The sequence below is a fragment of the Melanotaenia boesemani genome, chromosome 14 (assembly GCF_017639745.1).
Source record: "Melanotaenia boesemani isolate fMelBoe1 chromosome 14, fMelBoe1.pri, whole genome shotgun sequence".
Lineage (NCBI taxonomy): Eukaryota > Metazoa > Chordata > Actinopteri > Atheriniformes > Melanotaeniidae > Melanotaenia > Melanotaenia boesemani.
In genome coordinates this window covers 31,806,789-31,878,877 of record NC_055695.1, presented here as the reverse complement: position 1 = coordinate 31,878,877, position 72,089 = coordinate 31,806,789, and the positions used below count along the sequence as shown (strand labels likewise).

At 40.4% G+C, this 72,089-nt stretch overlaps 3 protein-coding genes across 7 annotated transcripts in view; 1 reads left to right on the top strand and 2 right to left on the bottom strand.

Moving 5' to 3' along the window:
• mcf2l2 (MCF.2 cell line derived transforming sequence-like 2) overlaps positions 1 to 20,682 on the bottom strand; it is an 80,212-nt gene extending 59,530 nt beyond the window's left edge. For 2 of the 4 annotated variants that reach the window (XM_042005588.1, XM_042005590.1), the window contains exons 1-2: positions 20,473 to 20,680; positions 1 to 18 (exon numbers count right to left, since the gene is read on the bottom strand). The exon at positions 1 to 18 is cut by the window's left edge and continues 66 nt beyond it. In XM_042005588.1, the coding sequence (XP_041861522.1) occupies positions 1 to 18; positions 20,473 to 20,551 (97 nt within the window). In that variant the 5' untranslated portion in view covers positions 20,552 to 20,680. Of the gene's footprint in view, positions 19 to 14,799; positions 14,932 to 20,472 lie in introns of those variants that run through there. The other 2 variants (XM_042005586.1, XM_042005589.1) reach the window with 2 other exon arrangements.
• Positions 20,683 to 23,784: 3,102 nt separating this feature from the next.
• Positions 23,785 to 31,561, top strand: rfc4 (replication factor C (activator 1) 4). Of its 2 annotated transcripts, none has more exons than XM_042005613.1 (11): positions 23,785 to 23,946; positions 24,200 to 24,323; positions 25,250 to 25,328; positions 27,580 to 27,659; positions 28,641 to 28,760; positions 28,894 to 29,037; positions 29,140 to 29,260; positions 29,512 to 29,637; positions 29,730 to 29,804; positions 29,896 to 30,009; positions 31,319 to 31,561. In XM_042005613.1, the coding sequence occupies exons 2-11, from the start codon at positions 24,208 to 24,210 to the stop codon at positions 31,409 to 31,411; spliced, it is 1,068 nt and encodes a 355-aa protein (XP_041861547.1). In that variant the 5' UTR covers positions 23,785 to 23,946; positions 24,200 to 24,207; the 3' UTR covers positions 31,412 to 31,561. The 2 variants fall into 2 exon arrangements, with proteins under 2 accessions (XP_041861547.1, XP_041861546.1); XM_042005612.1 differs by having other exon boundaries at positions 23,786 to 23,946; positions 29,730 to 29,810.
• A 6,571-nt stretch (positions 31,562 to 38,132) lies between these two features.
• Positions 38,133 to 60,824, bottom strand: brdt (bromodomain, testis-specific). Its single transcript, XM_042005596.1, has 21 exons — positions 60,738 to 60,824; positions 55,381 to 55,650; positions 55,171 to 55,308; positions 54,799 to 54,934; positions 52,535 to 52,656; positions 46,046 to 46,396; positions 45,833 to 45,961; positions 44,781 to 44,981; positions 44,528 to 44,706; positions 44,160 to 44,446; positions 43,971 to 44,069; positions 43,736 to 43,867; positions 43,072 to 43,127; positions 42,847 to 42,985; positions 41,863 to 41,933; positions 41,103 to 41,172; positions 40,918 to 41,009; positions 40,619 to 40,809; positions 39,013 to 39,232; positions 38,789 to 38,918; positions 38,133 to 38,752 (listed from the first exon to the last, which is right to left on the bottom strand). The coding sequence occupies exons 2-20, from the start codon at positions 55,570 to 55,572 to the stop codon at positions 38,853 to 38,855; spliced, it is 2,871 nt and encodes a 956-aa protein (XP_041861530.1). The 5' UTR covers positions 55,573 to 55,650; positions 60,738 to 60,824; the 3' UTR covers positions 38,133 to 38,752; positions 38,789 to 38,852.
• Positions 60,825 to 72,089: the final 11,265 nt, after the last annotated feature.

Below are 72,089 nucleotides of genomic sequence, written 5' to 3'. Positions count from 1 at the left end.
CCTGCTGCATGATCTCATCTGCAAACAGAGACATACTCATCACATAAAGTCTTATTTATGTGCCGAGAATCCACTTGGTCAGAGTGTGGGTTGTCTAAATTAAATAATAAAAATAAAATACTTATCTCATTCGGAGAAATAAAACACAATTACTTTAGAAACTTGAGACAGACTAAAAATGGCATTAAAAAAAAAAGAAAGAAACTTGAGACAGGTCTAAGACCCGTCTTATTCAGCCAAACTGTAGCTCATTTAACCAGCCTTCAGGGGCGGAGTTAGGCTTTTATACATGGGGGCCCAAAGGGTGAGCAATACTACTCAGGAGTGGCATATAGTAATGAAGGGAAGGAATGTTTTCCTCTCTCTAACACACACCCACATCCACTGCTGTCATAACGGTGGTCATATTAGAGAAACATAAAAAATAAAACATTTTTAAATTAATAGTCTGGATCGCCGAGTTCAAAGGTCCATAGAAGGTGAGTTGGTTGCTTTTGAGGTGCAGTATGTGGAGCCTGATGTGGTAGCAGGGGGATCAGTTCTGGTCTACTCTCTGGTGGTGGTAGACTGGATCCTTGTGTAGCTAGCTCCACGTTTCGAGCGACCTGGCTGCTGATACTGGGACTGGTGTCTGTCTCCTCCTGATCTGTGCCTTGCTGTGCTAAAATGTCAGAAATATCTCCCTTTCTCTCTATATGGTCCTTTACTAAACCAGACTGGTTACAGGATATATTTCTCCACATTTTCATGCTGTAGCTACTTTAAAACCAACTAGCAGCCTTGCTAGCCTCCAGTTTAAATGAAACTGGATCATATAGCGCTAGCTTAGTCAGCGCTAAGAAACACAGATATTGAGGTTCTCTTTGAGCATCTTTATAGTTTATTTTCAGCTCCATTGTGAAAATCTTGATGAACTGAGTTGATGTGTGCTCCCTATAAATACACTCACTGAAAACTAAATATGACATGACTTACCCACATTATCTTTAAATTAATATAGTGCAAGCATAGAACTAGATTAGCACTGCTACGTAGCTTTATGCTAAGATCAGGTTAATAGCCTTATTAGTAGTAGAAATGTGCAGCTATATGTCAATATTTTTAAAGGATGAATAATTAGGAAAATACTTTATAATTGGCTTCAAAATGGTGCAGTGATACTGATGATCCATGCCGGTCTGCAGAGATGTTTCTGTCCTCCACCTGTGACCTGTCAATCACCTGATGTGGCACCTAGGCTGTCCAATCAGACTTCAGGGCCACTGCTCTAGCTCTGCCCCTGGAGCAAATTGCAGTAAATTTGAATACAATGACTCGCTGTAGAATAAAGTAAATGTTTGCTATCCTATTACGGTATTAAATTTTGACCATTTAACTACTGTTACTATATCATTAACTGTGTGCTTAAAAAAAGTCTCGTGTTATTTGCCCTCATGTTTTTTACCACAGGGGTCCCACTTTTTAGTCTCCATAAAAGAACACTGGTTTTTCTGATGAAAAGATTACTGAGGTACTCAAGAAGGCAGAAAATAAAAAGCCTTTATTATCTCATGGCTAATCTGTTAAAAAAAACATATCAACGCCAACGCGTTTCAGCCTAAGGGGCCTTCATCAAGGCGAATGGCAAAATGTTTGTCTGGCAGCTTAATTCGTGTATAAATAGACAGTCACCAGCAGCTGCTCTTTTCATGAGTTCAACTTGATCCCATAACTGAAGCACCAGAGGAATACCATCTTTTATTTATTTAATTGCTTTTCTTTTTTTCTATCACTGGTTTTTCCACTTGTGGTGTGGAGTATTGCATTCCTGATCCAGTTTCATTGCATTATGTCCTGCTCAATTGAGGCATAACTTTGACCAGGTGCACCTGTTCACCTGTCTGTTAAAGCAAATATTTAACCAGCCAAGCACAGGGTAGCAGCTCAGCACTTTTAGTCATGTAGACATGATGAAGTCGACTTGCTAAAGTTCAAACTGAGCATCAGAATAAGGAGGAAAGGAGATTTAAGTGGCTTTGAACGTGGCATGGTTGTTGGTCTGAGTATTTATGGGAATTTCCACACACAACCATCTCCAGGGTTTCCAGAGAATGGTCTGAAGAAGAGAAAATATCCAGTGAGCAGCAGTTGTCTGGACCAGAATGTCTGGTTGATGTCAGAAGTCAGAGGAGAATGGACAGACTGGTTGGAGATGATAGAAAGACAACAGGGGGTCAAATACGCACTGGTTCCAACCAAGGTCTGCAGAACAGCATCTCTGAACACACAACACGTCCAACCTTGAGGCAGATGAGCTACAGCAGCAGAAGACGCACCAGGTGCCTCCTGCCAGCTAAGAACAGGAAACTGAGGCTACAATTCACACACACTCACCGACACTGGATAGATAAATAGAAATAGAAATAGAAGATGTATTGTTGCTGACCGTGTCCATCCCTTTATGACCACAGTGGAGCATCTTCTGATGCTACTTCCAGCAGGATAATGCACCATGTCACAAAGCTCAGATCATCTCCACCTGCTTTCTAGAACATGACGATGAGTTCACTGGACTCCAACGGCCTCCACAGCCACCAGATCTCAGTCCAGTAGAGCAGCTTTGGGATGTGGTGGAACGGGAGATTCTCATCATGGATGCAGCCGACAAACCTGCAGCAACTGTGTGATGCTGTCATGTTAATATGAAGCAAAACCTCTGAGGAAGGTTTCCACCACCTGCTTCCATCTATCACACCAAGAATTAAAGCAGTTCTGGAGGAAAAAGGGGGTCCACCCCGGTACTAGAAGGTGGACCTGATAAAGTTGCTGCTAACTCTATTTAAAGAGTTTAAAAATCAGCAAATGAGATTCATGAATCTTTTACCATCAGCTCAAATCTAAAGAAAACATACATCCTAATTAAAAAAAAATAGCCTAAAGTAAACTATAATTAGATAAATTAAGATTAGCCTTTTCAGACAAGGCTTTTAGCGCCACACACACAATCCTTGAACCATGCTGGTTTAATAACTATTCCCCTGCAGGTTGAAGCTGGTGAACAAAACTTTCCCTGTCACTGACACTACAGTCATGCATTTACCCTGATTGTACTCCATTACCCTGGAACATGATTGGATAACTTGTGTGCTGGTGAGGTTGAAACAGTGGCCACTAAAAATCAATGAACTTCTGTTCTTCTCCGAGTCTGCTGACATATCACGGCTATTCAAAACAAAGCTTCCATTACAGACTAGTCCTTCTAGAAAGGCTGTTTATTTATATGTGATCATCGTTCCATAACAATGTATTTGCCATCCAAAAACAACATTATTTTTACATTTAATGTTTAAAAAAAACTACCAGGTATTTAGAAACAGGAATCTTCAAGTAAGGATTTAAATAGTCTCATGTACAGTTTAGATAAATAAGCCAGAAAGTATGGGTCCCTAATAGAAGCTATTTCCTCCAAAGGTTTGGATCCAGCCTGGAAAAAATCCTGACTAAAATGCACATGCACACAAAAAAAACTTTACTACTGTCTCAACAATTCAGTTGTAAAATTTTAATATGAAAGTGCAACCTTCAGTTCTTCCCTAAACGTAAATAGATTAATCTGTGAATTTAACATGCTATTTTTTTAATGCATAAACAACAAAGTTATCACTCATGCCATTTTAAAAATACAAGTTTAGCATTACAGTATCTTGGTGTGAGAAGCTGATTTTGAGCAACCGAATCCATCAAAATCGACTTTATCCTCCTTATTTATGAAGTTTTTTTTTTTTTAAGCCTTATATTTAGTATTTTTATAATCGGGTGTCAAGAAACAGATTTATTAGTGGTGCTATGGTAAAATTCTGAATTTATGAGCAGATTTTAAGCATATGGGTGCTTAACAAAAACCACTTCATCTTTCTTATTTATGAAGACTCTGACAAACACCAACGTGTGTTATCTTGGAGGTCGTGGTTCAGAAAGTTTGGGAATACAACAAGCTGCTGGATGTTAGACTCATGAACTCAGAAGAGAGAGGATCAGTGTGGAAGAATCACAATGATCATCTTTGATAATAAATATCAAACAAACAGATGGTTGTCAAATTTAGTTCAAACAGCTCTTCCTGTTCGACCGTGCATCACTTCCTGTCAGGCAGACCAGGAAACGCTGTGAAGCTCATGGATCCACCCAAGTCTGATAAATCAATGCAGATTGTACATGATCACACATTAAAAATAATTTGCCTGGTTGTCAGTAATTTATAAATCGTAACTGAATGTGTAATAACTGTGTAATAACTAGGAACTGAGAAAAGTGTGTATGTGTGGCTTCCAACGATCATGTAAACCTGTTGGTCTAAAAACATGTTTATTTAATCATGTTTAATTCCATTCACGTTTACTTATTAATTTTTCTGGAGTAATTCTCAAGTTTTTTTTTTGTCTCTGTTAGAGTTTAACTAAATTTTTTGGAAAAGTTTAATTAATGCAATATGTTTCAAAGTTAATTATCTTTTGGGATGTTTGATTAAATATAATATTACCATGAATGGACATGATTCATGGTTATTACACAGAAACAACTTCACTATTTTCCAGGCAATTATCATGTGTCTGGATGTTTGCTTTAATCTAATATTATTACACCTTTAGAAAGTTATTAATTTAGTGAATTGGGAATTTATGTATACTGTGTTAAAGTAATTTGGATTTGATAGTAAATATATTAATAAGCCACAGCTAGAATTAAACTATGTAGCAGGGATGAGGAGTGTGAAAGACATTTAGCTGCATATGGTAATCACTCATATATACTCATATAATAATCACATGTATATTCAGTTTTCTTTATTAATTTAACATTGTTAATCCATTCACTTTTACATTTTCATATTGTGTGTTCTCATTCTACAGAATACTGAAGTTACAGTTTTCATTGTGTGTGTGTGTGTGTGTGTGTGTGTGTGTGTGTGTGTGTGTGCGTGTGTGTGTGTGTGTGTGTGTGTATGAGGTCAGACTTCCATAGCTCTGATATGGCAGAGTTGAGGCTGGTTTTCCACCTGCTAGATAGCAATAGTTGTTTGGGACATCAGCTTGTTGTGGTATGTGGGCTTTGTCTGAAAACTGGAAGAAAGTGAGTCTTCTATTCCTCATTTATTATTTTGCTGTTTGACCTTCAGCTGAGGACCAGCTGAATAAAACAAGTTTCTCTCTGATGAATCATCAGAGTCTCTGCCGACTCCACGCGAGTCGGGACGACCACTCTCTTTACTTGCAAGTAATTCTTTATTCAATACTTCTCCTGTAAATAAACCATATATACTTTTACTCATTCCAGACTCTTGGTAATTTTTCTACAGCAGGACACAGGAGAGTTGTTGAGGTAAAAAGTACTGATCATGACCTTGTGCATCATTTACTGATTTGTCAAAAGTGTGTGACCATGATGATGATGATTCATACGGGACTCACAAAGCACACTGTTCACAAATTATCTCAGTAACAGGTTTCAGGGCAATAATTATGATGCTCTGTGTTCTGAATATGTCTCTGTCCATAAAGGGGTGCCACAGGGTTCTGTATTGGGTCCCCTCTTACTCATTGTTTACATCGGTGTTGTTTAGCTTAGAGTCCACAAACGATCCCATCAGTGGCCACTCCACAGAGAGTTAAAACTGAAAGAAAAAAAATGAAAAGAGACGAGCATATGGGATTCCCAACTGAAAGGTTGCATTTATATTGCCCAGTTATGATGTACCATGCTGGTGAAATTCCGAACATATAGCAAATTTAAGAAAATGGAGGAAGAGTTTAGAAAAATGTCCCGTTTACACCATTACTGGACATAAAAGACCTGCAAGACAATCCAAATGATTATTTTATCTATGTAATCTAAATTTAACAAATGGAACCTTATATCAGAAGTAAATGTTTTTACTAAGTAAGTGTTTTTACTGGACAGTTTTTCAGATGCAGCATTCTTTTTTATTTTTATTTTTTTTATTTATTTATATATTTATTTTAGCAGTAAAAACTTTGGCAGGATAAGCAGGGAGCATTTGTTGCCTAAAACAATAATAAGAATAAAAAGAAATAGAAAGAAAGGATGGATACAAACCCAGCATTTTAAAGTAGGACTGAGCAAATAATTCTTACAGCAAACATAAAACATGAATATAGTAACTTTTTGCTGCTGGTAATGATAATTCTATAATCCAAACATTTAAGATGAGGCTGTTTTAGCTTGTTTAGCACCGGTCAAATAACCCACTAGCAGCCTGTAACATCCAGATGTTGAGTGTTATTGTCAAAGTCAAATCCATCTATAGGCTCATGTCAAACTGACTTTTTACAAGCTACAGCTCGGGTGTATAGCAACAACAATTAGCATAGCAACACGCATTTATCAACCATCTCACATAGAAGCTCTGAGGAGATGAGACTGATTTATTTATCTACTTGTATCCGTTGTAAAAAACAGCTGGAAGCTTATTCTCTGTGAAGTTGACATCCACAGTCAAGTCAAAAGTAATAACTTTTCCTAGTTATCTCAGGGTAGGACAAGGTGCAATCATTACAGGCTGTCATACTAACATGCCGGTCCTCTGAGAGGTAGAGGTGAGAGGACTGCTGCATGTTTTAGTGGTTGTCCCGTGTTTTAAAGACCTGTTTAAACATACTCATTTTAGAGTCATTTTCATTCCTAACTCACAGATGAGTGCAGGATGCCGTCTGCAGTGCTCTCCTCTCCTCACATGACATGAAAACAACGACTTCACCATGATCATACTGTTTCATGACTAAGGTGGGTGTTTAATGTGATCTTCCTGACTAAACTGAGCTCTCTGGGCTTAAGCTGCGCTCTCTGAAACTGGATTTAACTGGATAACTGTCTTACTGACACAAAACAAAGAAGAAAGAAATTCCCCAGCTCCAGCAGTCAGTCCTACATGTCAGAGCATGCATGTAGCTCGCTCAGCTAGCACGACGGCCGAGAAAACGGTGTTTACGTCACTGAAGTTATCACATTATCTTAACCTGATGAGTGAAAGATAATTCTGATGATGCAGCAATACCTTCCTTCCGTTATGAGGTGGAGAGATACTACCACCTTACCATGATGAATCCCTGTAGCTTATTAACCCTTAAAACTCCAAACCATTTTGGTCCGCCTGTTTGTTTTTATGTAAAGCTACAAGTAGAAGCTGAATCCTTTCAATCCCAGTCAACATCCAGAAGTGATGTTTTTTAGGACAGCCTCAATTGTCACATTAAGGCTAAAAGGATGTATCACTAGAAAAAATATTGGCATTAAAGCAAACAGAAAACAGAAAACATTGACATATTTACACTTTCTCCTCCAGCTGTTTTTGGGCGTTTATAGTTACTTTTGCTACGACGCCACCGTGCATCAATAACATCTTCTTAGCTTTATTCCAGCCATGAAGGATCATTATTTTTCTTCATAGAACTTTGGGCTCACTGGTTGATCTTTGACTGCTCCTGATTGGACATTACCGTCAATTTAAGCTCTCTGATTGGTGGAAAGTTCCTCATTTCCAGGTCTGGAAAACTTCTGTAGATCACCTAAAGAGTAACTATCTATCACAATTTACCCCACAGTTACACACCATTCATGCAACCAGATGATGATAGAAGTAAAAACGCTCGGAGGCGTCATAGATCTAGTTTTAAGGGTTAAATAATGTCTTTGGAGCCCTGAATGTTCTGGCTTTTTTTTGTTTGTTACAGAGCTTCATATCACAGCACAGAATATGATGATGAGGAAGAGGAAGAACATTCAAAGGAAAATGTTGCTGCCTTTAAAACCAAAGTGTACAAAGAATGTAAACAAGTTAATGTAACTAATTACTTTGTAATGTCAGTAACATGTAAACTAGTCATTAGAAATTCAAACAAAGTTATGCTGGACACAGATGAAGAACATAGAAGCACAGTCTGTACATGATGTCACACACATGCAGTAAACACATGCAAAACTATACATGTATGCATGAAAACACATGCACATGTGGACTCATACGTTGCTTTCAACACAATGCTCGTCCAGTTGTCACGCGTGTCTTTTCAGCCACTTCCTTAAGGAACATAAACATAACTGTATTCCCAGAAACAGCATTGTGTGTGTGTGTGTGTGGGTGGGTGTGTGTGTGTGTGTGTGCGTGTGTGTGTGTGTGTGTGTGCGTGTTCCTCACTGTTTCTCATTGTACAAAGGCTCTCTACAACAAAAGGATTTCCGAAAGGAAGTATAAAAAAAAAAAAGACATGAGGTAATACAGTCAGATTCATCTCTGTCAGACAAGCCGCCCACTAACTCGGCCACTTTGAGCTCTGGCAGTTTTCTAGAAGAAAGTCTGCTTTTATTTACCGTATGAATATAACGATATAAACATAACTCCTCTCTCTTTACTGCTTTCTCATTGGCTGAATCTAAGATTAAGATTCATTAAGCTGAGAGCTAGACAAGAATGCTGCAGGCTCTTCCATCTGGAGGCTGCAGCAGCAGCCAGCTCTGGTCCCAATGGGCTCCATAAACACCACACCTAACCCCAACCAAACTGGAACCAATTTTAGGACTTGCTCGAGAAAACTAAAAGAAAGAAATCCTTTATTTTAAATCTCTGAAACGTACTGTTTTGACTGCTAGTGCAGGTTGAACAATTATGCAAATTTAAGTGTGCAGGTGCCAGGCCGGGATTGGTCCAGCGTCCAGCAGCTCTTCAGGGATTGGCTTCTGCCAGATGTCACTCATGTCCCTCTCCTCCCAATCAGGAAACATCTCATAAACACCTCAGCACTTCAGTCGTCCTCATGGTTAATCAGGAGTTTCGACTTTTCCTTCCCTTTTCTTATGTTTGTCTTAGACTCCAGAAGTAAGTCGTTTGTACTGTATTTTCTTTTGTTTGATAAAGGTTATTTTATCCTTTTTAGGTAGTTTGTTATTTTTTCCTTGGCCCACCCTGAAGTAACCTAATTCCTTTCAGCTCCCCGTGCTTTGTTGTCTGTGTTGAATAAAGTTTTACATCTTTAACTCCATTTTGTCTTTGTGCCTGCTTGAGACCTGAGGAAGATGAATCATTTTTGTGTCTCAGCCATCTCGACATGGGGCATAACAATACATGAACATTAGCAATAACTCCTGTGAATAATTAGAAATTCAGAAGCACAAAACCATCTTGTTATGCACATTAAAGTAGGTGTTGATTGCAAGTGACCACATTCAGTAATAGATTAGATCTGTAAGTTTTGTGTTTACATTCAGCCCAAAGTTCAAACTGGACTGAAGAGCGTTGATGGCCTGATGTTGCCTTTCATATGATGGCTGAAATAAAAGGAGTTGAAGCTCAGCTTTTATGGTAAATAGACTCATTTTCTAGTGTTGCTCAGTACTTCTCAGTCCTGGTCCTTGGATAGTGCCCTGCAGGCTTCCGTACTTTAACATACCTGACTCATTAGCAGGCTTGCAAAGACCCTGATGAGCAGCTCAATTAATCTGAAACAGGTGTTCTGGAGTTGGAAACCTCTAAAACATGCAGGGCAGTGGTCCCCGAGGACCAGGACTGAGAAACAATGATTTAAATAACTTTACAGTAGAAGCCACATGTCCAATCCTCTAACTGTAAAGGTACAGCATCTATTTCTGGTGAAGTGCTGGGTTCACTTACTTTCCCTTCAACATGCAGACAGAAGCTGTGGCTCTAATAAGACTAAATGACTGCCCATCATCTCTGTGTTAAGAAGCAGCTGCGACATCACACAGCAACCTAGAAGACAACGTTTTAAAGTTCGCTTTCTCAGCCTTGGTATGAACAGCAACGGCTTAGAAATGTACATAATAGATGCGACTGTACCATCAAACGAGTCCAAAACGCAGAGTTTTAAGTTCAGAAACAACTTGATTAAAACCTTGAAGGAAAAAACGACCATTGACAGACAGAATTACAAACACAGCGATAAACCACTGGTACCAAGTACATCATCATCCTTATAGCTGTAACCATTTTAATAAAGAAAAATCTATATGTGATCATTCTGACTCATTGCATCTGTGACGTAAGAGGAAATGTTCATTTTTACATCATTATTAAGTGATTGTGGTCCACCTTTTTGCAGGAATCTGTACCAAACAAAAATATCTTTTTTAGTCTGAACAATATTATGTGAAGGTCGGGTAAACATTTCACTATGACATTGATCCAATCTTAATTATGTAATTAACTCTGAGAACTAAAGCTCACCTTCCTCATGACCTGCTCTCTCTTAACTACATGCAGGTGTGATTCTGTCACCTGATGCATGCTGAGAAGATAAGTTTTTTTTATGTAGACACCGTTATTAATGATTCAGTAGTGAAGGAAGTAATGTCTTTGTGACTAAAACCTTGATGTTGACTCACTCTACAATAACTCCTGATGTCCTCCTTTCTTTTCCTTGATCCTGAAGTTCTGGCTGATGACTGAACCACTGTTAGCATTGCTCTCTGCATGTAGCTAGCACCACACTCAGAAATGTCTGTAAAAATAGGGCCAGACGTACTGTAAAAACTTGAACTTTTCATAGTAGTTTTACCTGTATTTTTTACATTTTTGGCATTGCATCTTGTTCCTTTTCTAGTTGTAACTGTAAGCCAGATGCCAGATGTTATCTGTATCTCCTTGCAAAGTTTGTGATTCAGTGTCTTTGGGGTTCCTGGGTTCTAAGCAGTTGTTATTTCTTGTGTATTTGAGTCTGGACAAAGATGTATATGGTATAACTTCAAAGTAAATCTTTTTATCTGTCTTTCATTTACCAGTCTCCAAAACACAGGCTCAGTGTAATTAGGAAATCACACCAAACATATGCTTTCTCACACAAACACACATACAGTAGTGATGCGCTGCTTGAGTTATTTTCGGCGGCTGAACCTCAAGGTAAGAGGAAAGAAGGGGAGGGTTGTTCTCAGGAACACTGGTTCTCAGGAAGAAGGCGTCGGTCCAAGAAAACAATCAGAGGATGTCTAATGACATGATCTGCAGATAAAGCTCCCTCTCTCACACAGTACTGAATAACATTATCGCTTCATGAATTATTCTTCACTCTGCAGACAAAGAGCCACAGCTCAGAGAAGATATCACCACTAAACATGAGCTGACTGCTTACAGAAACAAATCAAGGGCTTTTTCAGTGCAAGACAGTGTGCACCTAATGCGTCCTGGATCTCTAATGTAAGAGTCTGACAAAGAGAAATGAGCTGGGATTTTATTTTCCATTAGTCGACAGACCTCTTCATGCATCTTTACTGAATCATAACATTCAAAGCTGATGCTAAAATCTACACGCTGCAATAAAAACGGGCTGCGTAACATTGCAGATTTCCAATTCCTGACTACCTTATATCTCAGTGGGTTTATTAAGTTGTAGTTTTGCTTTCCATTGACAAGACAAATCAAGTTAAAATGGGAGGAAATGGGAACTGACTGGTCAATAAGATGTAAAGTTTCACATTTACTAAAATTGTTGTCTTTTATTGTTCCTCAACTGAAATCCATGACCAGGTATAAACACTGAGGTGCGTTTGAAATGAACATGAACGAGTGGCTAGCATCATCGTTGCTATGCTAACAACAACGGTAGCAGAGTTCAACACAGGATTCACAAACGAAGGGTCCACTTTCACGTCAGATTACCAAAAACATCCATTCAAAGGGCAGCAAACAACAACGTTTATGTCTCAAACTTTTTTGTTAGGAAAAAGAAAATGAATACCAAATGCATTGTTTTGACTACCAGCACCACTACACCCCCCCCCCCCCCCCCCCCCCCCCCCACACACACACACACACACACACACTTTTGATAAGTCTTGTTTTGATATTTTTTTAGATTTCTGCAAAGCTTTTGCTATTACTCTGTACTGTTTTTTAATTTATTGAATTTTTTCCTCCTCATTTTCTCTTGTAGTTTAACATTTTGTTTTGTCTCTCTTGTTTCTCAGTAACTTTAGCCAACACTTCAGCCTATGTTGTTTGTCATGTGCTTCTCCATTCCCCAAATTATCTTTGCTTTTTTCTCCTTTTTCTCCACTTTGTGTTTTACTTTGGAAAAATTAAGTGCATATGCCAGCTCCTGGGGCAAGATGCATAAATAATGGGTACACACAGCAACCATCCTCCACCCAAACTGGTATTTACGAGAGAAGATTGTGTGGAGAGAATGTGAGAAACACTTCATCACAGTCGACTAATGAAGTCTCAGTCGTGTGTTATTCGTGTGTTGTTTGCAGCATTAAAAGTTACAAAAAAATCAGTGAGCTCTGCTATTCTTTATCCCACAATGTGTGTTTTTAATTAAACTGTCAAGACATAATGTTTAACTGTCACAAATAAAAGAAAGAATATGTTTGAGCTGTTATATATAACAATGTTGCAAATAAAAGTAAAATATAATGTATATTATCATAAAGAAATGCATGTTAAAGTAGCATTATGCAGCTTTCTGACCCGTAATGATTTTCTGTGTTTTATTCTTTATTCTATAGATGTTGTGAGGAAAAGCTTGTGATACATTTATGAAATATTGGGTGTTGCATAGCTTTCCATCTTGTCGGGTTTCATTGTCACCTGCAAGCTTAAAATTGCAGAAGTATGCATCTTATAACAGACCTGTTTTTGCACGTCTCGTATGTGGTTTATTTGCACCATATGCAGTTTGAACCGGACTGAGACCTCTTCACTTCTGCGAATAACATCCTCACTCACTTTTATTTGAGCAGAAGTGATTATGGTCAACTTCTGTTATTCAGAGTTGTTGATTTCGAAACCAGACTGTCCTGTTTTGCTTAATCACAACCCTGTCTGCCTGCATGCAACCAGGGGTATAACTATCTGTGTCTTAGAGTCTGAATTCGTACTCGCCCAGCCAAAGCTGTTTGACTGTGTGATTCCCATTGCTGCAGCTCTTAATAAAAAATCCTTGTTATATTCTCATGCAGTGTGTGATCCTTTGAAATTTCCATGACAGACCTTAAAAAAATGTCTTTTCATGGCACAGTGACATTAATTATGTACATTCCTGGAGCCATTGTTGCCCTGCAGCGCCTCAAGCTGAGAAAGCACATTTAGCCACATTTTTTTCCTTTGCTGCTTTACAGCAGCATTTCGCTTTACAGCACCATGTCACACGCCAACAAACGGACATCGACACACTGGTTGGGCCAACATCAGACTGACTTCTGGCTAGAGAAAGCTCAGAGCAAAGAGTGGACCCCAAAATAGGTGTTAGGGGCGTCTCACTGAGAAAACTGACCAAAGTTCAGTAGTTTTTCTACAAATTATTAATAAAAATTATATTGATATGAAAATATGTATTTTTGACTTTTGGTAAGCCTCTTCGGTTACCTAATGTTAAAAAATAAGAAATGAAAGGAAGGCCTTCTTAAGACTAAGTTAGCATTCACTATGTTTGGTCTGTTTAAGCCAAAGTAAAAACAGAAACTGTCACACTCAGCCGTGACGTCCTGCTCTCTGGCTCTGCTGTTCCTTCATCAGCTCAACCATTTCCACCTGCTGGCACCACATCAGTACCACTATGTAACCTGTCCTGTCTCATTCACTTGTTGCCAGATTGTCTTTGCTTCCACGCCTGACTTTCCAGCGTCCATTCCCAGACCGATTCCCTGTTGCTGACTCTGCCCGTTCCTGACCATTGCCTTGCATCTCAGCCCTGTCCTTGATCTGTGTCTGAAGGCGCCTCGGATTCCCTGGCTCTGACCTTGCCTTTCCTTTCATCTCCGCCCTGTTTAGTAACTGGACTGACCTGAACCACGTTCTGGAAGGACAGGCATCACAGTGAATCTCACTTGCTTTAAACAATATTTCATCATCTTGTTGTCATCTGGACTTCTGCTCACTCACCAGCTCTGTCTCCTCAGTCATCCCATTGGTTAACAAGCCGTTTTTGGTCCTAGTTGATCAATGGACAGAATTATGCTCTTTTTTCTTGGTCAGTGGTCTTTTCAGGAAATATTGTCCCTAGTGAGCAGTTTTTGGAACAGCATGATGTTGTCCAGGTGGTTTGGTCTGCATGAGTAAAGGTGTGAGACCAAACCAAAGGAAGGTGTGAAATATTCAAAATTTCCCACCTAATCGAAGAGACTCCCCCAGACTGTCCTGGTGTGAATGTGCCCAAAGTTTATGTTGAGATTTGTTTGTCACAGCAGCAGCACTGTTACATGAAAGACCCCAAAACCTCAACTTGGAATATGGGATTAATTTAACATGCTTACAAGAACTGAAGTCCCTGTCCACAACATCTTCCTCAGAAGCCGGAAAGACAAAACTGCCAGTTTTAGCTGGAGGATGAACTCTACCATCACAGAACATCTTTAGGTGGGGATTTTCCTTCAGGTTAGGTCTGCTAATCTCACTTGTTTCAAATATTCTAATATATCATACTGTAAACAAATGACAATTCATCCAAATAAAAACAAGTCGGTACTTGTGTTACAGTTTAAATCTCTGTACTGTGATCTACAGTTTACAGCACTGAAGTAGAAGGACCTGCATATGCGCCGCAAGTACCAACCCACATCAAACTCCAGCAGAAAGCACACAGATCCAGATCCTTTGAAATGAATCCTAACACCACACACCAACAGCTGATCAGCCAGCTGTAGCTCGTGGGTCTCACCATCACTTTCACAGGATAATTAGTACCAAGCGACTATTGCATTACCTTTGTCTTCATAAGACTTGAAATAGTTAAATTATGTCAAACAAATACAGGAGACATGCACACACATTACTAGTCAGTTATCATCACTTACACATCACTGATCCCATGCTGCTGATCTTTGTCACAATGTCCTGGGAGGGCCGAAGTCAAGCTGTACGGCCAGACCAGCATCCAGTACAAGAGCCTCAGCAGCAGAACACACACACAAACACACACACACAGAAGCCTGGTGACACTGCAGCTCAGACATCAGGGTTGTCTAGTTTCCCTCAGCGCTGCATGGCCCTTCCCTTTTGTGTTTAAGAGAGCGAGCGGCAGACATGGCGAGTTAGGATGTGTGTGCTGTGTGTGTGTTTCGTCAGAGCGTGACTCTGGGCCTCTCTCGGCTGCCTTGTGATGAGCTTAGCAGCTCGGTCCTTACCACACAAATATCCTCAACAATATGTTGTTACGCAGCGGGGACTTCCCCTCCCCTCTGCAACCTTCCATGTTTACTTTGAGCCTCTCTGCCCCCACCTCTGAGCTTCTCCACGTTTTTCCTCTCTTCGTAAAAAGAAAGTTAAAAGAAAAGTTTGAATTTTTCTTTCTTAAAATGTGTCAGACAGACATGTATAAGAAGAGGGGTCATTCCAAACACAACGTCGGTCTTCAGCTGGACATACTACCGTCATGTTAATAAGAAAATAGAGCCTTAAAGGGTTTAGTTTTATGTATCAAGTCATAATAATAAAAACTATACAAGTAATAAATCAAATTTGATCATTATGATTCTTTAAAATGAAGTAAATAGAACCACAGAAGAACAACATATGAGACAAAGTGAGTATAGTGACCAGGTTCTGCTAATCAAGTGAACTTGAATAATTAGTCTTCAGGAAGTGTGATTTCCTCTTGAAAAGTAGAGGTTTTAGTATTTTGGCCTGGAGAATTCAGGTGTTTGCCCAAGTACAAAGGAGGAAACAATGGCCCGTCAGTCTGGGAAGGGGGATAAAACCATTTCCAAACAATCTATCCATCATTTTAGCGTGAAAAGTGGAACATATTTAGGCCTAACTGTCAGTTTTTCAACACTAAATATCCCAGTCAAATGGTTAAAAAAAAACCATAGAGCTCCATCTCAGACTCCACAGGCTCAGTTTAGCATGTTAGATGTTAAAATTCATGACAGTATCAGTGAGATTAAGTCTGAACTTTTTAGATAGGTTGACAAAAGAAAGCTTGTTCTTTCTGAAAAGCAAATGGCTGCTCAGTTTGTTTCCAAAGCTGAATCTGAACAAACCACAAGACTTCTGGAATCTGCCCTTTGATCTGACCAAACCAAAATGGAGATGTTTAGCTGTCACACACTCAGTGAAAACCAGCACAACATACCAGCACAAACTTCAGAAGCAACTGTGGAGCACTGTGTTGGAAGGACAATGATTTGGACTTGTTTTCCAGCTATAAGACATGGATACCTTGCAGCCACTGACTCAACCATGAACTCATTTTTTTGTATTACAGCATATTTCAGTAACATGTGAGTCCATCCGTCAGACAGCCGAAGTTCAATGATCCCAACCCAAAGGCTGTGGTTTGACCTTTAGAGCACCGTGCATTTAGGATGTTGTAAAGTGTGAATTTGTCTAATTTCAAATAAAATAAATTCAGTAAATAAGTACTAAAATTAATTAATATCCCAGATAAATAAATGAATAGAATCTACATTTTTTAATTAAAAAAATATTTATTTTATGAAACCTTTCTTTATGCCTTTGTACAAAGTTCCTTGTCACACTTTGGCCAGACTGAAGTCCTGGCCTGGGGGTCTCTTGCTGCATGTTCTCCCCATTTCTACATGCTCTTTGCTGTCAAGGGAAAGGTCACTGTAGCTAGCAAAATCATTAAAAAATGCCTAAGTGTATACTCACAGAATCTGGATCTACTCAGAACTGCTCTAAAATTATGACAAAACTATAACAATACCTTCACACCTAACTTTATGTAGTCTGTTGGTCTACCATGTGTTCACATCTATTTTACATAATTACCCAAAAACAATCAGCTTGATCATACATTGTCAACAGATGACTCAACTCATTCTCACAGCTGCAGTGCAGGGAGAGGTCAGCCTGAGTGTGACACGGAAACAGCAATACAATGAATATCATAGCAAAGTGCTGAGATTACTATGAGAAAGAGCCTAGTTCCAGGCTTGTTTAAGGTTAAACATGGGACACAATCAGCCCCACTGCACACGCTTCTCCATTACTCTATCACCCGCAAACGGCTTTACACAGGAAAATAAATAAAAATGCCAGAACAGGAGATCAAGATCCAGCAGAGCAACATGAAGGATGTGTGGTCAGAGACCTGATTGATGAAAATCTGAATCTTGAGATGAACATCCTTTTCAGACATTTTGGTTCAGAACAGATCTCTGCATTGTCCTCACACACACCTCAAACCCTAGACACACAGCTTCCCTGTCAAACCTCTCCAGTGTCATCCTAATGTTCAGTCAAGGACCTTAACACAGCCTCATCACCATCTCCCTCCACATCAGAACACACACTGTCTGTCTCCTGAAATCTCCTCTGCCTCCGCCTCTAACCCGTCTGTCTCCTGAAACCTTCTCTGCCTCCACCTCTAACCCGTCTGTCTCCTGAAACCTCCTCCACCTCCGCCTCTAGCTCATCTGTCTCCTGAAACCTCCTCTGCCTCCGCCTCTAACCCGTCTGTCTTCTGAAACCTTCTCCACCTCCGCCTCTAGCTCATCTGTCTCCTGAAACCTCCTCTGCCTCCGCCTCTAACCTGTCTGTCTTCTGAAACCTTCTCTGCCTCCGCCTCTAACCCGTCTGTCTCCTGAAACCTCCTCCACCTCCGCCTCTAGCTCATCTGTCTCCTGAAACCTCCTCTGCCTCCGCCTCTAACCCGTCTGTCTTCTGAAACCTTCTCTGCCTCCACCTCTAACCCGTCTGTCTCCTGAAACCTCCTCCACCTCTGCCTCTAGCTCATCTGTCTCCTGAAACCTCCTCTGCCTCCGCCTCTAACCCGTCTGTCTCCTGAAACCTCCTCCACCTCCCCCTCTAACCCGTCTGTCTCCTGAAACCTCCTCCGCCATCACCTCTAGCCCGTCTGTCTCCTGAAACCTCCTCCGTCTCCACCTCTAGCCTGTCTGTCTCCAGGAGTCAGGTGAAGAAATGTCTTCAACATTAGTCTGACCTGGCTCCGGCTTACTAAGTTAACTGCAGATAGACAGATAGGTATTGTAGGCTTATTGGTATTTCCCTGTATATTAAAAATACATAAAAAAAATTGTCATTACATTTTTTTTAACAATGTATAACCGCAGACAGTATATCCTGCTAGTGATGAGCTGACAAGAAGTCACGTTACTAGATTTACAGGAAAAGCGACAGCTTCATCCTTCCATGATTTCGCATCTCTACAACTTTCAGATGTACACATCACAATCATAGATTACCCTACAGTAGCACACCCAGAGCAGGACTGCTGTCCTTCAAGAACTACTTTAAAAAGACTTTAAGAAGACAAACTGAAGTGTTCATCCTGCCTCCAAGCTCCTATACCAATCTAATGGGATCTGATGACATCTGTGGAATACAAACCCAAAGGATGTATTGCTAAGATCCTGATATCAGGCACTCCAGGACACTCCATACTTTGAAGAGGGCTTAATCAGGCAGGTGGTCATATTATAATGGTGGATCATTGTGCATGCCTTCTACACTGTGTCTAAATCTATATATAGTTACTCTTGTATGACCTTAATTTGTCTTCCTAGTGAGCTTGGTGGTCATCCACATCACATGCGGTCAGTCGATCTGCTCAGTGCTATGCACTGGCAAAATTTGGGCTAGTGGTGAAATCCATGTTGGTACATCGGATCAATCATATTGTTGTGCTCTATGAGCAGGGCTGAACAGCTCCGGCTCTGTCCAGCTGACTAAAACAAAGACTTTCCAAAGGATATGGTGACTCCCTCCCACTGCTGTTTCCATACGATGGACAGGAAGAGGATGGAGAAGGAATACAGCTCTGATGTGACAAGAAAGGCTGGAAATTGTTTTGGAGCTGGCTTTGAGTGTGTGCGGGGATCACTGGGAACACTGGGAGATGCTGCAAGTCTGAAGTAACTTTTAGCAAATAATGCTTGAGATTACAGAAGTTGTTAAGGAAGTAAGGGCTCATCTGTAAAATACCCTAAACTGTAGATGTAACAGAGTACACCTGATATATAGTTTATACATCTATTTTGTAATGAGAACTTGCAGAAATAAGTTTTCTTTTGAGCTGAAGGTATATGATTCATGAACCTCATCTGCTGATTTTTCAAATTCTTTAAAGGCACTTAGCATCAACTTTATCAGGTCCACCGTCTAGTACCAGGTTGGACTCTTTTTTTTTTTCCTCCAAAACTGACTTAATTCTTGGTGTGATAGATGAAGCAGGTGGTGGAAACCTTCCTCAGAGGTTTTCTCCATATTGACATGACAGCATCACACAGTTGCTGCAGGTTTGTCGGCTGCATCCATGATGAGAATCTCCCGTTCCACCACATCCCAAAGCTGCTCTACTGGACTGAGATCTGGTGGCTGTGGAGGCAGTTGGAGTCCAGTGAACTCATCGTCATGTTCTAGAAAGCAGGTGGAGATGATCTGAGCTTTGTGACATGGTGCATTATCCTGCTGGAAGTAGCATCAGAAGATGCTCTACTGTGGTCATGAAGGGATGGACATGGTCAGCAACAATACTCAGGTAGGCTGTGGTGGTTAAACCAGGCCACGTTGGTACTAAGGAGCCCAAAGTGGACCAAGAAAATAGGGTTAGACCTATTTTCACAGAATTTTACATTGATCCTAACTTACATGGATGCAATGAAATGTGCTGTTTTTATATTGAGCATCAATATTGCAGATTGTACGTGGATGACCTCTGCGAGAGCATCAAAGATGAGGGGTGTGTGCCTCGTGTTTAGGTATGTGTAAGTGGTACACACACAGACTTAATCACCATCATGTATTATGCAGCTTTTAAATAAGAATGGCTTCCACTGTGGATGATATTATAAAATCTTCAGCCACAATGTGAAGCATTTGATTTTTACTGAATTAAAAATCTGATATAGTGATTTTCAGTCAGAGATGGTGATTATTCTTGTGTTTAGAGCAAGCAGGACATTCTCAGATTTCTATGGTAACAGAAACCAGGCCTCCTTCAGCGTAAGGAGAAACCATGCAGTCGTCTCCAGCATGGCACATTAACCTACTTCCCTGTCAGCCTGAAATTACCCGGATGAGAGCAGAACTGGAGGGAAAGGGGAGGAGGGAAAAAGGATGACAAGGACGAGGCTATCTGTCAATGACTTCATCTATGAAGTCATTCTATATTTCTAATATAAAGATAGACACAGAGGAACACCACAAATCAAATCCAGTGAGCTCGTTGGTGGTTTTCTTCCTTCATGCCCATCGTTTTTTTTCCTGAATGTGTTTATTCTGCCTGTTCCTCTGCATCCTTTAAGTGGTGCTGATGAGAGGATGGCCATTTCCTGCATGCCTCTTATCTGCTTCACTTAACATCTTCATTACACATCTCCCCCCACACCATAGGCATATTTTTTAAAAAAAGAAGAAGAAATGAAAAGCAGGCTCTCTGTATATTTTTTAAAGATACACCCAGAGAAGCTCTCTCTTCCAACCAAACCTCACGAAGGACAAGCAGACATTCAGGCTGTGAAAAAGGAAACGTGATGACTTACCGACATGTGTGATGACACACTGCACTCGTTGTAGCAGCTCCTGAACCGACATCTCGTCCTCCCTCAGCCAGCACAGCATCTCAGGGTGTGGGTAGCATCCAGTTTTCTCTCTTTTCCTCTGCAGCCACGCCTCCTGCCGTCACCTTCCGCCCCTCTATATCTCCCCTCACTTTCCTCACTACTTCAATTTTCTCCTTTTCTCCTTTTTTGAGTCTTCTATTGCATCTCTCCCAGATCCTGCCAGAACAATGGGTAATAATGACTCCAAATAATACCCTGGGAATAAAATAATCTTGTTTCAGAGTCAAAAACTGCACAAAATTAAATATATCAGCCTGAGAGAGAAATATTTGTGATTTTTATCTGTCACCACATGAAGCAAAACCACAAAATTTCACAGAAATCAAAGAAGAAAAGATCCACGCATTGATTAGCATTAAAAAAGACCCAGGCAGTTAAATCCCTTCATTTTCATGATGCTCCACATGTCCAAGAGAAAAACACAGAAAAAAATGTTTAAGAAATATATTTAAAAAGTGAGGACAAAGCTAATGGAGTCCTTTCCATTTAGAGGGAAGACCTGAGCCTTAATGGGTGAGGAAAACACTGCTGCTCCTAATGCCACGGCTTTGATGATGCTCTGTTTGCTCCAATAAAGAAGCTGAGTCACAAAGAGGGAGAAAAAATAAGGCGAGTGCTGTACCTGCCTGCAGGGGGGGAGGAGAGACACAAAGCTGAGGATGGATGGACTGGGTGGGGGTTAACAAGGCATGAAGGAAGTCCTGGTGCCTGGATCAAAGCTGCTCCTGGATCGGAGCTTAAAGCAAGGACTGATCTGTTCATCCATCCTTTTAGGAAACCTTCAAACTATAAATATGCAAACCAAACACAAAACCAGCTGATTGGTCTCTTTAACCACTGACAAGAAAGTAATTCAGCAAAACTGGAAAATCCAAAAATGTTCTCAACCTTAATCAATGGAATATTTTATCCACAGAATACATAACAATTAAAAATCCCACTTTTTAACGGCAGTGACCAGTCATCCCTCTGGAAAAAGAACAGCCTTTTCTGATGCATGGATTCCCATAAAAACATAATAAAAATCTAATTAAAAGAATATACACACGTTTACACATCTACAAATATACATTTACATAACTACACTCAAACATCATAAACACCTGCACAAGAAACAACTTCAATAATGACGTTCTACCAGTGATTAAACATAATTATAAAATGGTATAATAATAATAATAATAATAATAATAATAATAATAATAATAATAATAATCCGTATATATATATATATATATATATATATATATATATATATATATATATATATATATATAAACATTTGTGACCAGATCCCTGCTTATCTCATTTCCCTGTCATTTTACTGAGCTTGACAGAATCAAATTACCAGCTTCAGCCCAGTGGTTCATCATTTAGACTTTTAAATGCGACCTGAGGTGCTGTAGTCCTGATCCATGTTTTGACAGGAACATACAGTGCCAGGCAAGCAGCATCCCTCCAGGGCCGTATATTCCTCTGGGACTGTGGAGATTGCAGCAGAGATGGCAATTATAGCCTTAGACATCTGTGCTCATCATCTCTACCCTTCCACCCATTACAGGACCCTCCAGTTAGTTATCATCGTAGCCCCACAGCTGCCTGGCTCAAACATAAGATTATGTTGAATATCAGAGTCAAACAATAACTATAAACAGGAGAATTTCCATGTTCAACAACAGCATTTACCTCTAAATTGCACAGTAAACAGCTTCCTTCTTGTCTTAATCCTGAGGAGTCTGAAGGAGAGCATGATGGAGAAACTGCACTCTGCTCAGGAAATTCAACAGAATTTGGTTAAACGTTGGTGAGAACACCCACGCTTCCTGGATACTCCAGTGTGTAATATCATTACTGGATCTGGGGAGAGAAACAGCCTCTTCTCCTTAACAACTGCTTGATGACGACTGGAGATCAATCAGGGGAGTCTGGGTTCAGTCTGGTAAAACATCCTGTAGTGTGTAAGCTCCTGCTACAGATCAGACATGTTATAAGCAGGCTATGGTCTGAACCTTAACACGTCACATACAAAACATGATGATCCAACAGCACTGAACATCTTATAGTTTGAAGCTGGCTTTAAAGATGGAAAGGAAAATGTCTGCAGTCGGAAACATTTAACATTTAAAGACATCAGTTTGTTTCCAGCAGTCTAAACACAATAAACATGCTGCAGCTGATTAATCCAGTCAGTGGAAACACATAAGAATAAATATCTTCCATCACCTCAACATCAGCCTGTTTTGGTGGAAGAAGCCGTCTCGTATTCAGTCCTACATCTGAAAATAAGCTCTTCATTAAAAAGAGTTTTCCTTTTAGTCTAGAATGGGAAAAGCTCTTGCTTTTGATGTTCTTTAATTAAAAACTAGATGTCACCTTGTTTAAGAAAATAAACATAAATAAAACAGTAAGCCAGACCGAGGAGGAATCATTCCCCCAAAATGAAATTTAGGATTATATATCCCTAAACATTTGAACAATGATGGCAATAATACTTTTTTAAAATAAAATGCAACAAGAAAATATAAAACAATCAACCTGAAATTCCCTTTTTGTTACAAAGAAATGTTGTCAAGCTGGTCATTCTCACATCACTAATACAGCATTATATCTGGATAACTTATCATATTAAATACAAAAATAAGAAAAGAAGAACATTTGGTTTGTTAAAGAAACATACCTAAAAATCATCCGTCATTAATTCATTTATTTCATAGTGCTTTTTAAATTCTGTTCTAGCAGTTTTAAAAACATAAATCAGAAATGGTCATTAAAAATAAATAAAATAAAAGATTAAACAGAAAACATTAACAACATTAAAAAAAACATTACTCACAAGTTACCCAGTTAAATCAGTTTAACTGTAGAAATAAATTGATCTGAACTGTTTATGTTTATTTTGTCACATCATTACTGTTAATCTTCTGAAACTTTGTCTAGACAACACTACTGGACGAAAAACATTGATTTCTATCAATCTCATTTTATTTCATTGTGAATGTCCATATCTCCACATTTCTCCATCATAACTTCCATCCATCTTCTCTACCCACTTATTGCAATGCAGGTTAAAAAAAAGTTTGAGGACCACTGTGGAGAGAGGAAGAAAATCTTTTGCATGGCTCCCCCATGTATAGAAGTCTAGCTCCGCCACTGATTACGCTTAGTCGACGCTACGTAGTGACGCATTGAGTCAAACGCACCTTCTGATAGGAAGTCTACGTGATGTCGTCAGCGGAAGTTTCGTTCACTGCCAGGGCGGGAAGACGGAGCTCTGTTTGTGTTATTATGACAGCTTATCCTCAGTAACTAAATAATCTTTAAGTTCGTTTATTTCATAACTCGGACTGTTGGATATTTCAGCACGCGCTCGTCTGTAAAACGGTTGTTTATAAGGTTAGTATGATGCGTCCATCTTTAGAAACAACAACTAACAATAGACTCGTGTTATTGCATGACGTAAACAGACTAGCACCGGTCGAAGGAGCTAAATGTTTTTATATTTTATACAATTGAGGTCGACTAAAACGTATAACTTTATTCATTTATTTATAAATAAGAGCTGCTTTGGCTCTGGTTTGAAGGTGTTTACTGGGATAACTCCCCCGTACTGAACGCTTCATCTAATTTTTGCTGTTACTAAAACCAGGAGGAGTCATGCAGGCCTTTCTGAAAGGAGCAACTGTCCAAACAAGCAGACTTCAGAAGGACAAGACAAAAGCAGGACCAAGTGGAGAGAAGAAGGCGAAGGCTGTTCCCTGGGTCGAGAAATAGTAAGTCTGAAAACAAAGATTATGAGGTATATTTGCTTCTGAACATCTGAAGCTCCGAGTATAGACGGTCCAACAAGCATTTTAGGATCGAGGTAAAGAAATAAAATGATTAATAAATCAATATATTTTAAAATTTAGGACCTTTAAGTGAAGTGATATAATCTAAGGAGAGTTGCCACTTGCCAAAAAAAATACCATTTTATTTTATTTGTATTTTTTAAGCTTTCTAGAAAGAGGCCGCATCTTGAAGCCATTGAGAAATGGACAGGCCATATTTTAATTTCAAGTTGTTCAGACGTAAATGAACCACAGTTCAAAGGCAGTCAACTATTTTCAATCTCAGGTTTAACCTATGTCTGCCTAAAGCTGGAGAATCTGGAGCAAAAGAAAAAAACATTTGACTTAAATTGCACTAATATTGAAAACACTTGTTACATCTATTTTCTACACCTGAGAATATTTAGGATAATGTAGTAAACTGTGTAATACTTGGGACTGAATGAAGCCAAGCTGGGCACCATTGCTCTTTTTCCTCTGTAAAGTTTATGCCGAATTCTTGTTCGCTTTAGATGTGAATCCTTCATCACATAAAAATAAACTTTGCGAAAGTTTGGATATCAATTTTTGAGTTTGTGCTTAAATGTAAGAAATCTTCCCATGGTGTATTTAAGGGTGGTGTGGGGTACGTAGGAAGTCAACTGTACTTTTTAACTTTATCTTTAATTTGCAGACAGGGAGAAAATGACAGAAGCACAAAAGGACTGAATAACAAGATGGCATATAGCTAAAAACATTTTCAGTGGGGTCTCCTTAGTCTCATTCAGCCTGGAGCTCCAGGTTAACTGTTTTATCCTGATACGTCACCCAGTCCCACTGATGAATAAATATTGACGTTTGTTTTTTGTTCTTACTTTTTCACACTCCAGCAGACCAAAATGTGTCGATGAAGTGGCGTTCCAGGAGGAGGTTGTTGCTGTGCTGAAGAAGTCTTTAGAAGGAGCAGATGTAAGGATCTTTTTCTTCTAAGAGCTTTTTACAAACCGTTGCTCTCCATCTTTTCCTATTAATGAAGTCAGACTTGGCAACAATTCAATTCAGCTTTATTTAAACTGCTCCAATTCACAAGAACGTCATCTTAAGGCACTTTTACAGATACAGTCCAACTCATTTTAGTCCAGTTGTAATCCATTAAAACAAATTAATTATATGGTCCACATTAGTCCAATTTATAACAACTGTTCATATAAAGCCATTAATAAAAATAATGACCAGCTAAGGATCAAATCTACTCTTTGATGCAATTCTCCATCCTGAGCTGCACCACAGTGGAGAGGGAAACCTTCATCAGGACCAGAACCAGGAATGTAAACCTCCATCAGGACCAGGAACCTAAACCTCCATCAGAACCAGGAACCAGGAATGTAAACCTCCATCAGAACCAGGAACGTAAACCTCCATCAGGACCAGAACCAGGAATGTAAACCTCCATCAGGACCAGGAACGTAAACCTCCATCAGAACCATGAACGTAAACCTCCATCAGGACCAGAACCAGGAACGTAAACCTCCATCAGAACCAGGAACGTAAACCTCCATCAGGACCAGAACCAGGAACGTAAACCTCCATCAGGACCAGGAACGTAAACCTCCATCAGGACCAGAACCAGGAATGTAAACCTCCATCAGGACCAGAACCAGGAACGTAAACCTCCATCAGAACCAGGAATGTAAACCTCCATCCGGACCAGAACCAGGAACGTAAACCTCCATCAGGACCAGAACCATGAACGTAAACCTCCATCAGGACCAGAACCAGGAATGTAAACCTCCATCAGGACGAGAACCAGGAATGTAAACCTCCATCAGAACCAGAACCAGGAATGTAAACCTCCATCAGGACCAGAACCAGGAACGTAAACCTCCATCAGGACCAGGAACGTAAACCTCCATCAGAACCAGAAACGTAAACCTCCATCAGGACCAGAACCAGGAACGTAAACCTCCATCAGGACCAGAACCAGGAACGTAAACCTCCATCAGGACCAGGAACCTAAACCTCCATCAGGACCAGGAACGTAAACCTCCATCAGGACCAGAACCAGGAACCTAAACCTCCATCAGAACCAGGAACGTAAACCTCCATCAGGACCAGAACCAGGAATGTAAACCTCCATGAGGACCAGGAACCTAAACCTCCATCAGAACCAGGAATGTAAACCTCCATCAGGACCAGAACCAGGAACGTAAACCTCCATCAGGACCAGGAACGTAAACGTCCATCAGAACCAGGAATGTAAACCTCCATCAGAACCAGGAACGTAAACCTCCATCAGAACCAGGAAGGACGTCCATCTTCCTGGACCAGTAGGGGGTGCAGATGACAGGATAGACGGGTCAACAAGCAGCTCTATGGAAACAACATAATACACACATTTCTGTGTGTAATTTTTTTCGGGACATACCCATCAAATGTAGCAGTACCACCAGAAACCACAAGGGGCAGTGTTGAGCATGTGGCTGATGTGTGACACTTAAAGAGAGCAAAATGGGCTTTGGCCAAGGATACCTACTGAGAAAGATGAAGAAAAAGACACATTAATGACATCAACAATGTCAGAAATTAATACACGGAGAGTAGAGCTGGGTGATTAATCAATAAAATGATTGAATATTCCATTTATGATGATTTATTTTTATGAAAATCTGAATGTTTTCCTCTTGTATATGCACCACACACGCACTCCGTGGGCTTCCATAGTTAGCTCCGCCCTCCCTTCGCACCAGAACGTGATCCCGTGTGATAAGGATCCACATGGAAAGAGATCACAGATGCAATGTGTTGCATCTCCATTCAGGATATGAAGCCTTTTGGTGGAAAAGTTATGACGTTATTTACTTTTTTTTTTTCCTGCCATTCATTCATATAAACAAATGCATGCAAAAGCTTTAAGTTTAATATTGTTTTAATAAGTTTTTAAGAAAGAAAAGGAAATACATATAAGGTTATATTTTTAGGCCGTATCGGTCAGCCCTAAAGGAGAAAATCAGAAAGCTAAATAATCTGAACCAGACGGCAAACATTTTAAATCTGAATGAAACTGAATCAGAAATGTGACGTCTGAGTGAGTGAACGCTGTAGCTGCAACAGACTGTTTTTATAAGATGTTTATGCTTCTGTTTTGCATCAGAATGTAATTAATAATGTGGAATGACAGGAAAACTTGGATGTTAACAGTTTGAGAGTGTTGTGATTGCAGCTTCCCAACCTGCTCTTCTATGGCCCGCCTGGGACAGGAAAGACGTCCACCATCCTAGCAGCTGCCAGAGAGCTTTTCGGGTGAGTGAACTACTGATCATTTCAGCTTTTTGGGGCACCAGAAAGTTCTTGGATTTAGTTTCAAACGTGTTTATTGAGAAACATTGAGGACGACACTTTCCTCCACAGCAACATGTTTCTGTAAAAAGTAGAACAAAAGAGTTGCACGTTAGGAAAAAAGGGGAAAAAACAACAAAAACCCAGAGAAAAATAAATAAATACAGACTTATAGAGTGGAGAAGTGACAGTACTAACCATACTTCCCTGTCCCACCATTCCACAAACTCTTTAACCTCATCCCACCTCCAACAGTGGACGCTAGACGGGATCGCTGTGCTGCGTTCAGGTTCATCAGATATTCCCTAAATCCTCTAAATTGGGTCCAGTTCTATCTGAATTTCCAGGATCCTGGATAAAAAAAGAGCAAAGCTGCACCGGTTTTCTTGTAGTTTGCTGTGTGATAAATTAGCCTCCATGAAGCCACACAGAGCGGTAAATTCAACTTCATCTTTGAGTTGTGTCGCCTGTGTAGGATTTTAAGTTGCATTAAGCATTAATGGAGCATTCTTGGATGTGCTCTAAACCTTCCTCCCACACCTCATTCGTGGTATTCGCTCCCTTTACTCCTTTAATACGATGTAGTTTGGGGGGTGGACATGTTTGGTGCTGCCCCTCTGAGAGCTGGTCTCTGCAGAAGATATCTAAAAAGAATTATTCATAGGCAGGTTTTATTCCTGCTATTACAGATCCCTAATAGTTTCCAGGTATTAAATATCCCATCTAGAGTGGAGGGAGTAAAGAAGTAAGAATTACACTGGATGGAGCTTGAGGTATTTTTCAGGTCCTAATTGTATCATAAATGTGAGGGTTGTGCTTGAAATATGCTGAATGAGTGTCATCTGTGTGCAAAAGTTCTTGGATTTTATTTATTTGGATAATTAACTTTTTTTGGCACATTGCTTGATGTTTAAATCCTGTTTTCCTCAAATGTGTCTCCATCAGTCCAGAGCTGTACAGACAGAGGGTCCTGGAGCTGAACGCCTCGGACGAACGAGGCATCCAGGTCATCAGAGAGAAAGTCAAGAACTTTGCTCAGCTCACCGTGTCGGGGAGTCGTCCAGAGTGAGTGCTGATGAAGATGTTTTCGGACTAAAGATCAGTGTGATTCCTGCTAATGGATCTTTAGTGTTGGCGTGATTAAAGAACCAAAACTCTGTCACTCTGCTGGCATCCTGTCTGTACTCTGTACTTCCAGTGGGAAGCCGTGTCCTCCTTTCAAGATTATCATCCTGGATGAGGCGGACTCTATGACGGGACCAGCTCAGGCTGCTCTCCGACGCTCCATGGAGAAAGAGTCCCGCACCACCCGCTTCTGTCTCATCTGTAACTACATCAGCAGGTCAGCTGACTTGTAGAGACGCTGTCTGGTCCTGACCCATCACCCAGAATCCACGTTACCAGGTTGGAATGAGACCTTAATGTGCTCCCCTGTGTCCTCCAGAATCATCGAGCCTCTGACCTCCAGATGCTCCAAGTTTCGTTTCAAACCTTTGGCCAATCAGATCCAAGAAAAGCGTCTGCTGGATATCTGTGAGAAGGAGAACCTCAAGTACACCAAAGAGGTCGGTTTCTGCATCATCTGTACACGCCCACTTAGTTTCACCTGTTCACCTGCTTTTTAAATGAAAGTCCGTCCAGTCCAGTGATTTTGATCCTTTAGTCCTGGTTCTTACGTAGAACTTGTTCCAGGTCAGCAGAGTCATTTAGCACCTGGTTACACCTCATGCATGCAGCTGGAAGGTTAGAGGGTTTTCAGTGGGAAGTGAACCTGTCTTTGCTGTAGCTGGTGACGTCAACTTTTCCCCTCATGCAGAGTATCGCAGCCCTGGTTCGGGTGTCTGAGGGAGATCTGCGTAAAGCCATCACGTTTCTTCAGAGCGCCGCGCGTCTCAATGTTGACAAAGAAATCACCGACCAGACCATCACCCAAATCGCAGGGGTGAGTCGTCGCCATGGAAACCATGCTTTATCCTTTGAATCTTCAGCGCTTCCAGCAACCCTCTTTATGTGTGTGTTTGTGTGTGTTTACAGGTCGTCCCGTCCAAGATGATTGACAGCTTGTTTGAGATCAGTTTAAAAGGAACCTTTGAGAAGCTGGAGGTCGTGGTGAGAGTAGGTGTCCAGCTGTAACACGCATACTTTTACACACTGAAAGCTTTCATTTCAACATGTGGATCTTCTAATGTGACCTTTCCAGAGGATGATGGAGGAGGGATACGCAGCGACACAGATCCTGAGTCAGCTCCACGACTACGTCATAGAGCAGGACCTCAGGGACGAGCAGAAGTCCGCCATCACTGAGAAGATGGCGGTAATTATCTTTAAAATGTTATTTACTTTCACAAAAAATCAAAGTCTAAAACTCATCAGAATTTAAACCAACATTTAAAACAAACATAAAAGCTGTAAATGAGCGTGTAGGATGCTGTATGTTGTTCCTGCCTGCATCCTCCACCCTGCTACCACGTTCTGGACCGTCTCAGGGACCTCTGCAGCCCAGGTCTGTCCCAGACCATGATCTGATCCTCAGCTGTTTTCAGACCCGCCTTCTCTAGACCCTGATGGGACTTCTCAGACACAGGAGATCTGATCTGTTATCTTACAGTATCTTTGTTGACTTTTTATGATTATAATTAAAATAATCTGGATTTCTCTCAGAGAAAACCGACGGAAAGGCTGCAGGACCTCTACCTGCTTTTGAACCCAGATAAACATCGAGCTAGCTTTGACTTCCAGCTTCCTTCAGCAGAATAGCTGCTGTTTGACATAAACAATACTGGAACAGTGGAAATAAAGCAGCACGACCACACATCTGGAACTAAATACGCTTTCTGCTATAGACCATCAAACACTGACCACTAAAAATAAAAAACATGGACCCCGTTTCGAGTGGATCATGTTCATGTTAAACCCCCAAAAATCCTGCCTGTGACCCACCAGAATGCCAAAGGCTTGCGTGTCTAAAAAGCCTTGTTCCAGTGATGCTGCTGTAATCCTGACCTGAGTCGTACATAATTACAGAATCTCTTATAACGTTGAGTTTCAGTGTCATTTTAGAGAAAAAAAAAAGGTTCATTTAAGTTTTATATCCATCCATCATTTTTCTTCTGCTTATCCGGAGTCGGGTCGCGGGGGCAGCTGCCTAAGCAGGGAAACCCAGACTTCCCTCTCCCCGGCCACATTCACCAGCTCATCCGGAGGATCCCGAGGGGTTCCCAGGCCAGGGAGGCGTCCAGGAGGCGTCCTAACCAGATGCCCGAGCCACCTCATCTGGCTCCTCTCGATGAGGAGGAGCAGCGACTCTGAGCTCCTCCCGGATCACCGAGCTTCTCACCCGCGCTTTTGTATAATAATAATAATAATTATCATCATTATTCTTATTATTAACTCATCAGAAGTTAAACCACATCTGAGCTGAAATGGTCTTAACTTCACATCTCCTGGCTGTTTACTTAATTTGGTGGTAGCTGATGGTTTCCATGGCGACCCAGCAGATAACAGGATGCGGTGATGTGGCTGTTTGGTAGAAAACTGTGTGATAGTTTCTGTAGCCAAACACACTTTGATAAGTGGAGGATGAAGTCTGATGGAGACGTCTGTCGGTTTGTTTCCTGTTTCAGGTGGTGAGTAAGTGCCTGTCAGACGGTGCCGATGAATACCTCCAGATGTTGAGTTTGTGCTCAGTCATCATGCAGCAGGCATCCCAGAGTTAAAAATCCATTCCTCAAAGAAGTGCGGCCATCTTCTTCCAGCCAGACCAGCCTATCAGAGGCCGTTCGCGGTGTTGCTCCACCATGTTCTCTTCAACTAACATGTAATATTTTCAGATGTTGGAAAATAATAAAGTCTTTCATATCTTTTCATGTATTTTTGTGAAGTCTTTGTTATTGAAACATCTTTAAATTCCTTCATTTTCAGTGAGTTTCTGAGCACTGACACTCGATGCAGGTAGATTTGACTATTACTTTATTACCAAGAGTTCAATATTTTTATTATAATGTGACTGGATACAACTTGATCGAGATTCACTTTAAAGTTGGAATTCTGGGAAGAAATGATCCCCCCTTCACAAATGATGCTCCAGTGTTTCCTGCTTCTTTTACCTGCAAAAAAAGGAAAGTCCATCAGTAAAAACATCCGTGTTTTAAGGAAATCTTATCTTGATCCGGACAGAACGTAGACCTGACTTTCTCTTTCAGCAACACAACTTTAGCAGATTTTCTCAGTGAGACGTTCGACTGATTTTAGGTGGAATAAAGTAGAATTTAATTCTAATATTTTATCATTTATAGTTCTTAATGGAGGGCTGCTGGTTTGCACCGTGAACGTGGGGTTTGGCAAACTGGAATTATTTTTATTTTAGCGTTGGGGGGGTCAAACTCTCTTAGTTCAGGACCAAATACGGCATGATTTGATCTCGGGAGGGTCAGACCAGTCAAACAGCACAATAACCTTTAACCAGAAAAAACAACATTTTTCTCTTTGTTTGCATGTTCAGGTTTAATAAACACTGCTATAGAAAGAAAAAATACAAAAAACATCAATTCATCTAGAAAAATCATTTCTCACAATATTTTGACTCAATTACACATTTTAAAATTTATTTTTATTGTATAAAATGTATATTCATATATATTTTCATACATATACAGAACATACATTTATTCAATAAATTTGAAAAATTCATATTTAAATTTGATCATTTGTATTCTCTTATTTCTATTTATGAAATTTTAGATTTTTTATTAATTTTATACATTCTTATTTTATATGTAAAATATTACATTTTCTTCTATACATTAAATGTTTTTAATTTTATTTATATTTATTTAACATGCTTAAATCACAACGGATCTACAAAATTACATAACATTAAATTCCAGGTAAAAATTCAGTACTTCACGAGGATCAGAGTAACTTTTCCAGATCTAGAAGTTATTTTAAATGTACATACGTGTACACTTCCACATGTGTGTGGTAATCCTGAGCACCTGAACTGACTCACCTCATCAAACTGCAGATGGAAAAGATGGAAGAATTATTTCCTCCCACCTCGGAAAAACATGAAGCATGGAAACATTAGAGATTACAGTTACTTGTATTAGAATATTACAGTGACGTATATTAAAATATCACAGCTAATATCTTCTGTGACATTTTCATGTTTTTAAACATCCTACAGGCCAGATGGGACCCTTTAGTGGGCCGGTTTTGGCCCCTGAGCCATATGTTTGACACCCCTGTTTCACTTGTAAAACCTCTCAGCTCAAACTTTTGTTTTCAGGCTGCAACAGGTTTAATGAATTAGTGCAGTTTGGTTGGTGCAACATCCAACACCCTGAAAAACGCAGTGAGGTGCAGACATGGAGGTTCAGGCAGCAGCATCACAGAGAGTCTGGAGAGAAGGAACCGACTCTTCTCAAGCTTTATTTCTTCAGACTGAACTAATTTTTACACATTCAGTCGACTGTGGGGCTCAGATATCCACATCCTCATACGTCTGAGAAACAGGCAGAGAGCTGTACCACGGACGGAGCTGGTTCTTCTAAAATGCTTGAAGCTTTGATTTATTTCCCTTTCCGGTCATTAGAGGATTTATTATTTCATTGTGTTTGTATTTCAGTTTTTTTTATTTTTTCCTAATTGTTTCCCTGTATTTACTGTTTTTATATAACTGTAAATAAATCCAGGTGTTAAGCGGTTAAATGGACTAAAAATTAGTAACACCATTGATTTTTTATCTGTAAATAAAGTCCCTCTAACGTGCACTGTATTAAAAATAACTCAATGTTTTATATAATAAATATTTTTCTAAAGAAAAACTGTGACATCATTGACCAAATGGTTATTTAAAGTGTTAAAATAATTTAAATAATTACATATTTAATAGTTCTGATTCGGACTGAAGGTGGCTGAAAGAAAAAAATATTAATCTGTAATAATTTCACAGCAGATTTTGGAAGAAGGACTTTTTGTCCTCCAGTGATCTGAAAAGGTGATAAAAATTTATCTTCACTTTCTTGCAAAAAATCAGAATACTAACAAGAAATCGAGGTAAAAATGACCCAAATGGACAAAAAGAAAAAACAGACCTACAAGAGTTAAAAAGCAAAGCCATTAAAACATGTAGACATTATAGGTTGAGTCTTTTCCTGTTTCTTCCATGTTTCTGTGAACAGATGAGGGTCGGAGGGAGAATTTATTTATTCAGTTCTGCTCTGATTCCAATCATGTCTGTTTTACACAGAAAAACAATATTAAAGAGACAATAAAGGCATAGTTTAAGGTTATTATTAAATTATTCATGTCTGACAATGTTGGCCTCCTGGAGTTCAGAAATTGATCTGTGTGTAAAGACATTAAAGCGAGTCAGATTGACACCAGCCATCTTTTCAGTGCTCTGCTTTCTCTTTCATGTTGCTTCACTTTGGGGGTCTGAATGCTGCTAATAAAGACGGGGAGACCCCGGGCGAGTAACACGGGCTGATTAGTTTGCTACGCTGGAGACGAAGAGCTCTTTGGAGTCTGTTTCTCAACATATCTGAGGAAGAGAATTAAAGGGAAAGCTTAAAGTTTTACCAATGTGTTTGTTCTCTTCAAAGCAGAGAACTCTCTGTGTGTGTGTGTGTGTGTTCATTATTTCAATAAAGCCCATTTTGACTGGTGTGATTTTTCCATAGAGAGAATAGAGGATGACCTCGGCTTTGTTGTCAGGTTAATGCATGAAAGAAGAGCAGATGCTGGTTTGGAGAACAGAAAGCTCATCAGAACCACTGCTTCGGCTGGTCTGGACCTCCACCCACCACCAGAACACGTGCGGGTTAGTAATCACACAAGACAAACGAGGCTCGTCTGTAAAGTTTTCCACTAGTGGGATAATTGATTGACAGTGTTTGAGCTTTCATGCAGCTGCATTATTTACTGCTGCAACTCTTTCATTTTATTGGAGAAACAAACGTCTATAAGGGGAACTCAGCCGGGGGAGATGAAGCAATGGGACCAGTTTGATGATTCCCCCACAGAAACGTTAACAGTCAGCTGAGTGTGTCTGCGCTCTCGTCTCACCATGACTGAGTGGGTTGTTGCTTGTGATCATCTGTCCTCTGAAACCTGGACGTTTGCAGACGTTGACGTCCAGCCGGCTGCTGTGTCACTTTCAGGATCATGAATGATTTCTCCTGGTTTTCCACACAGCAGTCGAGCAGCAGTTTCTCTTGTTTTTGGTGGAAGAGTGGCAGCAGACGATGTGATTATGTTTCTCTCTGAGGCCTCGGCCAGTTGTTTCCCCCAAACTTTGCTATGATTGGCGCACACAGAGAGCCGAGCAGCATCCTGAACATCCAGATGCTGAAGGAAATGTGCTTCCGTCCTCCAGACTGGGTCATAATGCAGAGGAATGATGACGTTGGCTCCACACTCGTCCATCTCACTGCAGAAAGTGTCTGTGCTGGAGGGGTTCAGTCAAGTTCAGCTTCAGATGCATCTTTTTCTTTTTAACCTGACATTTCTCTTCAAGATCTTCTTTATTTGTCTTAAACTGGCACCAAAAATCCCCATCAAGCTTCATTTGCAGCTGCAGAGACATTTTCTGTCATCCTGCAGTTCTTCAGGTACATTTTACGTCCAGCAGAGGGCGCTGCAGATGAACAAATCCACTTCACTGACCCCTCCACTCAGTAGAAACCTGACAAATACACTTTAATGCTAACAAGCTGAAATAACACGTAGAAATCTGAATATTTAGCATCATGGCGCTCTCAATGTCCTGCTTTAGAAACAAGATCAGACCTAAAATCTCATTTTTTCATGTTAAATGACTATAATGACCACAAGAATGTGGACAAAATAGAGTCATGAGAAGAAAGTGTAGTATAAAGTTTAAAGTAGGTTTTCCATCATTTCCGTGATGGAGTTTGTTGTGGAGGACCCTGACTGACCTGCAGAGTCCTGTCCTCAACCTGTCAGAACACCCTTGTGAAGAACTGGAGCAGGAACCTGCAGAGAGACCTGTGAGATGGGTCTTCTGGTCTACAAATGATGGTCTGGTGAAAAATTCCCATAAATTCACACACTCCTGAAGCTGGAGGGGCTGAAGCTGTAATGGGGAATGGGAGGCCATTAAAGTCCACGTGTCAAACTAATTGTAGTTCAGAAGCCACATTCAGCACAATTTGATCCCTAGTGGGTCGGAGCCACATCGTCCTGGAGAGAATGGGTCTCTCCTCTCCATTGACTGCATTCGCAATGATGAAAGAAAATGCCGCCAGATCTTCCATCCTTGCAGTCATCATGTCGAGGAACTTGTCCGACTTGGCTACGTTGCTTTATAAATCCGAATGGTTTCTTTTCTTCTTTCCGCTGCTTCTCCAACTACCTTCAGAAGTCACTTTGTTAAATAAGGTCCGCCGGTGTGTAATTTACACTCACCGTCCACTTTATCAGCTCCACCTTCTAGTACCAGGTTGGACCCCTTTTTTTCCTCCAGAACTTTAATTCTTGGTGTGATAGATTGAACCAGGTGGTGATAACCTTCCTCACAGGTTTTCTCCATATTGACATGACAGCATCACACAGCTGCTGCAGGTTTGTCGGCTGCATCCATGATGAGAATCTCCCGTTCCACCACATCCCAAAGCTGCTCTACTGGACTGAGATCTGGTGGCTGTGGAGGCCGTTGGAGTCCAGTGAACTCATCGTCATGTTCTAGAAAGCAGGTGGAGATGATCTGAGCTTTGTGACATGGTGCATTATCCTGCTGGAAGTAGCATCAGAAGATGCTCCACTGTGGTCATAAAGGGATGGACATGGTCAGCAACAATACTCAGGTAGGCTGTGCTGGTTAAACCAGACCACGTTGGTACTGAGGAGGCCAAAGTGGACCAAGAAAATCTCCCCCCACCATTACACCAGCAGCAGTCTGAAGCTTTCATCCAAGGCAGGATGGATCCATGTTTTCATGATGTTTCCACCAGATTCTGAGCCTAGCATCTGATGTGGAGCTGAAATGGAGACTCATCAGACCAGCAACGTTTCTCCATCTTCTATTGTCCAGTGTTGGTGAGTGTGTGTGAATTGTAGCCTCAGTTTCCTGTTCTTAGCTGACAGGAGACACCCGGTGTGTCTTCTGCTGCTGTAGTCCATCTGCTTCAAGGCTGGATGTGTTGTGTGTTCAGAGATGCTGTTCTGTAGACCTTGGTTAAAACCAGTGCTTATTGGACTTCCTGTTGTCTTTCTATCATCTCCAACAGTCTGCCCATTCTCCTCTTACCTCTGATATCTAGAAGACATCCTGGTCCAGACAACTGCTGCTCACTGGATATTTTCTCTTCTTCAGAACATTCTCTGGAAACACTGGAGATGGTTGTGTGTGAAAATCCCAGTAAATAGTCAGACCAACAACTATGCCATGTTCAATGTGTAACCAATAAAGTGGAAATTGAGTGTCACATGGTCTCAGTAAACATACACCTGCTCTGGGGGAGTAATAGGTGGAGCTAAAAACAGGGGCATCTGAGGAAAACCTTTACAGTCTTCCAGAGAGACTGGGATGGATGTTCCAGAAAGAAAATGACCCAAAACACACTGCAGGTAAAACCCTGAAAGGAGGGGTGAGTGGTTTAAGTGGAAATGATTAAAAGTGTTTGAATGGCCGAGTGAAAGCCCCGACCTCAGTCCACCTGAGAATCTGACTTAAAAGGTTGAACACCAGCAGAACCCATTAAACCTGAAGGAGCTGGAATACTTCTGAGGGATGGATAAAAATGCCAGCTGGATGTGAAACTTGTAAGGGAATCGTAGGTGTACGGCTCTAAAAAGTAGCAGCTTTATACACCGAGGAGGTGTTTGTATGTATGTACAAAGCTTTCTCCACCTTTCTGTGTGGAGTTTGCATGTTCTCTCCAGGTACAACCACCGTTCAAAGACATGCATGTCAGGTTAATTCTCTCTAGGAGTGAGTGTGAGTGGTTGTTTGCCTCGGTTGGCCCTGCGATGGACTGGCGACCTGTCCAGGGTTAGTTGCTGGGATAGGCTCCAGCTTCCCCCCAACCCTGAATTGATTAAGAGGTGCAGATAATGAAGGAATGAAAAATAAATATTTAAGGGAAATATTTAGTGCATTTTTTTATTTCATTTATTGCCTGGTGATTTATAAGTGTCAGTGAGGTGCAGGACAATGAGCCTGAACAGCCAGTAGAGAACAGACATGAACGCAGATGCACGACACAAAACCAGGGACCAGTCTTTACTTATATTTGGAAATATTTCACAATGCAGTGTACAAACGGGTATTTATTATACGGGTTTCTAGCAACCAATAATGTCATAATTTTGGCCATTTTTTAAGTAATAAAGTCAATATTGTCAATTTCATGAATGTATTATTAAAGTATTATTAGCCTAGCATAAATATAATTGAAAATATATAAATATATAGTAATACATGACGGGATTTCTCAGAAATGCAACGTTTCTTTTTGTTTTATTTTTTTGTCATCAAAAATTAGGTATGATTGCTTTAATGGGAGGTTACTGACTATTACATTTAAAAACGCCAAAATTACTACACCTGTTTCTACAGTCGTGAGGAAAACGTGTACTAAATGGTTACGCTACAGTTATAACTTAATGATAAAGTGATGCTGATAACTTGGTGAAAAACAGATTTTATTATGAGTAAAAAAAGAAAATCACTTAAACATCTGCTAATACGACTGAAAATCTTTGGAACTGGCAGAACTATACGAGAAACAAAGTGCACTGCGTGTGCAGGTAAAGTAGAAACCCAGATCGAGTCCAGAGCTGGGACCTCTGAGGACCCGGACGTCTCTGTGCAGTAATGTTATGTTTAACTGTGGTGAGAATTTACTGAAGGACAGAACTTAGAAACAAGAACTGAACAACACTTTGCTTTTTTGTAAACAAGGTGGCAGCGACCGGATGCATGACTTCACCTGTCATTTGTTCAGTTATAGTGCTTCAAACCAATCATGACAAATTAACAGTGCTTTAGTGCAGAGATATGATTCCCCCCACCCCACTTATATTTACGCATGCATTTATCTGAGGCTCAACCACACACAGCTCATTTTTGATGATCAGGACAGAAACAACGTTATGTTTTAAATCCAGAGAAACTTTTTTTCCAGGTGACTTTTAGTCCAGGTTTAGCTCAAACGTAGTCATGATGTCCCACTGCATGGTTATGTCAATACCAGACATCTAGACAAACAAAGGAAGAACACGGGTGTTAAAATGCAGTTTATAGCTTCAGAAATGAGGAGAAAGGTCTCCATCATCAGGGTAGGGTACTCACAGCCTCTCGCCTGCGGCGTTCTTGCTCTTTTCTGCGGGCCATCTCTCTCTCTGTGTCCACAGAGGGCTTTGAGGATGGAAGTTGGCTTTTACTGGGAATGTGTCGTTGTTCCGTGTGTTTAGGGACATTCAGGACAGCCTCTGCACAAATGCTGGCTAACCAAGTAGAACAGTCTTTAACGGGCTGTGGAGCCTGCTCTGCTTTACATGGGCCTGGAAGCCTACAGAGAGACCATCTCAGTTACCTGGAGGTTGCTGCTTGGAAATGAGTTATTCAACAACACCGGGACATGGAGTCATGCCGAATGCTGGTGCTTAGAAAAACATTTTTTCCTGACAGAAATCTAAGTACAACCTCAATCCCAAAAGAGTCCTAGTGTGGTGTAAAAAGTCCATGAAGCGTAGATGTCTGGAAACTGGACCTCAGGAGGAGAAATTTCATCCCATTCTGGTCTTGTTTGGGAATCCAGCTGGTTGACAGTCATGGTTCTTCACCATATTTAGCATTTGAGGATGCACCCGGTGTTTTCAGGTGGTAAAGAGGTGTGGACTGCGGGCAGGCCAGTCCAGGACCTGGACTTTTCTCCTACAGAGCCTGAGAGTAGCAATCCTTCCCTGGAAAAATCCAGTCTGGGTGGGAGCAGATGTTGCGCTAACAGCTGCATATACACTCATCTTAGAGTAGTCTGTTCTCAAGGCTGCTGTCCTGCAGGTTTTGGATGACTCACACCTGAATCAGATCAACCTCTTCACAACTCGAGCCCCCTGTCATCTCACAGGTCTCGGCTCTCTTTGGAGACCAGGATCATACATAAATGTTTATTTTGGGCATGTGACTTCAGACAGGAGGCAAGAGGAGGTTAATGGGTCATCATGCTTGGGCAGCACGTAAGCCGTTAAGAGAAATGTGTTGGAGCAGGAAACACCTAAAACCTGTTGGACTGCCGCCTGAGGACTGGAGCTGACACCTGCCTGACAGCTGCCAGGCTCAAAGGTGAGCTGGTAACAAGCCAGATGCCCTTTTCCTCAGAGTGAGTCCCTGTCTAAATTAATTGAATGGAGGATTTGGACTCATCTAAGCTCTGAACAGTTTTCCACTTTCTGGATCACATGTTTAAGAGCTGTAACCTGCACGGAATGATGACACGGTGAACTTCGTGAGCCCAAGATTTCAGGCATTTTTTCCATCTGGCTCTTCTGCTCTTTAATGTCTCCAGATGGTGAATATTTGGATAAATCATGTAAAGACGATGCTGGAATAATCTCACATTCAGATACAATATTCTGATGTTGTTCCACAAGTTTAATTTTCTCTTCTTTTCTCTCCAGGTTTACTTTGGAGAGACTCCACCTCTTTAAGGTGCTCCTTTTAAAATTAGTTGAAGCATGTTTTGTTTCAGCCGTTTGGTTTTAGAACCACTCACTGTTCCAAATCCAGGATGAGCCGATAATGATTAAGTCAATAATTTGAAGTTTATCACGCTCTGCTGCTCTAAGCTGAACATCTCTAACATTTTACACAGCCCCTCGGCTCTGTGGGAGTTGAGGTTGTAAAAGGATTTCCGGTCAGTAACAGCTGTGAAGTACTTTTGTTTTTTAGTGAATACCTCTGGTCTGCAGTCTCGCTCTTCTTGTTTTCATCCATCGGTTTCTTCTTCAGGACTTTCTCCCGTTCTTCCCTTTCCAGAGCCGTCTTACGGAACTGCTGGAAGCTCTCTCTGGAGCACTTGATCACAGCTGGGGTGACCGAATGTCTCACCAGTTTCCCCCAGGACTCTGTATTTTTCAGAAAAATGTCCTACGACAGACGAATTACAGGACATCATTTAACTGTTGTCTGTAGAGGATAAACTTTAAAGCTGAATTATGAACCGATGTTTGTCACTAGAAGAACAACAACTCCAACCTTTTTAGGAATTTGGGTGTTTTCCTCTTTAGTAGAGTTACTGGTTGCACTGGTTTGAGGGACATCAGGAAAATCCTCACAGTATCTGAAAGCTGCCATAATCACTTAAAAATCAAGGCTTGGAAGGAGAGAAGTATTAGTTCATTATCATTTTAAAGCTAACTGAGCATTTCTGTGGTACTTACTGTAACTCGTCTCATCTTTAGACTCATCTCTAGGTAGTGGACTGTCTCCGAGAGGGGACAAAGCTGGAACCTACCGAAAGGTGAGACTTTAGCATCAGGAACATTAGGGTTGATGGTAAACAGCTATGCTGCCATCGGGTAAGATGTTCAAAGTCATTTATGACCATCATACAAACTAATCGTCCACATTATCAGGGTCACCTGCTTGTTAAGAAAAACATCTAAGCAGCCAATCACATGGCAGCAACATCTAGTCACGTAGACAAGGTGGAGATGACCTGCTGAAGTTCAAACTGAGAATCACAGTGAGGAAGAAAGTGGATTTAAGTAACTTTAAACGTGTCATGGTACACAACCATCTCCAGTGAGCAGCAGTTGTCTGGACCAGAATGTCTGAATCGTCCTCCCCAGCTGAGGTTCGAACAGGTGACCTTGTTGCTGTGAGGCCGTGGTGCCAGTCACCACACCAATGTGAAGCCCTGTTAGGTCAATATGAGGTGAAATCTCTGAGGAAGGTTTCCTCAGGTGACTTTTTCTAATCAATGACACTAAGAATTGAGGCAGTTCTGGAGGAAAACAAGGGGTCGAACGTGGTACTAGAAGGTGGACCTGATAACGTGGACGTGTGAATCTGGTTATTTTACTATTTCTGGGGTAAAAAAAAAAATTATATTTATATATCAATCTGAGAGGCCAATTTAATTAATAAACCAAATATTTCTTAAAAAAAAAAAAAAAGCTGTATGGTTTTTCCAGTTACCTCAAATCTTGCTGCAGCCCAATCTGGTAAAAACCCAGGAGAGGCCATGGGTGATATGAGGGCAGAGAAATCTGTCAAACAGTTAATGACACACCATTCGTTAACACGTCACACCTAATTCAAAGTGTTTACGTGCACATAGAAACAATGATTGAGCTTTTTTATTCGCCAATGAAGCAGGTCGAGTCATAAAGCCACCGGCCAATCAGAATTTCCACCAGCTAAATGTTTACTGGGGTAAAATAACGCAGGTTATCAGAGCCACTGATTGCACTTAATCAGACATGTTTCTTTAAATAGTTTTTAAAGAACTTCTTTAAAACACTCTGAATTCTCTTTTCCAGAAACAAACAAAACAACTGACTAACCAGTTACTAACCAGCTTAAAACCGTCTAAGCACCATATTTTTTTCTTCTCTATTTAAATCTCTTCCCTGCACTGTGTCTGGAAAAAAGGAAATTTGCTTCATCCATCACAGTGATGGGGGTCTGGCTCTTTTCACAGGTTCCTGCCTCTGATGGATCACAAAAAGTTCTTCATTTAAAATCACTCCCAGCTTCTGTTTTAGCCGGATATGGCAATCATGGATGGTTTGTGTTGGTATGAAATCTTCAACCAGGGTTTAATAAAAGCAGTATTTTTATGTGCCTTTTTTTAATTGTTTAACGTTTTAATCAAACCTTTATACGCAGAACTGAACGCAGGACCACAACAAACAAATCTGAAAAGTAGCAGATGTTTTCATTCAGCAGCTTTTCAGTCTCCAAAACCATTTAAATGCAGATTTTTTCAGTTTTACCCAATTTCTTCAATGTTTCTTTAACGTACCATTAAACTGTCCTCTGAGCATCTGCCTGCCCCAGCCCACCCACCCACCCCTCCATCTTTACATAATGGTATGATCCAACTCTGTGATTGGCCACATGGAGTGTCCATCAAACTAAAGTCCCGGAGATTTTAAGCTAAAAGGACATAAGAATCACCTGGAGGAGAAAAAACCTGTTCATCTGAGCTCTGCTCTGCATCAAGGTGTGTTTTAGGAAGAAGCTGATGAACTCCAGCCCCAGCCTTTGAAAAATCTTCGCTCTCCAACATCCGTTTACTGCTGGAATCATGTGCCACCTTAAATCAAACACAAGATAGTCTTAACATTTCATTGAAGCAATCTGGCTTTGAAGCATCGATTCCTTTAAGCAAAACGTGTTTACCTTTTTGTTAACTTTCTGGCACAAGTCTTTTGATTTGGTCTTCTTTGTCTTTGGGTCTGAAAGCATGGAAGAAGACTTCAGATTGTCGACTGAACTTTAAACACTTGTCAATTTCTTCAAAGACAAATATGACCAGATATTGTAAAAATAAACTTAACATCCTGATCCTGCACCACCATTAAAACTGGATTCATTTCCACTCTGGGGAATCATATTTATCTCTTCCGATGATGGAAATGCTTTTCTTCTCTTCTTTTTCCTTCATGCTGAATAGTTTAAAAAGTCATTTATACAAAGTAAAGAAAGCAGCTGGTGTGTCTTGCTGGTTGTCGTAATAAAAGTCCTTTTAGTTTTGTTAGAGCATTCATCATGTCACACACATCAGATAAAACCAGGTCACTGACTTAATGTTCTGATCATGTCAGATTTAAGGAAAATGTCTTGATAAATTATTACCATGTCAACCTGATTTAAGGAGAAAGCTTCTTTGATGGAATACGGTGGTTTTTAAAAACACACCAGTGGTCCTTTCACCTAAAATAAAACGATGCACTCCAACCAATGAGGCTGTCCTGGCTTCATTCTCATGTAGACAACTTGCTCCGGTTTACACAGATAAACACAACTTTATTTGAAGAGGCACCGAGTGGAGACAGAAGCCGACCTGATTCAGAGCTGCTGCTATCAGAGGAACTGGGATCTGAACCAGTCGTACTGCTGCCGCCAGAGCTGGACGATGAGCGGCTGCGGTCGTCGTTCAGGCGAGACGGACGGCTGCGCTCAGGAAACGCCTCGACTGCAGCAGTTTACGAAAGAAGGGTTACTTTAAAAGGCTGTGGCACTGAAATAAATACATAAATATATTTTTAAAAAATAAAAATCAATAATCCAGCTCTCACCCTGTTTTTTCTTTAACAAGTCACTGCTGGTAACCAATGGTGTCTCGTCATCCTTCTGTCTCTCCACCAGCACTCGTCCTTTAGACTTCAGCTGTTTCTCTAAGAAACAAAGCACATGACCACTGGCTGTCGCTTTGGGAAGCTTTAAAAGGAGTACGGCCTGAGTGAGGAGGACTGAGCTGTGCTTACTGTTTCTGCGCTTGTCGCATTTCCTCAGACAAGCAGCAACAAACCTCTGCAGCGTCCTCAATGTGGAAGTCTTCAGCCTTTCAAAGTTGACTTCAACCTCCTCTGGACCAGAATCTTGCAGACAGGACTCCCTGTCGCGAATGATGCTCAACAACTCGCCCAGTTTGTCACCAGGAAGCTTGGAGATGTCCAGCTTCAGCTGCTTCTTCTCCTTGTAACACAGGGGTACCAATGACATCTCGTTCTCACATTTAATGGGTACTCCATGGTGATGTTTGCCTTCGTGCCTAAACACATGCAACATCACAGCTGAAACATGAACAGTTCTTTAGTCGTAAGCCATATAAAGTGATCTGGTGCTTACTTACAGAGCAGAACTCTTGCTGTGTGCAAGTTTTTCTATGATAGATTTGTACTGCGAAGATATGTCTTTAAGTCGAGCAAGATCCTTTTCTTTAGTTTTTTTCTCCCTTTTCAGCTTCCCTTTCTTCTTTCTTTTCAGAGGGTCCTGGGTGAGTCTGGTCAGCTGATCACTGACAGCTTCCAGCTGAAAGGCCATTAAGACATTTATGGACTCAACTTCCTAAAACACACACATTGGTCAACCTGTAGGAAACCAACCCGTTCCTCCAGATGAGCCAGCTGCATGGCAACCACCTCCGACGAATGCTCAAACTCTGAGGAGCTTTCACTCTCAGAGCTCGCTGTGGTGGAGAGACTTCCCACTCGGTTCTGTTTCCTTTCCTTTCCATCTCTCTGAAGAGATGCTGAGCATTTCTCTGCTTCTGGAGGAATCTTCAGAAAACGGGCCTCAAAAACATCCTGTTGTTGCAAACAATCATTTTGGTAGAATTATTGTTAAAATATTAAATTGTAGAACTTGTTTCTTTTTACAATTATTTACACACTAAATTGACTATTTTTACAGAAGCAAACACCTGTCCAGAGATACACAACTTTACACTTGCAGAACATTACACACAGGGCTTTAAAACTCTGCACGCATCGTCACACCTTAGAAATACACAGCGAGCCAAAATGAAAACACTGGAACAAGGTGAGAGTTGCTCTGGTTCAATGTTTATTAAAAACTTAGTAAAATGACCTTGTTGCTCATATTGAACCTGGAACTAACAGAGCCTATTAGTTATTGCCTATAAAACAATAATCATTAAATAAATAAAAGTCTGTTCCAATCTGTTGCATTTATTTCTTATGGCTCTATATATATTTTTTTTCCAGAGGGATTTCAAGTGAAAACATTTTCTACAGAACCACCAAAATTAAATCTCATTTGAAAAATCAAATGCCCTGTAAAATATGATAAAATCATAGTCTATAGTGAAAGTCATGTTGAGCATTCAAAACAGCTGGTGTTCAAATCTGCTTGCTAGAATGTGACGCGGTGTGTAAAGCGAAACTCAGCTGCAACGTCATGCAGCGTCCCAGAAGAAGAACTTGTTGGTCCCTGCACCGTCCCCGGTGCACAAAAAGGACTGCTTAACAGCACTCTGCTCACATCTTGTGCCTAAAGATGACCGACTTCCAGGAAAAGTAGCTGCTAGTTATAACTGTGCCGGGACAGACAGAGGATACTTCTAACAAAGCAAACAGCTACATAAGAAACACATTTAAGCGTACCCCCTAAGTTAGACATTAAAATAAAAAAATACCTGCAGTTTTCTTGCCATGTACACCACCTCATGTGACGGTGGGTTGTATCTGTAGCAGTTGGAGAACATCAGTCGGACATCAGCAGCAAACTCCTTTGCATCTCCGTACTCTCCCTGATCCATTTTTTTCTGAGGGTGTTAGGACAAAAAAATAAAATTTAAAATGAAATCTGGTGTAATATACACTAATGAGCATCACCACAGTTGTTTTACCCTGATGGTGCTCAGGTCCATAGGCTGCTGGATGATGTCATGGTAGTCATGCAAGCCCAAAGCCACTGAATCAACTGGCGTATAAAAAGGCCATGCATACGCGTAGTGCCTCTTGGACAGCATCTCCTTAAGGATACCATCACAGTACAAGAGCTGTTCAGGAAGTCTGACCCTCTTGTCCTCAAATATGGGAAAGTCCTTCTTAGTAGACTTGATGGGCCTCCCGCTGCCACTTCTAGGCAGCAGTGTACAAGGTGCTGAATGGTCCTCAGCGGTGGAAACCTCACTGCTGCTGACCACCAAGGTGCTGAGGGCCACGGGGTCTACTTTCCTCTTCAAACCCTTTTTCATCTGAATAATTAGAGAGACGGGAGCGGGGGGGTCAGCCTCTTACTTTCTTCTCTCCATTTCAACATTTAAAATTCTGGGCTAAAAGAAGCCACAAAGAAATTATATAAAGCTTCTCATTTGACATTAATGTTTGAAAAGAGTTGAAGTCAGTTTATTAGAAAACAACTTGCATCAGTTTTAAAAGTCTAAGTAAAAATAAATCCGTCTCCAGAAAAGTTAGGAAGTTTTCTAAAAACAGAAATCCGTTTCAACCTTTATTTAAAAACAACCCCATGTATAAAACATATTTTCAGCCTCTCCAATGACTACCTTCATTTTGTTGATTAAATGTCAAGTTAATGTCTGAAACACACTCAAGATAAGCTGGAAAAGAGACAAAGACAGAACGATTGTACAATAAACTCTGACAGTAGGAGATGGTTTGGTAGGTTTGGGTATGAAGTCTTTCCAACCATGATGTGGCTTACCTTCTTATGACGGCATCAGCCAGTCAAACATTTGCAAGTTTTCCATCAATATCTCCCTCACGGCTTATTCAGGCATAAAAGTGACCACTGTGCACACGCTTTGCTAAAGATTCACGTAAAATTACGAACATGGACTCAAGTCTATCAAATGAACATAACTCAAAGCAGTTGGATTAAACATGCAGGTGGTAGATGGGAATATCGCTTTCCTACATGTTTAACAAGTTTAAACATGTAGAAAAGGAATGAGAACACCATCTCCACACAACACCGGACGATGCTGTTGGAGGCAGACTGGATAATTCCTGCCTGAGTATGCTGAGCTCAGATGTCAGCTTCACAGCACATCCTATACATGTTTGCATCTTTAATGAAGTTTGAAACCATCAACTCCTCTTTCATTCAGAAACCATCTTTTCCAGCATTATGATGCAGCTAATCAGCATGATTTTGTCCAAGCCTGTGATTGGTTGCACGTACAACTGCAGCAAGCTGAGTGAGCGAGTTGACAGACCTGATGGAAGCATGAGCACAGGTGTGTGTGTCAGTGTGTCAGCGAGGTGAGAACAATGAGGGAGAAGATTAATAAAACTACGTGAAAGTTTTATCCTTGGATATTTACACAGATGGGAACAAAGACAGATTGTGTGTGTGTGTGCATGCACGCGCGCTGTGTGTGTGCTAGGGCTGGGTGATATGAACCAAATCTTATATCTCGATATTTTTTACCTGAATCACGATATATATCTCGATATATATATTTTTTGTCAATTTATTAATGATTAGCAGCACATGTGCATTAAAACAGCTGACTGAAATTACAGTACCTTTATATTAAATTAAATGCTCCTAAAACAAAATAATTTAAAAATTTTGTTCAATGACCATAACAAAAATACAGCTGTGCAAAACGCAAAAGAAAAGATGCTTTTAACTTAAAACAAGCTATCTCGATATAAACGATATTGCTTCCTACTATATTGCGCCTGATAAAGTCTCGATATATTTGAAAATCTCGATATATTGCCCAGCCCTAGTGTATGCCCAGAATTAATTTGAGTTTACTCAGATCAAGTTTTTCTCTGAACAAAAACATTTTCTGCTGAAAAAGTACACTGCCTGGTCAAAAAGAAAAGATCAAACACACTAAAATATTTTATTGGACCACCTTCAGCTTTGATTCCAGCAGCATTCACTGTGGCATCGATGAGCTTCTGCAATGCCACAAGATTTATTTCCATCCAGAGTTGCATTTATTTTTCTCTAGGATCTTGTATTGATGATGGGAGTCCGGCCACTGTGCAAAGCCTTCTCCAACACATCCCAAGGATTCTCAACAGGGTTCAGGTCTGGACTCTGGTGGCCAATCCATGTTCCCTGTTCCCTGAACCACTCTTCTGAGCCCCATCAATCCTGCATTGTCATCCTTGAATAAGGTCGTGTCATCAGGGAAGAATAACCTGCTCATTCAGTATATTCAGGTATCAGCTGACCTTATTCCTTGGACACATGTTGCTGAACCTAGACCTGGCCAACTGCAGCAACCCCAAATCATATGCGGCTTGTACAGTAGCACTAGGCGTGATGGCTGCATCACCTTATCTGCCCATCTTCTTACCCTGATGCTCCATCGCTCTGGAACAGGGTAAACCTGGACTCATCAGACCACATGACCTTCTTCTACAATCTTTATACTCCCTAGCAAACCAAAGTCTTTTTCTTCCGTTAGCCTCACTGATGAGTGGTTTTCTTATGGCTACACAGCTGTTCAGTTTCAATCCCGTTAAGTTCCCTTCACATTGTTCACTTGGAAATGTTTTTATTTTCACTATTAAAATAATACTTATTGATCCCACAATGGGGAAATTTACATGCCACAGCAGCAAGAGTGTAAAGGACAGTCCCAGAGAGAAAGAGAATAAGACACACACACGCTGCAGGTAGTGGGGCCAATAACAGCAGCAGCAGTAGTAATAACAGCTAACTAAATACATATTCTATGGTGGGTTGTATCAAGAAATATTAAAAAAAATAATAAGTATTTACATAAAATTGCACACAAAGAGTGGTGGGGAGCAATGGGTGTGATGAGGTGAACAGACAGGGTGATGGCCGTGACAGGAACTGAGTTGTACATTAGGTGCTATAAGGAGCCGTTATACAGTCTGATGGCTGTAGGAAGGTATGACCTGCAGTAGCGCTCCTTCCAGCACTGGGGGTGTAGCAACCTTGCACTGAAAGAGCTGCTTAAAGCCACTACAGCAGGATGCATCAGGTGGGTGGAGTTGTCCATTGTGGATGTTGGCTTGGCCAACATCTGGCTGTCTGCTACATCCTTGACGGAGTCCAGTGAAAAGCCCAAGACAAATCCAGCTCTCTAAACCAGTTTAAGTCTCTTCCTGACTGTCTGTGCTGATACCTCACCTGCACACAATTGCATAGAAGGCTGCAGACGGTGTCATAAAATGTCTGGAGTAGAGCTCCATCTACACTGAAGGATCTCAGCCTTCTTAACAGGTACAGACGACCCTGGCCCTTCCCGTATAAGGCGTCCATGTTGTCTGTCCAGTCCAGTCTTTCTCTTTTTTTCTCTTGAGGCGAACACCCAGTATGAGTCCACTATTAATGTCTAAGCCCTCGATGTTCACTGGTGTGTGAGTGGGGGTTTTCGGCGAAAGTCAACCACAATCTCTTTGGTCTTGTTGGTATTGAGGGTGGTGGTTTTGCTCACACCAGTACACAAAATCAGCAATGCCCCCCCCCCCCCCCCGTACTCCTGCTCATTCCCCTCTGACACAACGGCAGAGTCATCCGAGATCTTTTGCAGATGACAGAGGGTGGAGTTGTAGCTGAAGTCCGAGGTATACAGTGTGAACAGGAACGGTGAGAGGATCGTCCCCTGGGGGGCCTGGGTGCTGCAGACTACCACATCTGATTCATAGCCACGCATCCTCTCGTACTGTAGTCTGCCAGTGAGGTAGTTGATGGTCCAAGCAACCAGTTGTTGGTCCATGCTAGCCTTCTCCATCTTCACCTACAGCAGCAAAGGCTGGATGGTGTTGAAAGCACTGAGGAAGTCAAAGAACATGACTCTCACAGGGACCCCAGGGAACTCCAAGTGAGACAGGCCCCGATACAACAGGTAGATGATGGCATCATCCACCCCGATGCAACGGGTCCAGCGTAGAGATTACTGGGTGTGAAGATGGCCAAGTACAATAGTCTCCATGGTCTTCATCAGTTTGGAGGTCAGGGCAGTGGGTCTGTAGTGGTATAGTGGTTTCGCTTGTGTGAGATACTTTGGTAATTGGAACCACGCAGGAGGTCTTCCACAAGACTGGGACTTTCTCTAAATAGAGGTTCAAGTTGAAAAAGTGCAGGACTACCTTCCTAGCTGGTCTGCACACCCTCTAAGCACCCTGGAGCTGATGGCATCTGGACCTGTGGCTTGGGATGGGTGGTTTAGAGCTGCAGGTTCAGTACCTGTAAGGGGAGGGAGGCCCTTTGTTGGGGTTGGGGAGGAGCAGAGCTGACAGAGGAGCTGGGGTGGTATGGGCTCCAGCTGAGAGGAGATTTTGTCCGCTTGATGCCAGTGATCTGACAATTCTTAGTCTTTTCATCAACCACGGGATGAGTCTTTCCACATGGTTGGTTAAGAAATGAGAAGCTGCTCATTGCATCAGTTAGGGTCAGGAGGCTCCTACTTATATGCTTAGTTAAATCCAGGAGGCAGCTTTTGTTTTTTCTCTTTGGACAGGCAGTGAGTAGCTGACGTGTTAAAATCATTTGCTGCGCTCAGAATGAACATCTGCTCCTTTAGGAATATGGCTCAGTAATAATAATAATAAAGCCATATGTTTAATTAATTTACTCTAACTCCACTTTATTTATAACACGGTTGACCAAAGTGCTTCACACCAAAAAAATTTAATACCATGACTAGGACTGGGTACGGTCACTAATTTCCTGAATCAATTCAATTCAAATAGACAAACAGTCTATTTTGATTAGATTTCAGTTAAATCCGATTTGATATATTGATTAATTTACAGCTAATTGTGTAGCATCATCATTTATTTTTCTTGAAAATAAGAAAGACATTCTCATAACTATTTTTATAACAGAGTGCATTTAATTTTAAAATAAGTTATCTGTGACTAATCGATTATCGTAATAATCTGATCTGACTCATCCACATGCATTTCTGAAAAAACATAATGGGGTTTCCCCAGATTCACAGCCAGAAATGCTGTGATGAAGTAGAAAAAAAAAAAGCACTCAGGACAAAAATAAGGTTAAACTTTTTAAATGTCCTGATGAAACCGTTTCATTCAGTAGAGTCACTTTCTTAAAGTTCAGATCTCAGATAACGTGTTGATGTTAGTAAAACCTTCAGAAAATTCGGAATCCATTTGAAGCTGTAATACGACTCAGAAATTCCTACAATGACGTAGATTTAGCTTGTTGAGCTGTGCGTGTTCCCGTGACGACGGTCCTAACACTGGAGCAGGAGAAATCCTCCATCTGCTCACCTGCCTGAAAAAAAATTTGAAAACTATTTTTGTCTGAATTTCAGCTGATTGACATGTTTTCTGACACGTGCACTCTGTCCTCTGACGGAAACCTGCGTGTGCATGCACGTATCTGTGTGCTATGGACACAGAGAGAGCATGACATGCTGTCACGTAAAATCAGATAAACAGCATCAGACTGTTTACTGTTTGATAAAAAGGACGAAGTGTAAACCGGTTCTAGAGGAAATGTGACTTTAAACAACTATCAGATTTATTTCAAAGTACATACGTGCATGGTGACATCACTTCCTGTTGTGGAATGTGGCGGCGCCCACGGTATTAGCATTAGCTGCTAATGAGAGCGGTAATACGCTGCAAAATACTTTACAGGACAATATAATCCACACTGGTGAATAAAAACATCTGAACGTGTCGTCATCTCTGCTGAGAAGCTGATTTTGGACGGAGGCAACACAGGAAACCAGGTGTGTGTATATATGCTAAGATCTTGCCTCAGTAAGTCACACGAGAGTAGGGTCACATTACTGGAAATGATGACGTATATAAACTGATTTTGAAGTTTTATGAATAGATATTGGAATTATTTAAATTAAATCGATTCAAAAATCGATAAATCTATTTTTATAAACCCAGCCCTAACCATGAGTGGTTGGAGTTCTCCAAACAGCTGTTAATGGGTCAAACAACCCCACGGAAGCTGTGCATGTCTGCCCACTCATGTACCTGCAGCAGCTCACACTTGTACCACCTTGAGTATGATCTGCATGTCAGTCTGACTGCCGTCTCAAAACGTTATGGAAAGAACCAGAATTCACATGACACCCACAAATAGAGCTGCCTCCATACAGAACTTTTCCCTGCAGCAGTAAACTTCCCAACTTTGCTGGAAATGGGGCTTGTACATGGTATGAAAGGGCTTGTGTGAGATGCCCCAGACAATCAGACTGGGATACAGCGGGGGAAAAAAAACAAAACAAAAAAAAAAAAAAAAAAACATAAAAACAGTATGAAACTACACTGTCAAGCTGAGCTGAACAAGAATCTGACAACTAGAACATTTTTACTGCGTTAAATCCAGTTTAATCTTTAAGAAAACGTCCCTGATGTACAAGATACCCATTATTTTAAATTCTTACTTTTGCATCAGTTTGTGCAGACAGTCTGATGGGCGGGTGAAGGTGAGGCACATCAGGAGGAACGACTGCCACCTTCTGCTGCAGAGAAACCTCCGATGTAAGGGAACTCTGCTTTACTGCACCTGGATTGCAGGGGGTGAAGTGAAAAACATGCACATGAATTGGAAGAAACTACACTCGTCATTTCTACACCTTAGTTTGCTTTCAAGGTTTCCTCATACAATGCACACAAGCTTTAAACAAGCTGTTAAATCTGCTCACCATGCCAGCAGTAGTACCTTGTTTACCAATTCTCTGAAAGTTACAACTCAGAGCAGGACCAGGAAAAACTCTCAGAAAACTACACAAGTATGACATCATGAAGGATCTGCTTTGCCTCCGAGGCCCACGCACAAAACACATTTACCCAGAAATCATGTAACATCAACAAAACTTAGTTCCACTGCATCTTTAATCTCACTGCAGCACATTTCAAGTAGAATAACTCAGCATCATTGTGAATGTTAAACACGCTTTTCAGCATTTTCTATAAAATATTCAGTTTCAAAATCATTTGTATTGATTACATCATTAACTGTTTACTGAATGCCTGATGTTTGTATATTCAGAGCAAATCTTACACCACATTTAAAACTGGTACACATGATCTACACAGATTCAGTGGCTGAGGGGTCCCAAATGCTCATCACAGGCAGTGAGAGGTTTTCACTGCACAGAAAATGACTAAAAGATTTGTACAAAATCAGAACGTGAACTGGTTTAGCAAAGCCGGTGAGTGGAGGGGTGAATACTGCTCTGATACACACAGGACGCATAGGAAACCAGGAAAAATTGGAATTTACAATTATATAAATGGCACAATTTCAACAGTGCGAACAGCTGAGGAACTCACAAACGGGCTGAACTTGGACACACCGACTCATTACAACACCAACGAGCAGATGCTTGAATCAGACACTCGATGAAAAGACTCTTCATGTGAAAGCTCAACTACAGAGTTGGCTCCAGACTGGGAACCACGACCGTTTTCCCTGCAGATGACACACTTCACGCGCCTTTAACACCTACATTTAGTAAAAATGTACGACACAGGGACGGTTGCCTCAGTGAAGTCCATTAATTTATTATAACAGACACCTCGAAGGGAATTATCCCGCTTATACCATGGTCACTTACAAAAGAAATGAGTAAATTATTAATGCGTTAATGTTGTTTTTTACCATTGAAATCGTAAGTTTTTCACAAGAAGCGGCAGAGTGGACTATTTTGTTGTAACGCGTTGCCAAGGTAACCGGCTCTGACACAGAAACTGCAGCTCGGTCGGCCGCAGTTATGTTACATGACACACACATTTCAGAGGGCGGGTGCAGCTCTTACAGCTTGTGTGTGTCCAGAGGATGATGCAACATTTTGTTCCAAACAGTCAAAGTCCACAAATAAGTTTCCTACATCGTTCAATAAGCCTGCGGGCTGCTTTCACAGCGACGCCCCGTCAAAGACATGATCTGGTGTGTCTGCAGCCAGCGTCTGAGTTTCTGTTGCCACGGTTACCAACCACCGTTTAGTCAGCGCAATAATTTACAACAATAAGTCTATTTGACCGGAACTTCTTTCATAGGTGTCCATTATCACTTTTTAATGGACACCCTCTAGCCAATCAGAATCAAGTATTCACCTAGACCATGGAATAAAATGCTTTAAATTATAATTTTGACCTAAAAATCTATTAATCGTTCAGCCTTATTTGGATATGCATCTGAGCAACCCTGAGGTCCCATGAAGTGCACACCTGTGCAGTAGGATAGCTGGTTCACCACACAACACCTTTAGAAAGCATGGCTTATCAGTCATGCTTGAATTTGGGGACACTTGTCCCAACAGAGTCGGACTGAGGCCGAGCTGTCAGCTTTCGGCAGACTGTAAAACTCTGTCTCATCCCTTTAGCCACAAGCTGTCGGTTTCAAAGCCTGCATGTGAAACATATCCGTAAACATGGGCTTCTGTAAAGAAAAGGAGAGCAGTGCCCACTCTTGTAGCTCTCTGAGCCAGAGCTGATGAGATATGAATAACAGAGACATTTGACACAGGACTGAAGATCCTAAACATTTTAGTACACTCAAAAACCAGTTGTTAGCAGGAATCTGCGGGGATTTTCCACAGCTGAAGTGCAAGTAATGCCAGATAAGTCCGAGCACTTATCTATAACATTTAAGCTGATGTTAAAAATGATCAAATGTTTGCATGCTGGCACATCTTCCACACACCTGGGATGGCCTTTCTGCCCTTCACTGGCTCGGGTACACTGGCTGCTGTAACCAACTCTTCTTTGGGCATTTGGGATAATTTCTGCAAAAAAAACTTTTCCAGAGTCTGTGCCATAAAAACGATGTCATCTCCAGGCTGAGGAATAAAAACAGAGATTTCAATAAAGTGATGCAGCATGACTTTCTTTGGTTTTTCTCTTTAAATGCAGTTTCATTTCAAGACAAAAATATATTAAATTACCAGTTTACCACAATGTAAGTTCACAACCGTAAGCTTTGCCTAACAGGACTTCTTCACAGCTTTGAGGTGCAGGTTTTAAATGCTTTTCATGCTGGTTTTACAGTATAACTTTACAAATGTTAGTCTCTTACCCGGTTGTACACATAGCAGTTAGTGAACATCGTGTTGAAGTCTTTTATACATTCTTCTGCTTCCCAGTAAAATCTGTTCTGGAGTCTCCTTTTGATGGTACTCAGATCCATGGGATTGGTAATGACTGTATAATAATCCTGAGAGACAACATAGGCACTTAATGATCAAACACTCAACCCGAGCTGTAACGCTTAAAAGTTACTACTTACTGGAAGGTGCAGCGCCACTGCATCAACTGGCTCGTGGAAAGGCCACGAATACTGATGCTTCCTTAAAGCTTTGATCACCACCTTCTCCAAATACTGGAGCTGATTGGTTACACGACCAGGCTTCTTGGGATTGATGACCTCTGGTGGAGGTGGGTTTCCACTCACCGTGGAACACACTTTCACATCAGACATGCTGTCGTCCACAACCAATGAAGGTAGAAACTGCCTCAAGGATGCTTTGCTGCGACTTGCAGCTCATCACACACATTTCTGTACAAGGAATGAAAAGAAATGATCAGGTTTACTTTTAGAACCTCTCATACAGCATCTTGACAAATATAAGCATGTTCATGTGTGTTGGCAATCATTTATGACACTAAAGGTCTTGCAGAAGAAGGCTGGAAAAAAATCTTTTTTTTTTTTTTAAAGCAGGAAGTCAAACTCATTTTAGTTCAGACACAATGTAGTTTCCAGTGAGCCAGACCAGTAAAATTACCTATTAATAATGAAAACACCACGTTTTCCCTTTATTTTACAGCAAAGTAGTACAATTATCAAGACATTCACATTTAATGAAATTTCTTGAGAAACAGAGCAGTTTCCACAATATTTTTCCTCAGTTACACATTTCCATAGTAGTTCTATTTACATATTCTACTTTATTTAGGTTTTATAAGATTAGCTAAAAAGAAATAAATATATTTTTTATAAATGTTATAATTTAAACTCCACATACAATTTGTGTATTTTGGTGTGTATATATATATATATATATATATATATATATATATATATATATATATATATATATATATATATATACACACACACACACACACACACACACTGGTTTACACATTCATTTCAACTTGCAGATCACGATGGAATCTACAAAATCACAAGACATTTCTTTGCAGGTATCTGGAATTTAAAAGTACTGTATTTCACATTATGATTAAAAGTAATTTCTCAAGAACCAGAGGGAATTTTAAATATAGTAATCCTGACCTCATAATACAAACTCAAGTCAAATTTATTGAGTAAGAAAATAAGAAAAAGTTACCCCCCTGCCTTGGAAATGTTTTAGATTTCACATTAAAATCTGCAACCTTGTGTGGAGAAATTAGGAACAATTGTTACTTAAAAAGAAATTGAAGTTAATGTCTCCTTTGTCATTTTCACATTGACCAAATTAATGGCGCGGGCCAAACTGGAACTTCTGGCGGCTCGGTTTTGGCCTCTAGGCCGTACGTTTGAAAACCCATTTAAAAGTAAATAAATAAATAAAAAAACACTCATTAAAAATACAGGTCAGCTGTGTGGATATTCTGGCCAGAGGCTTTAACAACTTGCCCAAAATAAGACAAAAACCGTAACCCCCTCTCTAACACTGAATACTGACAGAACAGCTTATAATAACTGGAAAATAACTGGAAGTGATTCAAAACCATAAACAGGCTCTAGAGCTCCACCTGAGTGACGGTGCCACCTACAGCATGTTTCAAGAACTGCATTTTATCCTCACCATAAGAAATAGAAAGGTAACTGAAAGAATTTAATTCAAGTTAGATAAACAAGTTGGTCGATCATAACCAAGTAAATAACTTTAAAGCATTGTGGAAACTGCAAGTGGTTGAGTCCTTAGATTTTCAGCTGAGGAAAAAGATGTACACAAACAGGTTGAGATGTGCATTATAGAACATTGTTCAGTCACACTAACACAAACTTTAACCACTATGTTTCCATGGAAACCTGCAGGGTTTTAGGTGGTCCATTTACACCATCAATATTGCAACTAAAACAAAGATTAGAAATGAATAATTCTGTTAATCACTAAACATTAAGACTAGAAACACCCACATTTCCTTCAGTTTGAGACGTGTTTGATCCTGTTATGTTTGGCTTTATATGTAGCCGTCTTACACGTAACAGCAGATATGTGTCAACACAAATCTGTTCAGTTTTCTGCCTAATTTTATTGCTTCAACATTATTGATATTATGCCATAGTATCGATATCTTCATATTTCTCTATCAAATAACCTGCTCCTGTTACTGAATACATGGAAGTAGATCACCCATCATCCAGGATACAGTAATCCTAAATGCTTTTATGGAAGACAACTGGACTTTTGTTTTTGTTTATTGAAGACATTTTATTTCTCAAAAGGATTCTTTAGTAGCAATCTGTGTAGGCCTCAGATTATCTCCAACTAAACACTTGCATGCAGCCTCAACTCCCTTTCCAAAGTAGTTTCACAGCTACACACTTTGCTGGGAAGCAGCAATCCGAACTTTTAGCATACTAAACCCAGAAATCATGTCTTAGGCCTGGTACACGCACACAACGATTTTTTTTAATCTTATGAGATTTTTCTATCTGGTGGAGACCTCACACGTGAAGTTAAATAAAATCAGTTTTGATCGTACTGTGTGTGGTGTGCTCCGAAAATGTAATCACAGAACAGCACACTCATAACGATGCTGTCCAGCAACTCATCTAGAGTCTAGTCCTCTGAGCCGGACAAACGTTAAAACGTAGAAGAAGAACCAAGGCAACAACCGGCAAAAAACGAAGAAGAAGAAACATAGTAACAACCGCAAAAACACAACACACAGCATGGAAGACAATATATAGGACGAGGGAAGGATGGTGGTCTTGGAACTATTGTTAACAGACAAATACAGAACTGAAAAGTATAACAGACTGAAGACGGCGTGAACACGGACTTTATTTACTTCCTTGTTCTCCAGCCAGCTCGCTCTCTGATTGGTTACGATGCGTGCCACGTCATCACCCACATCATTTTAGCCTCATAATCTGACAGCTGAAGCTGAGGCTGGAAACATCATGACTGATGCTGACTGGGATTAAAAGGGTTCAGCTTCTATAGGAATGTTTTCATAACAAAACAAGTGGACTAATAATAGCAAAAATGGTATGGAGTTGTAAGTGTTAAAGGATTAGTAAAGTCAAACTTTTTATCACAACAGTCCTCTACCATACAAGAAATACATGCTCGTTTCCAGTAAATGCTCTTTGTTGTTGTCTACAGTGTGGCGCTGAGCCAAGACAAGGGTGCAGGAAGTGATGTCAGACTATGTGCCAGTTAGGGACAAATCTGATATTCCCACAAAGCCATTTCCGTAGACAAACAAACAGAGCCTTCACCCTGTGTGAATACACACACATGCCTCGTTCCCAGTATTCCTGAAGCTCTTGTGATTGTGTATCCATAGATGTAAAAGAAGGTCTGAAGCTAAACTTCACAACATTTTCTGAATATAAAAACAATGAGGCAGAGGAAGACAACAAAGCAGCTTCAGAGCGTTTCGGAGCGGATTATCAGGACAAATCTGCTCGTAACACACCACACACCAACTGAGGATTGGACAGGGAAATCTCATGGTGATCGGGGTTCGCCGTCCGAGGTTGGGAAGAGGCAAAATCGGGACAAAAACAGCCCAAAACTCGTGACGTGCACCAGGCCTTACTTTAGCCGTTTTGTGATGAAAAGTTTGATTCCAGCTCTTAAAAACTCTGCTAATGTTTCTCCTATGATTTTGCATTTGTTTGTAATGAATCATGAAGGTCCTGCTGGTTTCCATGGAGATGAAGGTGGTTTTATAGTGAAGGATTCACTCTTCCCTATCACAGACTATCTGGGGCTTCATGGTGTTTCTAAGGTGAATGTGGGGCTGTCCCTGGATCCTCCTCACTAAGAATTCCTGAGATATTTACCAGCATAACACCTCTACTAAAAACACCTAGAAACCTGCTCAGGTTCACGTTCACCTTCTACTGAAGCACAGTTCCTCATCAGATATTACTTTACTCATTCCTTTGTGAAAATTATTGTTTATAAAGAGCTAAAATGTCCTGATTATTAATCAGCGTTCGATCCACAAGGTCAGGCTGCACAGCTTAATAAGCCACAACCAAGGGGATATGGACTGTTCCTTTACCATCTCCTTTAGCACAGTAAATACTACACCATCTTTTATGGAAATAAATACAATCTGTCCTACAGTTCCTTCTATTAATAACATTCAGGGCAAAGGTTGATTATGTTCATACAGTTGCACCAATTGAGATTCATGTACAGAAATAAGAGGTGAAAAGAAAAAGTAAAGCATCCTTCACTTGCGATATTCCAAAAAGGGCCAAAATATCCAGGTATAAAAGTGCTTTCTATGTAGTATACGCTAAACGGCTGTCATTTCATACATATAAATCCACATCAAAGCTGATACCAGGAGTGGTCTGGATCTAAATGCAACAGACTGCAATGAATTCATCCTCTGCACAACCACCTTTCCTTAACCTTGTGACATTTCCCCAGAAGTCAGACTACAGAAAGTTTTTTTAACTACAGCCACATTACCGTTCTGCTGCAACACAACACCAAATTATTTCATGAAGGCAGCCAAGGTTACTCACCAATGAGAGAGAAGCTTTACTTAAACTGGGGCAATAATGGCAGTTAAAATCATAAGCTCATTCATGCTGTAAAACGTACAGCATATGAAGGAGATCACGGCTGTTTTCTGGAAAATACCTTGAATCACTTGAATGTTCAGCTCAATTTCTTGTTGAAAAACAATCTGAAGTTTTTTTTCCTGATAAAGTAGCCTTTTATAATAATTTCCTTTTCTTTTACTGAAAAAAGTAGTAAAATGGAAAAACATGGAACCATCACATCACTGAGTAAAGACTGGAGACCCATAAATGTGAGTCACGCATAAAACACAAGGTCAAAGCCAGTTATACCAACCTCTACAACAAATTTTAAATATTTAAAGAGAGCACTAACTAACAATGACCTAATAGGATGGCATTTATTTAATTACAAGAATTATTGCAAGTTGAATTTAGCCAGTTATTATATAAGTATACTGGTATGCGGCTTCTCTTCAAACCAGCTCTTATGGGAGCTCCTATAATTTTAAACTGGATGGTGTCATGGCTGCCTCACGCCACCGCTTACTTTGGCTACTGACGCGAGGAGCACGAAGACGTTTTATCATTAGGTTAGGTGCTAATCGCTATGCTTGCTTGCATGTTTGTTAGCCAACTAGAAAGCCAGTAAAGTAATAACTACTCTCTTGTGCAGCTTTGGTAAATGTCAATTTATGATTTTAATTTTCCTCTTGACGCCAGAACCTGCCATTGCTAACGTTGCTAACGCTAGCATTCTCTAATTTAGCTGCGCAGTGAAGGTCGGTTTATTTTACGTTCTTTGCTAATTTCTTAGCTTTAGTTAATGTTGTATAGATTAACAGAATCCCTCTAGTTACTTAAATCGGATTAATGGTCGGAAAACAAAGCATTTGTTTTGTCAACATCGTGCTACATACCTTATTAGCCTCCGGGTATTTGGGGGTCCTGAGCTCAGGTGTCACTATGGTAACCGCCCCAGATTTATACCCCCTGCTCATGCCTCCACAATATGAAGCGCGCGCAATATTACCTTGAACACACACACACAAAAAAAACAATACAAAGAAGTGTCCCTGCAACATTAAAATTAACTTATATTTCAGGATAATTAAATATCTATGTTGAGATGTTTTAAACAAAATGAGAATGAGATAGATCCTAGCGCGCTATTAATTGATTAGGCTACAAAACTAATCAATGTAACTTGCGCCACTCGCCTCTTGTTTAACCAAACTAGCAGCTCGCGAGCTGAGCAGGTCTGACGGGAATCGGTCCGTCAATGGCCCGACAGAGGCTGGAAAATGAATTGTGGGCGGGGCGATAGGTTTGCGGACCGACCTAAGGGCGGGAAAAATGAAACACGTTCAACTTAGCTGTTTTTCATGTACACTATTTTATTCTTGAAAATTTCACATAGACGAGATTATTATGACCAACATTTAGGTTTACAAATATTTTTCCTGAACGTTTTCTTAGTTTAGAGTCAGGATATTTAAGTTTCTAAAAATCACATAGTGAACACAGTAAATTTGATCAATGCAAGAAGCAGAGGAGCCCTGTTTTAATGTCCATGCCAAATAAAGTTGTTTCCAGGATAAATAGATGTATAACTGGCTTAGAATAATAATAATAACAATAATAATAATAACAATAACAATAATAATAACAATAATAATAATAACAATAATAATAATAATGACTGGTTAGGTACTTTTTTTTAAACACAACACAGCACGACAACACAGCCAATCAAAAGAACACTCCAGATCTTTTGCACATAAAAACCTTTCGTAAAAAATATATACTCATTTATAAAACCTATATTTTATCACCATATCAAACACACATTGTTTATACTATACTAGCTTCTTACACATTAATGTAATAAACCTATAATAACTTTAGCACTTCCCTCATCATTTCTGTCAGTGAGGTGCAAGGAACTGCTGCACAAACCATATTTATTTCTTACCATATGCAAGTCAGTCATCATGGGAATCAGAACTAAATATGTTCCAGTTTTCCTGTTTTGTAAACTCAAACAAACATCTGTGTTTGCAAAATAAATGGAAATAAGATAAATATATTGTCTCCATTAAAGCTGTGGTAACTGTAAGGAAAACAAACTTAATTTCTAGTCTGGGTATTTGTACTGTTATTTCATCAACAGGCTGTATTTCTAACATTGGAAGCACCTCTTTGTGCTGCACAACAGTTTCACCCTCTGAATTTATGTCAAAAAGCTCTCTATAACTTGTTTATTTCTACCTGCTTTATTCAGGATTCAGGGGTGATGACAGTGAAAACTAATCACTGTCGATACTGGCCTGACTTTCTCTCAGTCTAAGAGCAGTTTTTGACCAAAACCACGTTTAGAATTCTTCCTTCTTGTCCCTCAGTGAGCATTGAGCTCTGTCCACTTGTCCCATGTACACCAAGAAAAAATAAACGTAGTCTAGTGTAAAACGACAGAAATAAGAATCAAAAGGGCTGATTATTCTTGAGGCAGAAAACTTTTCTTTTGTTTATCTATGTTCTTGAAGAGGCCACTGTATACCCGCTGAAGTTTAGCTGCTGTGTTTCCAGTTAATCACATACGTGTTTGCACACCTGGTGGATTTGTTTGAGCAAGTGGCTCATAGGTGGGATGATTTGATAAGGCAGGGCTTTGAAATATGAGGAAATGACATCATGAAATACTTCTGTGTCACAAGCAGGTCAGTGTTTTCCAACAGGAGGCTGAGTTTGTGTTGTGCAAATCTGGGCTGGTGTTTCGCTCCTTGAATGTAGGGTTTCACTGATAATGAAATTGTTTTTATTTTAGTGGGTAAGCATTCAAAATTGTAATACTTATTATTAGATTCCTTTTAGTTTTTATAAACCAAAATTAATATTTTTAATAAGACCCAAAGCAATTATTTCTAACTAATTTATAACTGGCTGTGATTGCAAAGATAATTTACAAAAATAGTGAATAAACAAGAAAAAAACAAGGTCTGGTAGTCTGGAACTGGAGGGACGCAGTTGTTCCTTTTATCAGTTATATCTTTTCTCCACAAGATGGAGCCACATGCCACATTTCTTTGAGGTGTAGTCTGTTGTTATATTTAATGAAGTTTATTAAAATATTTTACGTATCTAGACTGTTGCTGCTTCTAATCATTTTATTCTAGTTATTTTACATGATTTTACTATCATTTTTGCACACCCTTTTAGAGTTTTTTTTAACTGCTTAAACATTTAAACTGAAGAACAGAGAAAATCTTTTCTAAAAACTCTAAAAATGAACACATTTTGCTAATCAAAATGTTGCTCTTTAAATGCAGAGAACTGGGTTTTCTGCATGAGACTCAACAAGACGACATAAAGTCACATTTCAAAACACCACCATTGCGTTATTCTGGTAGCGGTATATATATTACCTGGTACCGCTCCAGACGCAGCCTGTGATGTCATTAACTCTGTAGTGGCCAGGCTTCAAACACAACATCCAAACGCATTTGTGGCGATCTCTGGAGATTTTAACAACATCTCCCTCTCTGCAACTCTACCAACTTTCCAACAGTTTGTCAGCTGCTCCACCAGAGAAAACAAAACGTTGGACTTATTTTATGCAAATATTAAAAATGCATACAGCTCCTTTGCCCTGCCACCTTTAGGAAGATCAGACCATAACCTAGTTCTTCTCTCCTCCTCCTACAAGCCCATCGTTCAGCAACAACCAGTCATTAGAAAGGCTATTAGAACCTGGTCTAATGAAGCTGAAGATGCTCTGAGAGGATGCTTCGAGGCTACAGACTGGAACGTCCTATGTGAACCTCATGGAGATGACATCAATGCCTTGACTGAGTGTGTGACAGATTATATTAACTTCTGTGTGGACAGCACCGTTCCAACAAGAACAGTGAGGTGCTTCCCCAATAACAAACCCTGGATCACCAGTGACCTGAAAAAGCTGCTGAACATCAAAAAGAAAGCTTTTAGGGATGGAGACAGGGAGTTATTGAAGTCCACACAAAAACAACTTAAAACACAAATGAAGAAGTGCAAGGAGGACTACAGGAAGAAGTTGGAAAGTAAGCTTCAGAAAAACAATGTGAGGGATGTGTGGTCAGGAATGAAGAAGATCACTGGCTTCGGGATAAAGGAGGATCAGACCGATGGAGGTCTGGACAGAGCGAATGAACTGAACATGTTCTTCAATAGGTTTAGCTCACCTCCTGCTTCAACCCCAACTAGCCACACACCCTCCATGAGCCCACAGCTTTCCTGTCACACCTCCACTCTGTCACCCTGCAGCTCAGTCAAGGACCTGGACACAACCTCATCTCCCTCCACATCAGGACTTCCTGAAACCTCCTCTACCTCCACCTCCACTCTGTCTGTCTCCTGTAACCAAGTCATGCAACAACTGGTGAAACTGAACCAGAACAAGGCTGCAGGTCCAGATGGTGTCAGTCCCAGAGTTCTCAAGACCTGCTCAAAACAGCTATGTCCGATTCTCCAGCACCTGTTCAACACCAGCCTGAGCCAGAAAAGAATCCCGGTGCTGTGGAAAACATCCTGCCTTGTTCCAGTGCCTAAAAAACCACAACCAGCTGAACCAAAAGACTACAGACCAGTCGCCCTGACATCTCACGTCATGAAAGTCCTGGAGAGACTCTTACTGGCTCACCTCAGCAAGCAGGTGAAGACCTTTCAGGACCCATTACAGTTTGCATACCGTAATGGGCTTGGGGTTGAAGATGCAATCATATACCTGCTTCAGAGAGCCCACTCTCATCTGGACCAGTCAGGCAGCACTTTGAGGGTCATGTTCTTTGATTTCTCAAGTGCTTTTAATACGATTCAGCCTGCTCTGCTGTGTGAGAAGCTGCAGAAATTCCAGGTGGATCCCTCCACAACCACCTGGATTTATGACTACCTCACAAACAGACCACAGTTTGTGAGACTGAAAGGTTGTGTGTCTGAGATGGTGGTCAGCTGCACTGGAACACCACAAGGGACTGTACTTTCACCATTTCTATTCACGCTGTACACCTCAGACTTCCAGTACAACTCTGAGTTCTGTCATCTGCAGAAATACTCTGATGACTCAGCAGTTGTTGGGTGTATCAGTGATGGACAAGAAGCAGAGTACAGAGAACTGGTCGGTCAGTTTGTGAAATGGTGCGGTGACAATCATCTCATCTTGAATACCAAGAAAACAAAGGAGATGATTGTTGACTTCAGGAGGAACAAGAACACACATAGAAGTGTTTCCATCATGGGAGAGGAGGTGGAGGTGGTGGAGGAATACAAGTACCTTGGAGTTCAGCTGGACAACAGACTTGAGTGGAAAAGCAACACTGAGTACATTTATATATATATATATATATATATATATATATATATATATATATATATATATATATATATATATATATGCATTAATTAATTTAATTGGGATCATGAGGACACTTTTATTTTGGAGTAATTTTTGGGAGCAACATATAGTGCAGCACCACATTGTGCTGCGCCTATTTCGTGCTTCTGTTTTATTTCGGATCCTTATATTGAAATTAAGGGGCGGGGCTTCTAGACGTGGGCTGAATGTAGTAGGGGCAGAGCAGAGTGCCTCTAGAGAGAGAGTGGCGCCACCTCCGTTCACTGCAATGGTTCAGTTTTTTCATAGCAATGGCGGCGTATGGAGCCCCTCAAAAGTTCCCTGAAGTTAGCAAAAGCTAAGCGACGGTCAATGTATTTCAATGGAGCAGATTGTCGGAGCTACACTTCTTCAAGGTAAGATGTTTTAATAGTCATATTTCCATATCAGTTGTGCATCGAAATCAACTTGACATGAGTAATTAAATATGTTGACGGATTGTCACCGTCTAGATTAATATATTTAGAGATTATAAACCGATAAAAGTTTATGCTAGCACACTGATAGCAGCAGATGCCACAGGCTGATGAATGTAAATTCTGTTCGTCAATATAAATTGATCCAACGCCGTTGATAGCGAGGTTAATGTGTAGGGAGAGCGATTGTAGTTACATTTTTATTTAATTTTAATGTATTTATAAGGCTGTGGAATTATGGACAAAGATATGAAGATGAATACACAGTATTAGATAGCACAATACTCTTAGTATATATGTTTACAATCTTTGCAACTATAAAACCTAACCTGTTAAATGTAACAAACATGTTAACCTTAAGAACTTAACAAAATATACATATACAAAATAAGTGGCTGATTGTACTTGAATGCATTTGCTGCACTAGACAGCACTCAGCACTCTCCCAGTGTGCAGGATGAGAGCAGAGAAGCAGAGAGATGCTTAAGGGAAGTATAACACTCTTCCCTCGTGCAGCATTGTCCTGAAGAACTTTCAGCAGTTCTGGGGTTGCCTGACGTTAACTGGGATACTGTTCTTCTTCACCTTCCTGGTTTGGCCACTTTTAAGTGTTGTTTCCTGTCTTTTTTTCTACATTCTGCAACCTCAACCATATAAATCTCCCTGTGATGTGTTCTCTGTGTTTAATTTAAAAATATTAAACTTCCCAATGATATGGTCTTTGAAAATGTGTAAATGCTTTGTTTTAATATGATTACCTCACATATTTTTTTGTTTTCACAGTCCCTGATGGTGGTCAAATGTATCCTGCTGACTTTGGCCATCCATATTTTCCTTCTGTCCCTGTCTTTGGGGAAGCCATACATACGCACGCCTTTCTCTGAGCGATTGGAGCATCCCCATGCAGCACAGCATACCATGGTGAAGACTGTATTCAAGGATAGCAGAGAAAAGAAATGGCTAGATATGCTGATTTAGTCGAGTTTTATTGTAAAGGAATTCTTTTAGGTATTAAATGCATTTGGAAAACAAAGGGTGTTTGTCTGATTTATTATGTATATGTAGGGAGTAAGTCTTGGGATAGTTAACAAGTAGTGATAGAAAGCCATGTATTTTCCATGAATTGAAATCAAAATTTTATTTATTTGCCATGGATTTTCTGTAATAACACATTATATTGTGAGTCCAGACTTGTGTAGTTATCAGTCTGCCTCAGTCAAAATAAGTCTTAAGACTTAAAGCAATTCACACAAGTAGATACTAATAAGTAAGAATAGATAACCCATTTATTTGAAATGAATTGGGATCTAAATTTTATTTATTGGATATAGATTTCCTGTAAGAACAGTTATCATTATGCTGTGAGCCTAGATTTATTGTGTAGTCACTTGGTAAATCATTGTTGTCACCTGTTGGTATGCCTCAGTCAAGTCTGAAAAATAAAGTTAAAAAAACAGAAAATATAACGATTTACATGCTGTTGATGTCAAACAGGTTTAGTAAACTTAACATGATTCATATCAATGAACACAACTATAAAAATATTGCAAAGCAAAGCCTTCATTGATCATTATTTCCCGATTATCGTAGTTTTCTTATTATTTTGTATTGGCCGCCAAGCACTTCCTGGAACTTTTGGAGGCTACATGGACCACGTGATCGGCAAGCGTTTTGAGCTTCCGGTGGCGCCACTCTCTCTCTAGAGGCACTCTGCTCTGCCCCTACTACATTCAGCCCATGTCTAGAAGCCCCGCCCCTTAATTTGAATATAAGGATCCGAAATAAAACAGAAGCACGAAATAGGCGCAGCACAATGTGGTGCTGCACTATATGTTCCCAAAAATTACTCCAAAATAAAAGTGTCCTCATGATCCCAATTAAATAAATTAATGCATATATATATATAAATATATATATATATATATATATTTATTTATTTATATATATATATATATATATATATATATATATATATATATATGTGTGTGTGTTTATTTATTTATATATATATATATATATATATATGTGTGTGTGTTTATTTATTTATATATATATATATATATATATATATATATATATATATATATATATATATTCAATAATTTTGTTATTTTTCTATTTATTTAATTTTGAATAAAACGGCTTTCCATAGTCTCTGGCCTCACCCTCTCCAGCCACAGCTGCAGCACCGCCGACCCAGTTGGAACACCCAGAAACTAGAAAGAATTATTATTTAACACTAAATAAACTGCAACCAATCTCAGATGTATCTGTACATATTTAATTTATACATTAAAACAAAAGACTACATTACCGTCATTTAGCAGACACGCTTTCTACACGTTTCTGACCTACCGCAGGCTGTAGCATCTTGCCTAAGGCCCCAACTGGAAGGTGTTAATATTCACCACTGTGGGAGTCGAACTTCGATCTCCTGCATGGCAGACAGATGCCCTGCCAGCTGAGAAATTCAGCTGCATCATCCGATACCTCTGGCATGTTTTGCCTTCTCACACTGTGATGACAGCATCTGCCACCTGCTGCCACTATTCTGCCTTTCTGACACAGTAATACCCACACCGTCTCCACAAAGAGAATCCACTTCTTCCCGCTTGTCCCTTCCTGAGTCATCATGGAAATGATGTGATGAAAATGTATCATAGGCATTCACCTGATAGCCACCATGTGGGCGTGGAAAGGTGTTTCCTCAGTTGATTCTGAATTATAAATGGAAACAGGAGGCGTGGGATGTACATGCGCGCGCTTTTATAAATCTGAAAGTTTTTGTGCACTGTATTTCCTTTTTTCCCTGTAGACGCCACCTGTAGTTTGCTTTGCTATGCACAGTTTTATGCATGAGGCCCTGGTCTGGACTGACCAGGGCCAGAGGAGACATGCAGAGTGATGTTTGACTGCATACAGTTTTGCTAAATACTGTAAGAAAAGCTTTGTGTTGCATCTACATATAGTACAGTAAACATTATTCTGAGATAAAATCCTGCTCTTTTACAATAAGATAACAAAAATGAAGCGACTTTTCACACACGTGTCTGTGCGTAATCTGACTTCATAAAGCCAAAACCTGCAAACAATCTCAATGGTTGTTCTAGTGTTTGTTTGATGCTGTCTGTGTTGTTTAAGTGGAAGAAACCAGTTTGGATGAGAGGGGAGATGGTTTTTAGTGCTGATGTGTGAAGCTTTTAAAAGTAGAGAATATGCATGCACTTCTTTTCCATTCAAACTCATATTTCTCCTGAGAGATGGACAGCATGTAAAAATGCATGACTGCCCTTAGCAAAAAGTAGTGTACTTGAATTAGAATTACTAAAACTAAACTTTTAGGAACATAAAGATAATGCAACTCAGCACAAGTACTATTTACAGTGAACTTTTAAACTCCAGCACTATCTTATTAGAGTGTTAATATATTTAGTCTCAGACATTTCATGACATTTTTTATTTCATTAATTCTTAGGTATATAAAATATAGTATACAAAAAGTAGACTTTTAGTATACTGTCTCAGTTTTAGTATAAAATAAGTATACTCGTAGTACACTAGAATAAATTTATTTTTGCTAGGACACTTGCAGGTTTGGGACTTCAATTCTTGTGATAAAAGAACATTTATTTGTGGGGAAAGTTCAGACTGGAAAAGAATTAAGTGGCAAGCTGAGTGGTCACATGTTAAAGGCATGTTGAGTTGAACTGAACACTGACAGTGTGAGCGCTCCTGACAATGACGGGAAGCTTGTTCAGAGGGGAGGAGGTCATAAAGGAAAAGGCTAGGAGAAAGGTTAGGAGAAACTTAGAAGTAGAAACCCTCACAATGAGGGAAAGAGCAGTTTGACAAATGCAGCTACTTCATCAGTCACCGAATGACAGCTGTACATGTATTAAATCAAAAAGGAAAAGAAAACAAACATAATAAAAAAGAAGAATAAAACACACTGATTTTGACTGTTGTTCTTACTTTTATTTTATTTCAAACAGTATTAAATTATAATATTACATGCTTTGTCTCCATGTGAACACATAGACCTATAACACATAAAAAAAATGTGTGTTTTTTTATCACTTTCTAATATTTTGATCAATAAAAAGACATTCTAACCTTTAAGATACCGAACAAAAAAAGTCAGAATTCTGACTTTTTTCTCTGAATTTATTTCTTCGGTGGCCCTAATACTCTTCTGTAGTACGATTCTCCCTCAGCCATGTCTTTGTTATGAGTGCAAAATGTCATGTTTTCTATTAGAAACATGCATGATTGTCCCTGGAAATGATGAAGGAAGCATTCCTCTAAAATTTCTAAACTTTTTAACCTTAATGCTCATTGCTGATAAAAATGAGCATTGTGAAAGAGTGGTTCCCTGAACCACACTTTGTCCACAATCTAAGCCCCAGGGAAGATGGAACAACCTGCTCACTCAGAATATTCTTTGGACACATAATGTTGCTGAACCCAGACCTGAACCTAGACCTGACCAACTGCAGCAACCCCAGATCATAGACTGCCCCCACAGGTTTGTACAGTAGCACTAGGCATGATGCTGCATCCCTTCATCCTCCTCTCTTCTTACCCTGATGCTCCATCACTCTGGAACAGGGTCAGTCTGGACTCTTCAGACCACATGACCTTCCTCAATCTTTATGCTCCCTAGCAACCTGAAGCCTTTTCTCCTTTTTAGCCTCACTGGTTAGTGGTTTTCTTATGGCTACACAGCTGTTCAGTCCCTTGAATTTCCTTCACATTGTTCATGTGGAAATGTTCTTATTTTCACTATTAGACATCATCCTGAGTTCTGCTTGTTTTTTCTTTTATTTGATTTCACCAAATATTGAAGTGATTACCATCATTCATGTTTTTTTCCGACTACATTTCTTTCTGGAAGACGATGGTTCCCCACCATCCTTCCAGTTTTAATAATGTGTTGGACAGTTCTGAACCCAGTTCTAGATTAGATTAGATTAGATTAGACTTTATTATCTCACAGTGGAGAAATTCACTTGTTACAGCAGCTCTTGTTATAGAATAAAGTACAGAGAGGCAAAATAAGGTGAACATGCATCACAGCAAGAAAGTGCAATAGAAATTATTTACAAGTCTAAGAAAAGCAAAAATATGTACCGTTATAATATAAAGATATATATATATATATATACATACATATATATCAACACATACACACATACATTCATACATACATACACACATACATTATATATATATATATATATATATATATATATACATATATATATATATACATACACACACACACACTACATCCATACATAAAATAAAATAAAATATAACAACAACCTCACAGACTATATACATATTTACATGGTGATGGTGGGATATGAAGAATATGATGACATTGATAATGGGGGGGTATTGCACAGTAAAATATAAATAAATATTACACAGTAATATGACTATACAGACAAGTTGTACAGTCTGACAGCAGTGGGGATGAAGGACCTGCGGTAGCGCTCCCTCCTACACTGAGGGTGTCTCAGTCTGCTGCTGAAGGAGCTGCTCAGCCCCCCCACAGTCTGGTGCAGTGGGTGAGAGGTGTTGTCCATGATGGATGTGAGCTTGGCCAACATCCTCCTCTCACCCACCTCCTCCACAGAGTCCAGCGGGCAGCCCAGGACAGAGCTGGCCCTCCTGACCAGCTTGTTCAGTCTCTTCCTGTCCCGGTCGGTGCTGCTCGCTCCCCAGCAGACAACGGCGTAGAGGACAGCAGAGGCTACCACAGAGTCATAAAATGTCCTTAGCAGAGGCCTGCATACTCCAAAGGACCTCAGTCTCCTCAGGAGGTGGAGGCGACTCTGGCCCTTCTTGTACAGGGCGTCTGTGTGGTGTGACCAGTCCAGTTTACTGTTGAGGTGAACACCCAGGTACTTGAAACTGTCCACCCGGTCAATCTCCTTCCCCTGGATGTTCACCGGTGTGTGGGGTAGTGTCCTTCTCCGGAAGTCAATCACCATCTCCATGGTCTTACTGGTGTTTAAGCACAGGTGGTTGCGCTCACACCAGTCCACAAAGTCCATGATGACTGACCGGTACTCCAGCTCGTTCCCCTCAGACACACAGCCCACAATGGCTGAGTCGTCAGAGAACTTCTGGAGATGACAGCTGCTGGTGTTTTAGGTGAAGTCCGAGGTGTAGAGGGTGAAGAGGAACGGTGAGAGCACTGTTCCCTGAGGGGCCCCCGTGCTGCAGACTACCACCTCAGACACACAGTTCTGCAGACGCACGTACTGTGGCCGGTTGGTGAGGTAGTCGATGGTCCATGCAGCTAACTTTCCATTCTAGCAGTTTCTGCTTCTCCTTAGATGTTTTCTCTGCTTGATTCCAATGATCTGAACTTTCTTCAACAGACTAATATCTTTTCCACGACTACATAACGTGTCTTT

Coding starts and splice junctions, on each gene's coding strand:
- rfc4 (XM_042005612.1), top strand. CDS start 24,208: ATGCAGGCCTTTCTGAAAGGAGCAACTGTCCAAACAAGCAGACTTCAG. Junction 25,329..27,579: donor AGTCTTTAGAAGGAGCAGAT/GTAAGGATCTTT, acceptor TTGTGATTGCAG/CTTCCCAACCTGCTCTTCTA. Junction 29,038..29,139: donor ATCTGTAACTACATCAGCAG/GTCAGCTGACTT, acceptor TGTGTCCTCCAG/AATCATCGAGCCTCTGACCT.
- brdt (XM_042005596.1), bottom strand. CDS start 55,572: ATGTCTGATGTGAAAGTGTGTTCCACGGTGAGTGGAAACCCACCTCCA. Junction 43,868..43,970: donor CTTGTTAAAGAAAAAACAGG/GTGAGAGCTGGA, acceptor AAACTGCTGCAG/TCGAGGCGTTTCCTGAGCGC. Junction 43,128..43,735: donor TAGCAGCAGCTCTGAATCAG/GTCGGCTTCTGT, acceptor CCATGCTTTCAG/ACCCAAAGACAAAGAAGACC.